Raw genomic sequence first — 69,817 nt, forward strand, 5'->3', positions numbered from 1 at the left:
GACGGCCCCGCGACGGCCCGACGGGGGGCGGCCTCGGGCGCTGAAGGAATGCGGAGGGGGCCGGGCCGGGCGGGCCGCCAGTTTCCATGATGCGGGGGGCGGGCTCGCCGAGGGGCTCGGGCGGGCGTCCAGGCTGCGCGGCGGCCGGGCCCCTCGGGAGAATTTCCGGCCTGGGATTGATTACGCCGCCCCTCCCCCGCCGCGGGACCCCCGGCTCGGGGCGGGGGAGGGGCGGTAATGAGGCCCGGCTGGCGCGGGGCGGAGAGCGAGGAAGCGGGACAGTCCCCGAGCCGCGCAGCCCGGCAACCGAGCTCAGCCCCGGAGAGCCGGCAACCTTGGGAGGGACCCTGGGCGCCCCCGACGGACCGGGAGGAGGCACGGGTGGAGCTTCGAGGAGCTGCCTCCGCCGTGCCTCCCTCCTCCCTCGTTTCCTTCGCTCCTTTCGGGAGCCGGTGCCCACCGACCTCCCCTCAGCCTCCCCGCACCGCACGCAGACTCCAGACTCCGCCGCGTCCCGGAGCAGCGCCTGCTACGGTCCGGGCTCACTGCTGTCTCTGGGGACCAACACTTGGACTGACCTTACTGACTCCACCCTCGGGTGGCTGCTTTTCCCCTTGCTCCTGGGCCCCTCTGGGGCCCCTCACACCTGCTTGCCTTTCCTCCCTCCCTGTCCCCTGTGTCCTCCCTGTGGGTCGGGGCTCTTCCCACCTGGCCCACCTCGCTTTCAACCCCTGGCCACTTCCGCAGGCCTCTTTCACCCCTGACTCCCACCCAGTGAAGAGCCCCGCTGAGTGTCCCAGTGCGCTGCGGTCTCCCTAGGCTCCTTCCTCTTGTCCACTCCATCCAGTCTTCCAGACAAGCACCAAGCATCCTTCTACCCTGAATCTGATCCTGCCGCTCCCTGATTGAGACCCTCAGTGGCTCCCCAGCACTGTCGAATACACTTTAAAATCCCTTCTTGTGTCCACAAACCGGCGTCTGGCCCCCACACTCCACCCTCCTCCTGCCTGGCTGACCTTGTTTCTGTCCTGAAGTCCTTTGTCCTCTGTCCTCTGGGGTTCATCATGTTCCTCCCCCTACCTTCCTATTTTCCTTTCTTTTCTTCCTCTCCTTCCTTCCTTCCTTCCTCTTTTTGATTGAACCCAGAGCCTTCACACTGAGCCAGGTCCCCAACCTTTGAGAAAATGTTACATTTTAAGACGGGGTCTTGCTTAAATGGCCTGGATGTACCTGTACTTGTGATCCTCTTGCCTCAGCCTCCCAGAGTGTTGGGACCGCAGGCATGTTCCACCACATCACCTATTTCCCGGGTCCTCACCTTGCCACCTCCTGCTGCCTCCGTGCTCCAGGCCTTCCCCTAGCCCCCTGGTTAGCTCAGCCACTCTCTTCCTCCTGCACGATAGGCCCTTGTGCCCCTGTGCACAGGCCCCTGGAGTTGCTTGAGAATTGAATCTGTTTCTCGCCCTGGTCTCAGGCCTGAGTTCTGAAGTGCAAGGCTGGGTTTGTCTTGCATATCCTGGAACCTCGCTGTTAGGACTGTGTGCAAGGTCTGTGCCCCCCACTGCCAGACCTCTTTTCTCCACTTTGGATCCCTGGCCCAGCCAGCAGATAGAGAAGACTTAGCCCTCTGAGGAGTCTCAGTTTTCCCATCCATAAAAAGCAGGGGATAATACCTGCTGCCGTCGTTTTGAAGGTTAAGTAGGAGTGCAGGTGTTCAGCGCCTGGCACAAAGCGAGTGCCAGCAAACAGCTTCACCCTGCCCTGACCATGGGGCTTCAATGCAGAGGGCAGTGTGTAGGCCTGCGGAGATCTCCCAAGGTCATTTTGGGTGGTCCCCTTTCCCAGCTGTAATGCTGATGAGTTGTCTGGAGAATTCTAGGGGTCACTGATAGGCCCACTTTGTAGATGCCAAAACTGGCTTGGAGGGTACAGCTCCGCCCCCAGGCCCAGCTAGAGGGATTGAGCCCTCCCCTCTGCAGCGGGCCCTCCCCCTGCCCGTGTGGCTCAGCCCCGCAGAAACCTGTGTGCGGCAGTCTGGGGACACCGGTTGCCCCCAGGAGGCCTGGACCCCCGTCAAATCTGCCGTGGCCTCTGTGTGACCTGTGCTACCTCCCTCCGAGCCACGAGGGGCCTGGGTGAGATGTCCCCTGGGGATTAGGGCGATGCACATTTCTCCCTATTGCCCCTGAGGCTCCATGTCCTCTCCAGAAGCCACTGAGGGTGGGAACAGAGCAAACTGTCACCTTCTTGGGCACGGCCTCAGAATTCCGCATCTCAGAATTTCAGCTTGTGTTCTCTGCTTTAGGAAGAAGGCTGTCCCTGTGGGCTGCTTGGGCTTTCCTGCTCCTGCCCCTGCCCCTGCCCCGCTCCAGCCGCAGTCTCCAGCGGCTTGGGAGAGCACTCGGCGGGCACCGCCTGATGCCAGTGTGTACACGGTGCCCTGCAGCTCCCGCCCAGAGACCTCAACTTCAACCAAGGATCCAGAGCCAGTTCAAGGGCAAAAAGAGCACGGCCGAGGTCCCTCGTCGATCAGGCTGCTCCGCCACAGGGTGACATCGGGTAAATCACAGCAGTCCTTACCGCTCCTGCCTGTCATGTGTCCTCCACAAGCAGGACCTTGTATGACCTCAGGGAGACCTGACTGGCAAGTAGAACCCAGAATCCCAATCCGAGGGCTCCATTCTATCAGGACGGTACCCAGACACGGGCAGTGACTTGCACAGGATGGCAGAGCGGGACTCCCAGCCCCACCGGCACAAGTCCCACCCAGGGCTGAGCCCCTCAGAGAGCAGGTCTGTGGCATAACGAATCCCAGGTCCAGGTCCTGCCAGCCAGGGAAGCCCTGTGCTGGGCAGCTGTGGGTTCCTAAGCGAGGTGTCTGGCCTTAGGCAGAGCGAGCTCCTGTCTCCAGTGTGCTGTGAGGCCCAGAGAGGGGATGGAGCCTGGGCGAAGCTGGGGCGTCCTAGGAAATGTCACCTTCGTGGAGGACAGGGCAAGCTCAGGCTCCAGGGGAGCCCTTGGGCAGAGGATGGGACAGGCATGTCACCATCTCACTGAGCTGCCAGGGCCTTTTATGTGTTCTCAAGTGTGCAAGATGAGTCCAGGAGTGAGGTGCGTGCTCACCTGCATCACAGGTGGGAACCGAGGCTGCGTGAGGTCCAGGCTTGCTGAGGTCAAGGGCAGAGCCCGGGTCAGAACCCTTCCCGCAGCGGCTTGCTCCTCTCCACTGCGGTTTCCTCCTCCACACAGCGGGGCCCCTGGGCCCAGAAAGTGGCAGCCTGGCCATGCTAGGGTTTTTCTGGCCTCCAGATGTTGACTGCGCAGCAGTTTTTCCCTTATAAAATGTTAAATCAAGGCCGGTGATTGCCTCTCTTTAGCTGCCTCCTCTGGGCTATTGGGGACCAGAGAGACACAGCCCCATCCAGATGCTTCAGGAGACCGGAGAAGCAGATGCATCCCCCAGAAGCTGAGCAAGCAGCGGCCGGCTCCTTGGGGGGTCCTGCCCAAGTCACCTCTGAGCAGTGGTCTCACCACCTCTAAGCCTGTTTCCTCACCAGACTGTGTCACTTACTGAGCTCAAAGGGTAACCAAGAGCTCACGGGGCCTTGCTGGGACACCTTAGCTGGTGTTGTTATTTCTACTGCAATTCACGGAGCTCGGAATTCTACCTCTTCTCTGTATCCCTTTGTAAAACTCAGCTGTTGAACATTCCCACTGGATCAGACACTTTTTCCTGGTCCAGTCAACTTCCAAGTAGAGGGAGGAACAGGCTCAGGAACCACTGGAAGTAGGGCTGGAAATACAGGCTCTCGGGAGTCCCTGGGGCTGACAGGTCCCTGCGAGGGGTGCCAGCCTCGGGAGGTGGGGAGGGTGGATCTTGGCACTCGGGTGATCTGCCAACAGCTTGTAGAAAGGCTACTGGCTGGAAGTTTGGCTACAGGGACATCCCCGCCACCCATGGACTGAGCCACAACTTGTGAGTTCCACAAGGAACTGAGGCTGGAGGGGCCCTGAGAAGATGCACCCCTCCCTTCTCCCTCTGTGAGTGCTTGGGAGTACCAGGTCAGTCAGCAGCAAACACAGGGCAGGAAAAACAAACAAAAAACCCCAAGTGTTTCCCCTTCCGCGTAAATTAGCCAGATGGCGCTGCTGTGCAGAGAAGCAGCCCCGGGAGGGGAGCAGGCTGCAGTCAACCCACAGTGAGGTCGTCTATACCAACAGGAAGTCGGGGTTTCCCAGGCATGGTGGCACACACCTGTGACCCCAGCCTCTTAGGATGCCGAAGCCGGCCTGCGCAATTTAGTGAGACTGTCTCCAAATTTCTAAAAGGGGTGAGGAGGTAGCTCAGTGGTAGTGCTCTTGCCCAGCATGCTCAAGGCCCGGGGTTCGATCTCCTGTACTGCCAAGAAAACTTTGCACTTGCTGTGAACCATGTGATTGGAATCATTTGTTACTGCAGCATAAGTCACTGAGAGCTGACTAATACACTGGCAGTTGTAAGTCTTGTAAATAGCAGCTAATCATGGGGCTGTTTTATTTCAGTACAGCACAAGACGCCCGGCTGAGGTTGTCAGAGAAGAATTTATGAACAGTGACGTTCAGAAGCAACATAAAAAGTATTTCTCTGTTCTTTTACAGCTGTATAGGACGCCCCCGCCCCGGGTCTTGTTGCTCTGCATCCTGCAGGTGGGTGGCGCTCCTTTGCCTTTGTGATTAAAGAAGCTGTCTGTCCTCCCCGACCCCCCATCCCCGGGGTTGGGGAACCCGCCTGGTACACATGTCCAGAATGCTCCTTCCCCAAGCCGTGGCCTCACTAGCTCCAAGGATGCTGGGAGACTGCTCCTGGGGGACAACGAGGACCCTGCCACAGCCGGACGTCACAGCTTGTGACATCTCCTTTGGTGACAAGTCGTACTGCTGATGAGACAGTGACCCGTCACTGCGGAGGAAAAGCAGAGGCTCGACCCCTCCCCCCGGATTCCAGGTGAGGATCTCCAGGGTTGGCCCGGTTCTAGGGGGCAGCCCTCTGCAGGGGAAGGAGGGCGGGAGTTGGGGTTGGGACCGGCTGGCCAGGGCCGCGTGGGTGGAGACGCGGGGCGCCCCCTGGCGGCAAAGGTGTGCCCCTGCCCCGCGGGAGGCCATCGCAGCCCTGCGGGCACCGGATCCTGTGCCAATCGCGCTCCCCACCCCCACCCACCCCGGCAATCCTGGTCCCGGGGTCCCGGGGATGAACTTCCTTGCAAACGGCCCGCTGCCAAGGATCCCCTTGGGGAAGATGGAGTGGCGGCGGAGGAGGGCCACACTGAAGGGACCAGCCCGTTAGGAGCGGGGAGCGGGCCCGGCCCAGGTACTCGGCTTAGCCAGATCCCGCGTTACGCTCTCGCGGCCAGTGGGGGCAGCACTCCCTGATCCCCGCCCCGCTGACTGAGGCTCGGGGACACTAAATCACTCAGTAGGTGACAGCGCCAGGTCCAGTTCGGGACTGCGGGAGTCCAGGCCCACATTACGGTGCTGACCACCTTGTTGTCCCCGACACCCCCAGGCTCACCCGGCTTGGGCCCCTGTATTGTGGGGCGTCAGCCCGCCCTCCGTAGGTTTGCTCCCTATCAACAGAACCGGCGCCCTTTGCGGTGTGTGTTTCCCCACAGCGGAGGGACAAGGCCCAGGGAGCGCCCTCCTGCCCCAAGCACCGCGCTGATCCTCATCCAATGCCGCCGCCTGCGGGGGCGCTGGGCCGGGTGCGCTTCAAAGGGACAGAAACGCAGCCCAGGCTGCCCTCATGGGCGCTAAGCTGGCCCTGAAGGGGCCGCAGGTCCTGAGCTCGCGTCTGTTTCCATGGACGGGAGAAGTGACCCCATCAGGCTGTGGGCCAGGGTCTGAGTCCAAAGCCCTCTCCACATGGAGTCGGGAAGCTTCCAGACAAGGAAACAGTAACTCAAAGTTTACATAACTGGGGTGGGGGTGTAGCTCAGCGGCACATCGCCTGCCTGGCAAGCGAAAGGTCGTGAGTTTGATTCCGGTACCGGAAAAAAACAAAAAAAAACAAAGTTTTCATAACTTGGCCAACAAGAAGGTAGAGACCGTCACCCCACTCCTAGAATCTCTCCTGTCCGCATCTGCACAATGCAAACGTGGTCCTCTGGGGAGCCGTGAGAGCCCAGCAGTGGGTAAAACTCCCCGCCACAGCCGCGCTTAGTAGGTGCGCAGGCTGTAGGTCCTTCGATCAGTCTCTTATTGGTACTTTCAGGAAGCGCAAGACCCCCCAAGGAGAAGACCAGCCACGAGGAAGGGAGCGAGTGCGTTCGCAGGGCCGCTGGTCCTTGAAGATTCTCCTCCGAAGGACCCCGCGCCTGCAGACGTGAAGGTACTGACCCGGCCGTGCGCGCCGGGCCCCTGGGACGGACGGTTCTGGTTTGGCGGGGTCGCCAGTGATGATGGCCCTAGAGGCTTTTCCAGCTTCTCGGCTAGTTCCTCTTGCCAAGAGATGCCTGAGAGAAAAGACTTAAGATGAATGAAAGCTCGCTGAAAGAATCTGCAGTCGGCTCGATGGTAACTGAAAGAAGTTTTTGCCCTCGTTGCAGTCGCTGAAGCTCGAGGTCAGGAACGGGGTGGGGAGGCGGCTGCACGTGGACGCTGGGATTTTCCGCTCGCCTCGCCCTGGGCTGGGAAGGCGCCTGTGCCTTGCTGTTAGAAATAATGAAGAGTAAACACCTTTGTACTAGAGCGCTCGTCTCGGACTTGTCACCTCGGGATAAACCTCCAGGAGTGGCGCACTGGCACAGCTTCCGCCAGAGAGCAGTCTGGAGCCGGCACGGGTTTTACTGAAGACGGTAATGCCTCACCGCAGGGCTCTTCTAATTTGCATTTCTTTAGGAATATCCCAGGGTTCAGTAATAGGCTCTCTAAGAAACCACCGGTTGCCTGGGAAGTGTGAATTAAGGAGACATATTTTATCTTAGAGAAGAAAGGAATTTTTTTTGCCTTTTTTGAGACAGTTTCAGTATGCAGTTCAGGCTGGGCTTGAACTCACTTTGTAGCCCAGGCAGGCTTGAAACTCACAGCGAGAAAAGGAATTTTTGAGCCAGGTGTGGTGGCGCATGCCTGTAATCCCAGCACTCAGAAGGCTGAGGCAGGAGGATCCCCAAAAGTTCGAGACCAGCCTGGCTACATAGTGAGGTAAAGGCCAGTCTGAAACTACCTAGCAAGACCCTGTCTCAAAAAACAAACAAAAGAATTCTGATTCTTAATGGGATTAGCTTAAATTTCCACTTGCCTTTTGGAAGGCATTTTTACTATGGATATAACGCATCTCTAGGAAATTGCATAAAACCTGAACGTCCACCTCATTAATCTAGCACAAAGCAAATGCCCAGTATGAGTCCCACCAGGCAATAAACTATATATAGTGCTGGGCCCCAGCTGTCCCTACCTCTCCTCACCTGCATGAGAACGGACACACTATTCTAATACTGTAGTGTAGTTTTTAGAAACAGCTAGTTTAGTTTTGTCTGTTTAAAATTTCCCCAAGCCCGGAGCTGCAGCCTGAGCTCTTTTGTGCTGGCTGCTTCGGGTTTGGGAGCTTCAGCTACCTTCTGATGCCTGAGGCTTGGTCGCCGTACTGTGGCACAGTGCTTGTTACAGAAAACAGCCCGCAGCCCCCCTTCTCCTGCCGGGAAGGCCTTCCATGGCTTCCAGTTGAGGCTGCTGAACAGTACTGCTCTGGGCCTCAGCCCTCTGGCCCTGTCCATGCTGCTGGGGTCCACTGTGGCCCCGGGCTTCTGGTAGGAATGTACCAAGAGGTACAGGCGCCAGGGGGCTTTCCTTGGATTGTCCTTGCATCTTATTTATTTATTTATTTATGGGACAGGGTCTCCCTATGCAGTCCAGTCTGCCCTTGAACTCACTATGTAGCCCAGGGTGGCCTTGAACTCCCAGCCATCCTCCTGTCTCTGCCTCCTGAGTGCTGAGATTACAGGTGTGCACCACTGTGCCTCGCTTGTACTGTGTTTCAGATCTGGGATTTTTGTCTTGTAGGGCTGGTGATTCCAGGGATAGATTTATTTGGATTTTAGCATTAAAAGTGAAACTCTTTGGAAGTAGCTACAGCTTATAAAGACAAGTTGCTCCACAGCTGGCTTCTCTTTGAATCCTCCTCAGGGTGTGACCCCAACTGTTGCAGAGGTGCAGAGGTCTTTTGCCAATTCTGGACAGCCCTTCTCCCAGCCTCCCACTTGGACTATGGGGTCCCCCGTGGGATGGCTGCTAGGGAGAAGCTGTGCCTTCACTCTTTTCCTGAAGCTGCGGGAGCTGGAGCCTCCCTCTTACCAGCCAGTTGATTCTCCTGCCCAAGCCCTAGCCAACTTGCCTGCTTCCTGGCCTTCTTGAATTTCCTTGATCTTGATCTTGTCCCTCCTTCCAAGAAGTTCTCTAGCTTCTACAGAGAGCATAAAGTACTCAGGCCGGGTGTGGCGGTGCACACCTGTAATCCCAGTACTTGGGAGGCTGAGGCAGGAGGATCACCAGGAGTTGGAGGCCAGCCTGGATGGACTACATACTGAATTCTAGGCCAGCCTGAACTACATAGGGAGACCCTGTCTCAAAAAATAAAACCAAAAACAAAAGAAGTGTTCACAGTTGGGTATGGTGACACATGCCCGTAATCTCAGCACTCTGGGAGGCTGAGGCAGAAGGAAGGATCAAAAATTCAAGCTCAGGGGCTGGGGATTTAGCTCAGCGGCAAAAGCGCCTGCCTGGCAAGCGCAAGGTCGTGAGTTCGGTTCCCGGTACCGGAGAAAAACCAAAAAAAAAAAAAAAAAAATTCAAGCTCAGCCTAGGCAATTTAGCAACTAGGTAAGACATTGTCACAAACATTAAGAAAAAAAAGGGCTGGAGGGGGCTGGGGATTTAGCTCAGCGGCACAGCGCCTGCCTGTCAAGAGTGAGGTTGTGAGTTCGACTCTTGGTACTGGGGAAAAAAACAAAAACAAAAAACAAACAAACAAAAAAGGGCTGGAGATGTAGCACAGTAGGAAGGCCCCAAGTTCAATCCCCAGCACAAAGAAGTGCTTGGGGCTAAGGGTGTACTTTAGGGTAGAGCACTAGCCTGGCAGTGTGAGGCCCTGGGTTCTATCCCCAGCACTGCAAAAACAAACAAATAACAACAACAAAAATACCATGAGAGCTACATTCTCTTCTTTTTTTAAATTTTGAAAGAGTCTTGCTAACCTGCCCAGGCTGGCCTCGAACTTGAGTCTTCCTGCCTCAGCTTCCTATGTAGCTGGAATGACAAGAGTGTGCCACCACAGCTGGCTTCCTCCTTCCTTTTTAAAAACCAGCTTCATTCATCAGTATCTGTGCATGCCATTAAAATTTACTCCTGGGGAGGGGTAATTCAAGTAGCCAAGGCTTCTGCTGACTGTAGTAAAATGGGACTGTACACTACTACATGGTGTGGTTGAAAAATATGGTGAGCTGGGCATGGTGACCCACGTCTGTAACCCCAGCACTCGGGAAGCTGAGGCAGGACGATCGTTGTGAGTTCAAGACCAGCTTGGGCTACAAAGTGAGCTCAAGGCCAGCCTGAACTGCGTAGTGAGATCCTGCCTCAAAAAGACGGAAAAAAAAAAAAAAAAGAAAAGAAAAGAAAAGAAAAATATGGTGAATGTTTAAATTTTTAAAAAATTACAGTAAAGACACATTGCTGAATCTCTCTCAAAATACTCTCCTTTGCTTCAAACACACTTATCCCATTGTCCTTGCCACTTTCTGAAGCAGTTCTCAAAGTCCTTTCTTGTATCTCGAGTTGTTGTTATGGCTGCCTCAAATGTCCTGAATCAATTAAAAACGTTTCCCTTTCACGGTCGTTTTGACTTCGGGGAGAGCCAGAAGTCGCATGGTGCGGGATCTGGTGCATCAGCTGGGTAGGGACTCCCTGTAGTGTTTTACAAGCCTGCCTTTTTGTTGGGTGGCACGCAGCAGCGGCGCTCACTGTAGTTTTTGATCACAACTTGTAAAGGCACAAAGGAGGGGTTCTGGGATTGTTTTAGAAAGTGCAAGGTTGGGCATGGTGGTGCAGCCCTGTAATCCTAGCAGTTGGAGGCTGAGGCAGGAGAATCCCCACGGTTGGAGGCCAGCCTGGGCTACATAGTGAGTTCAAGGCCAAGGACACCCTGTCTCAAAACAAACCAGAAAGCGCAAGAATGATGTCTGAAGTGAGGGGGAGTTTCCCGGGGGACTAAAGGCAGTGTGGCTTTTACTGTACTACTTTTAAAAAATGTAAACACACATATATTTTTTGGTCCTCCTCATACATTTTTTCTGTATGTGCCTCATGTTAACTTATCATTCATTCATTCATTCATTCATTTATTTATTTATTTATTTATTTATTTATTTATTTGAGACAGGGTCTCGCTACGCAGTTCAGGCTGGCCTCGAGCTCACTTTGTAGCCCAGGCTGGTCTCGAACTTACAACGATCCTCCTGCCTCAGCCTTCTGAGTGCTGGGATTACAGGCATGCGCCACCACACCCAGAAATTTATCTATTTTAAATAATTTCCCTTCTCTTTCTTTCCTCTGCTTTCATTACCGCCTCTCAGCTGGGGTGAAATGGACTCTTTAGCCCAGGTTTGGCCAACTCGGTAAAGAGCCACTAGCAAATATCTCAGACGTTGAGGGCTCCCCCGTCCCTGTCCCCGTGACGCGGCCTGGCTCGCACAGACAGTTCCTACACAGGAGCAGGGCCGGTGCCCACGGTGCCTACCCACCGGGCTGAAACGCGGTATCACTTTTGCGCATCGTGGAACATTTTCATCTGCAGCCACTGAAAGGTTGGCGGAGCGCGGCGGGCACTGCGGAGGAGGCGCCGCGCGTTTGGCCCCTGGCTCTGGTCGGCCGGCCCCAAATGCGGCACACGGGCCGCGGGGATCCCGAGGGAGGTGACCGGGGGACTGTGAGAGTGGGAGTTGCCTGAAGGGTTTTGGAGACACTGAGGAGACAGGAGACTGACTCCAGCATCTTGAAAAATTAAGACAGAATACATTTGCAGAAAAACTGAGTGAAGAGTGGTGCTCCTGTTTCCCGCTCCTCCCGGGCCCGTTCTCCTGTCACTAGCATCTTGGGTCAGTGCACCGCGTTCTAGTTGAGCTGATAGCTTATTCTTCTTAAAGCGCAGTTAGGCTCGCTCGGTGCGGCTCCCGCCGGCCGGGCTCTGACACGCGGAGAAGGGCGCGGCCCCGTGAGCGCGGCCCATACGCTTCCCCGCCGTGAATCCCCTGGGCTCCACGTGGCCGTCCCGCCCTCTCCCCTGGCCACCCTCCCACTGTCTCCGCAGTCCCGCCTTTTCCGGAACGTCATAGTTAGAATCCTACAGTCTGTACCTTTTCAGACTGGCCTCTTTCACATAGCAAGATGCATTTAAGTTGCCGCCACATCTTTTGTAGCTCAATAGCTCAGCTGTTATGGGTGAATAATATTCCATTTTTACAACTAGGTGTACCAGTTTGGGTGCCCCCACCCTGCATCGCGGGGTGGCCCTCACCTCCCACATGCTAGGCCAGTGCTCACCTCGGCGGCACCCCCGTTTTCATTTCCGGTGTAATCTGGACGGCATCAGATATCGCTCTCACCACAGGGAGCCTTCTGCTTGGCGCTCCACCCTTCGCAGTGCAAGCTCCTGTCGCCCCTGTTTTGCACGTGAGGAGACTGAGGCACAAAGAGGTGTCACCGGTCAAGGCAGAGCAGGAAACGGGGCAGGAAGTGGGGCCAGGTTCCAAACGCTGCCTGGGTTTTCAGCGGGGGAGAGGCAGCCCAGCCTGCACTGGACGGGGATGGGGCTGGAGGCAGTGTCCAGCCGGCCACGTGGGCCAGGTTCTGCAACAGAGTAAGTCCTGGGAAGCAGAGAAGCCACGTGAAGATCCTCAGCAAGGGGGACGGCCGCCCTCCTGAGCCCCTGCCCACCCTCTTCCTCCCAATGTCCCCGCCTTGACGTCCCCATCTGTCCCCCCAGGAGTCCCCAGCAGACACACAGCTGGTGATGCAAAATGTCGGGGGAGGGTAGGCCGTGCTTGGTGCCCGGGAGTGGGCACTGGATGGGACACTGGGAGCTGACTAGTGTCCCGGGACCCTGCCCGTGCCTTCCGTTAGAGCAGCGCACTGTCTAAGCTCTGCAGATCTGTTCCTGTGGAAGTGAGAAGCTGCTCCTTCTCCCCGATCCGAGGTGCGGGGGTGCTGGGGAACTCCTCATGTTAGATAGAAGACCCCTGAGCCAGGCAGAATCTGGAGCTCCCCACCTTGTTCCAGAACCTTGCATGAGGGCTGGGGATTTAGCTCAGCGGCAAAGCGCCTGGCTGGCAAGCGCAAGGTCATGAGTTCGGTTCCCGGTACCGGAGAAAAACCAAAAAAAAAAAAAAAAAAAAAACCAGAACCTTGCATGAGCTGGCTGAGGTAGTGCACGCCTGTGATCCCAGCATGGGGAGGCTGAGGCAGGAAAATCACCACATAGCGAGACCCTGTCCCAGAAAACCAAACCAAATCACGCTCCCCACTCCCCCCACAAAAATCCCTTCCATGAGCCAGGCATGATGGTGCTGCCTGTAATCCTGGCACTCAGGGAGGCTGAAGCAGGATTGTAAATTGGAACTCAACCTGGGGAACTGAGTGATTTAGTGAGACTCTGTCTCAGAATAAAAAAAATAGGGCTGGAGATGTATCTCAGTGGGAAGGCTCTGAATACCGCAAACAAAACAAAAGCAACCTTGCCCGGCTCCCATCTCCCCTGTGCCGTATACAGACCAGCCCCAGGATAGAGAGGTCCTTCCCAGAGGGCGAGCCGGGTGTTCCCGGATTCCTGTTTCTTCTCTGGTCCTCCTCTGCAGGATGAAGAGAACCAGCTCACTCAACACGCTGAGTTGAGGTGGGCTGGGTGCTGCTGGTGCTCAGGTGCGGGCTGCTGAGGGGGCCAGCGGGTGCCGTGCAGCCTGCAGTCCCACCTGTGCTGGGATGAAGCGGGGGTCTCGAGTTTGGGGTCAGCCTGAGGAACTCAGAAGGTATGAGCATAACATACATTGAATACTTCAATTTTTAAAAATTACAGGAAAAGACACATTGCCATTAATTCCCCGAAAGTACTCCCGCCGTCTTCAAATTCTTAACAAGCTGTTCTCGTCACTTTCTGAAGCAGTTCTGGAAGTGTGCTTTCATGAGCGTCTTTATGAAGAGTGACCACAAATACACTGAGTGCCATCCAGCGTTAAGGGCCGGCTAGTAAAACCTCGGTGCCCTCACCTGGTACTGTGCGACTTTTCTGGCTTTTCCAAGTCAGAATGAGCATGAAAACTAGATTGCTGCAGAAAGTGGCAAGAACGGTGTGTTTGAAGTGAGGGAGCTTAGTGTTTCCGTCTTGCCCCGTTTTTGGTTGAGATGGGGTCTTGCTCTGTAGTTCAGGGTGGGCTTGAACTTACTATGTAGCCCAAACTAGCCTCAAATTCATGGTGATCCTTCTGTCCCAACTTCAGGAGTGCTGGAATTACAGGTATGTGCCATCACACCTGCCTGTCAGTAGAATTAATGTCTTTTACTATAGTCAATGAATTTTTTTTCTGTTGTCTAAGAACAGGGTTTCACTATGCAGTTCAGCTGTGTAGCCCAGGGTGGCCTTGAACTCTCAGCGATCTTCCTGCCTCAGCCTCCTCAGTGCTGGGATTTCAGGCGTGCACCTCCACTCCCAGCTCCAGTGGATTTTTTGGTAACTTGTGGTGAGACCCTGGTCTTTTAAAAAAAAAAGGCTGAGGTGGCCCATGTCGGCAAGCCTGGGAGATGGGACGCATAGGGGCTGTCAGGCTGCTATTGGTACCACAGTGTGTATCCCTTTGCCTGCTGAAGGGTATCTCGGTTGTTTCCAAGGCCTGACAACTGTGAAGAGCTGCTCTAAGCATCTGAATGTAGGTTTCTGTGGGGACGTGTTTCCCACTTTCAAGCAGATACCAAGGAGGGACACTGCAGGACGTAAGAACACTGTCAGCTTCGTAAGAAGCTGCTGTCTTCTCAAGTGGCCGCTCCATTTTGCACTCGCATGAATAATGAGCTAAATTCCCTTGCCAGCGTTGGGGTGGAGAGTGTTCTGGATTTTAGTTGAAATCCAAATCCATATGAGCTGGTAACTTTTTAATTTGCTGTAAGTAATAACACACACATACATATATATACAGCTACACATACGTACGTAGGGACCCACTGCATTCATACTCCACCTCTAGTGCCTGGAGCAGCCCTTGCCCTGTGGAAGGCCCTCCAGGGGCTCCGCTGCGGTGCTCGTCTCATCTGCACGTGGGTCTAAAAGTACCGGTCCCAGGATTTTCCTTGGAGAAAAAGATAAAACTACATAGGAGGGTCCCTAATGTTATCTCCGGTTCACTCAGAACTCAGTGGATGACAGTTTGTGTTTTTCTCATGTTGCTGTCTTTGTCCAGGGTCTAATATAAATGGATGTAAAAATCGCTGAAAAAAAAGGCCACCATAGTTCCTTTCTGTGTACAAATGGAATTTCCACATCGTATCATTAAGCTCAAAGAACATGGTGCTAAATTCATTTGGTCAGAATCAATGTACTTACACGCTTGAGAACGTTCCCATGCTCGTAAGTGAAGAGTTGCTATGTTAGAGTGAAACACACATATTTAAAACAATTTTTTTTTTTTTTTTGGCACTAGGGATGAACCCAGGGTCTTGTGCATGCTGAAGACATGCTAAGCTACTCCCCAGTCTGGACTTTTAAATTAATGCAAGAAATGTCCCAATCCTTCCAAGGGACAAAGGGAGTAATGAACTCTCATCACTCTCTGGAGACCAACATGACATCCTTTGAGGTGATGTAAATTTTACTGGATTCTTCACCTTGTCAAGATGTCAAAGAACGGCCCCAGCTAAAACTGTGGACAGCTGTAGGGATACCCATGGCTTTAGTCTGGCTGCCCAGTCTGCTCCTGAAAATGTTCCCAAATGGAACCAACTTACCTCCACCTTCGCCCGTACCCACAGCTGCTTCATCATCTTGGGATCACTGAGCTCCTTTCCTCAGGCCGCCGGCCAAGTCTTGCTGGCTGCTCCTCTTCTGCTGCCTCCTGCCACTGCCTCTGACAGGCCCCATGGCGCCTGGCACTGAATGTCAAGTGTTGGTTTCCTGATCCAGACCCTCACACTGCTGCTGGGTCCAGAACAAAAGTCTGCTCCCTGCTGGGTCATTTTCAGAGTTTCCCAGTGTGTTAGCATGGTTTTTTTTTTTTTTTCCCAGTACTGGGAATCGAACTCACAACCTCATGCTTGCCAGGCAGGCGCTGTGCCACTGAGCTAAATCCCCAACCCAATTATTATTATTTTCTTCTGGTACCAGGAATCGAACTCACAACCTCACGCTTGCCAGTGAGGCACTGTGCCGCTGAGCTCAATCCCCAGCCCCTCCAGTGCGTATGTGACGGAGGCAGAACCCCCTTCCCCACACTGAAGCTGTCTAGGACCCAAGCTGCCTTGCTAATAACCCAGCCCACCTCCCTGGCGCCCATCACCAGGCCCCATGTGCGCAGGTGCACTGCATATGCTCTGCCTGGCTGTGTGGAGATGCTTCTCGCAGCAGAAACAGCTATCCCATACCCACGTCCCAAAGGTGAACTCTGATGCCTCTCTAAACTGAAGGCGCAGAGACTGTATGTGTGAGCAGCCACTCTGCTTTTATACTCCAGAGCACCCTGCAGGTTTGCTCTATACAAGGTGAGAAGACAGCAGTGTGAGAAATGGCTGTGTCCTCCCAAGCTTGCTGCAGACGCACTGAGGGCGCTGCTGCTTCCTCTTGGTTCTGATGGCCCTCAGCAGCGCCAAGGCTGAGACTAGGTTGGAACAACCACTGCCTCAGAAACCTCCTACAGAGCTGGGCCAAACCAGCAGTGTAAGAATCACTGGGAAAAGGTAATCCAAGAAAGTAATTCCTACTTTCCCCTCTGGTTTTTGATCAGTTCAAATCCTAAAGTGATCAGAGGCTCACAGTGGAGAATCATAGCAAGTTCAACAGAAAGCATGGAAGAAATCTGTTCACGAAGACCTCACTGGTGATGCGCCCAATCTCCCAATGACTTCATTTCTCGTCAGCCTGACCACAAGCTTCTTTAAGAGAATTCTAGAATCAGAATCCCAGAACGATAAATCCTGGGGAACATGCCTTTACTCTCCCGGGTGAGAAAGGTCCTTGGGAAGTGCTAGCTTCCTACCACAGGTGATCACAAGGACCGAAACAGCCACGCCAGAGGCGCATCTTATGCTAAGGACAGATCAAGATACATCAGGAAATGCAACTCCGATTCAAGCACCGTGAAATTTTGTCAAGCAAAAATAGTCTTTATTCAAATTTAATGGAAACAGGGGTCACTATACTTTGCAAGACGGGGAAAAATAAAATTAAAAAAAATTCTTTTCTTTTTTTTTTTTTAATATAAAACAATATAATCACAATACCAGAATATGGAACTCTACAGTTTATTTCCTATGGGTTACTGCAGGTATCAATTTTTCTCGACTGTGCTATTCACAACTTTGTTAAGTCCAAAAATATGAAACCAACGTGGTAGGAAACTGAAGACTTAGCACTTTCACTAAATGGCATACATCAAAGGGCATCAATTCAAGGGCAAAAATGGTTGAACTCACCATACCTACCTATGCCATCATTCCAGCCTTAACGCTGTCCAGGTACTGAGCTCCCTGTAGGAAAGGCCAGGCCTGAAAGCCAAGGCGTTTTGGATATTCTACTGTGGGCCGTGAGGAAAGGGAGTTTCAAAGAGAAGATTTTTTTTCAGTCGAGCAGGAAGGCCTGGCGCCAAGAGGCTTTACTGAGAGGAAGCACTTAGATTTAACAATGATAGACACACCATTAGGGGGTTAAAAATGTACAGCAGTGACGGATGTTCTACCTCAATCACTTGTGCTACGGCTACCAAACATGTACAAAAGACTTCCCAGGTAGTTCCAGCCGTGGTCATAGCCAGTTAGGACCTTGAATGGGACCGAGATCGAGACCGGGAGGGTGATCTGGAAGCAGACCTGGATCGAGACTTGGACCGAGATCGGGTTTTTGAAGCTGACTTTGATCTTGAGCGCGATTCTGTCGGAGGGTTTGGTTTCGATTTAGAATTGGATCTTGACCTGGACCGAGCCTCTGGATTGGGGCCGGCGTCCTCGCCCTCCCCGCGGCCTTCCCTCTGGCCGGACTCAGCCTTGGCGTGTTCTCGCTCCTTTGACACTGAGCGGGATGGTGACCTGGACTGGGAACGGTCGGTGTCCTCCTTCTTCTTCTTCTTGCTGCTGCCCACTTTGCTGTCTCGCTTGCCGCTGCGCTTCCTACTCCGCTCGCTCTTGCTGCGGCTCCGGCTGCGACTGCGGCTCTCCTCCCTGCTTCTCTTCCTGCCTTTCCTCTTGTCCTTGCTTTTGCTGCGGCTGCGGCTGCGGCTGCCCGCTTTGCTCCTGCTCCGGCTCCTGCTCTTGAGGAGGCTCTTCTCTTGGCTCTGGCTCTTCTCTTTGCTCCGGCTCCTGCTCACGCTCGCGCGCTTCTCCTCTTCCACTCTCCTCTCCTGGCTCCTGCTCCTACTTTTGCTCTTGCTTTTATGCCGGCTGGGACTCCGACTCTTGGGCTTCCCGGTGCTGTCGTTGTTCTGGATCTTGTCTTCAGCATGGTCTTTACTCTTGCTGCGGCTCTTGTTGGCGCTGCGGCTCCGACTGCGGCTCTTGTCATCCTTGCTGGGGCTCCTGCTTTTCTCCTTCTTGCTGCGGCTGCGACTCTGGCTGCGGCTGCGGCTCTTGCTCCGGGAGTGGGAACCCGACCTAAGGAGACATGGGATGTGGGGTCACACTTCATGCTGACTGGGATGAAAAGACCAGAGTGACGCACGGTTGCACCACCAAGGGCAGCTCTCCAGACCCCCCAATTCTAATGTGGAGCAGGAAAAGCTGGAGTGAAGACGGGTGACAAGTAAAATCGAAGTGAGATACGGTACAGGGCTGCTTCCTGCCTCCCTGCCCGATCCCAAGGCAGACCCACCTAGACCGGGACCGACTGCTTTTGCTGCTGCCACTTCGGCTTCTGCTCTTCCGGGAATGTCTGCTTCGAGAGCGAGACCTGTGGGGAGAAATATTTCACTTGCTGACAAGGGGCTAGCTATAATTAGTCACTCAGGACAGTCTTTCCTTTCCGTTTGTAGTGCAGGAAATTGAACTTAGGGCCTGTGTATGCAAGACGAGTGCTCTACTGCTGACCTACACCGCAGGCCTGAGACAGTCTTTTTCTTTTTCTTTTTCTTTTTTTTTTCCCCAGTACTGGGAATTGAACTCACGGCCTTGCACTTGTCAGGCAGGCACTGTGCCGCTGAGCTAAACCCCCAGCCCCACTGAGACAGTCTTTCAATCAAACATGGGACACATCCAGCCAGGCACAGTAGTGCATGCTGTTAATCCCACCTACTTTGGGGGGGCTAAGGCAGGAAAATCAAGTTCGTGGCCCTTATGATCCACTTATTGAGACCCTGCTTCAAAATGCAATCAGTAAACGTGCTGGAGACATAGCTTAGTATCACAGCACTTGCCCAGCTTGCATGAGGCTCTGGGGTCAATGTCTAGTATTATGCCCCCACCCGCCCCGCGAAAAGGTACTGACCTGGCTATGCCCAGACACAAATTCTTTCCTGTGTCTGGGCTCACAGACCCAGCCTCCTGCAAACATTCTACCTGGACAGCTCACCAGAAGCTCTGACTCCAATCGCAAGCCCCTGCTCTTCTCCCTAGATCTGCCTCTTTTGTTGGGTTATTTCCACTAATGCCACTGTGGCTTACCCAGTTCCTCATCTGAGAAGCGACAGCCACCCCTGATTCCATCCCCTTAGCCATCGATGGTTCTGGCTCTTCATCCCCTGCTGTCTACCTCCTTGGCTGCTGCCTCCCAGGGCCATATCACCCCTCCCTGGCAGCACATCCTGTCCCACTGCAAACATTCTACCCTTTACTTTCTCCTCCCCTCACTGTGACCACACAACTGTCTTAAAAAGACTCCCCAAATTTCAGAAAACCATTAATTATTCCAGACTGTAAACTTTTTCTATACTTCCTCTTAAAGGCAACTGGGGCTCTTGGGCCGAGGACATGCCACTGGGACAAAGAGGGAGATGCTCAGAGCCTCCTAGGCATCATCAATTATAAAGGGCTCTTAACAAAATGTCTAACCTGCATCTCAATCAGACCTCTTCAGAACTCAATTTTCACCTTGTAGGAAGTCCAGGGGATAATGAATCATTCAACAGTTACAGAAGGAAACAGATGAATTCAGAATACTGAATAGTATTTAAAAAGCTAAGAAAAATAAATATGATGGTGTGTATGGGGGGAACTGTTCCAGGTTAACAAGACTTAATAACCTTTTGTAGTGTATGACTAGAATATATCCTGATCGGGGGTAAAAATCCAGCTATAAAGTACCATGGAGCAACTGGGGAAATATAAGTAAGGCCTCAGCACTAGGTGACTGATGAGATTACGTGCCGTTAATGTTCGCAGGGGAGAACCTAACACTGTGTTATAATAATCATTCTCGGAGACACACTGAATTATGAGAGGGAAGTTCCATAAATTCCACAACTCATGCAAAATATATATCGTGTGTACGTATAAATATATATATTTGCATATAGACAGGAGAGGAGAGAAAGAAAAGGCAAAATACCTTTCAAGATGGAAGAAGGGACATACAGGTATTTATGAACTAGTCTTTTATGTTTGAAAATGACTACAATTAAAGGTATGAGGAAACAGTAGAATGCATTTACATAAAAACCAAACACAACTGTAAGAATGAAGGCACAGGAGCCAACGTGAAGGGTGCTCAGCGACCACAGAGCGAACCATCTAAACATTAAAAAATTATGACTTCAGGAGGATGGTTAAGATCAAAATACAGGGCTAGGGATTTAGCTCAGTGGCAAAGCGCCTGCCTGGCAAGCACAAGGTCGTGAGTTTGGTTCCCGGTACCGGAGAAAAACCAAAACCAAAAAAAAAAAAAAAAAAAAAGATCAAAATACAGCTGGGTATAGTGGTACACATCTGTAATCCCAGCACTCGGGAGGCTGAGGCAGGAGGATCGCTGCAAGTTTGCAGGCCAGCCTAGGCTACAAAGTGAGCTTAAGGCCAGCCTGAACTGCATAGTGAGACCCTGTCTCAAGAAGACAAAAAAATAAAATAAAAACAAAGAAACAAAACAAGCATTGAAACAAAAAAAGTAAAACCAGTGGGGAGGGCAGGGCACAAGGGTACTGGGGGTAAAAATGATCAAAATATGCCATGTGCCAAATCTGCCAAAGGGAAACCCAATGATCTGTAGTACCAATATGGATTAATAAAAAAGATGTGACAAACCTAACTATAACAGCTCAAACATCAAGTACATATACATTCAAGAAGTTATTCACAAGGATCCTGAGCAAGAACCCTTCTCATCCTGAAAGGCTGCAAGGGCACACTTAATATTCTGCGAGCTGGTAGTCAGGGTGGTTCAGGCTGACAGCTCTTAGGCACACTTAGCCATCTACCATCATTCAGAGCAGGGCATCTGCAGATTAAATTGTATAAACATGAAGCATGTACAAGGCATTACCATGACATGGTCTTGCTAAAATATGTCTTTTTGGCCAGGTGACCTACTGCATGCCTGTAATCCCAGCACTCCGGAGGCTGAGGCAGGAGGATTGCCATGAGTTCAAGGCCAGCTTGGGCTACATGGTGAGTTCAAGGACAACCTAAACCACATCATGAGACCCTGTCTCAAAATGTCTTTTTTCTGGTGTCTTAAGATCTAAGAGTTCAGAGGAAGTATAGGAGATGGGGTAAAGGAATGAATTAAACTCTACCCTAATGATGGAGTAAGCAAAATCTAAGCTGTGGGAAAATCTTTACAAAGGATGACCTTGCTTCTTCATCATAAATACATGAGAAATACAGAGAGGGTGAAGGAGGACATGCCAGGAGTTAGAAGGAAAACGAAGACACGCACCATCCAACTGCAATGTGATTCCTATGCTGGATCCTAATACAACCAAGCCAACTACAAAAATACCTATTTGAGACAACTGGGAAAATACAAATACAAACTAGATACTAGACAACAGAATTATTAAAACTGGGTGATACGTATAAAGGGATTCAGAGCTCATTAAATGATTTTCTCCGATGCTTTATGTATTTTAAATTTTCATTGAAAAGTTAAAAAACGAAAGCACACAAGTCTCCAGCAAGTTTTCATTCCGCAGACCCAGAGCTTGGTGGGGCTCAGCACGACCCGGCCCCTCTGCCTCATCTCAAGCTCCTCTCCCTCAGTTCAGGCCTGGAACTGCCCTTCCTACTCTGCGCGCCTCTGCTCCCCCCAGGCCTTCAAGGACACCCTTCTACTGCTCTAGAAAAGCGCTGCCCCTCTGCCTTCTGTTGCTCCTTTCCAGGCCAGGCTTCTACGGTGTCATTAGGGAAGCCTTTGCAAACTCTCCAGATTACTTGTGCTATGAGCACTTCCTGCAATGAAGCTGTCACAATGGCAATCATTTGCTTAACGCTTCTCTTCTCCAGTAAGGACAGGGTCACACCTGTCTTGCTTACCAGCACTTTCCTGACATTTAGTGTGTATCCTGTGGGCAGAAGAGCTGCCAAATATGATAAAGTCTCTACTCTTTTTTTTTTTTTTGAGACAGGGCCTCACTATGCAGTGCAGGCTGGCCTTGAGCTTTCTGTGTAGCCCCGGTGGTCTTGAACTCACAGTGATCCTCCTGCCTCAGCCTCCTGAGTGCTAGGATTACAAAGTGTGTGCCACCATGCCCAGCAAAGTCTCCATTACTGAGCAACTGGTATATTTAGGAGTAACCAAGAAACCCGTGCCCATGTGTACCCCCAGAGACTATACAATTAGGGAGTCCCCACAAGTGTGAGAGTTCACTGATATCAGTCTCAGGGAACTTCTATTTATACTCATGACAAAAGAATTCAAGAGTTTTACAAATAAATGTTCAGTTCAAAGTTCCAACTTATTGAACCAGGGGAAAACCAGCCAATTACCTATGTGATCATTAACAAGTTGGTAGCGACTGCCTACACATGAAAGACACCGTCAACGGTACCTTGAATGACTCCGGCTCCTGGAGTAGGACCGGCGCCGTCTAGAACCTGGCTTGTCTTCAACCAATCTGATTTTTCTGCCATTGACTTCAGTTCCATCCAACTTTTCCAAAGCTCTTTTCATATCAGAATAAGATACAAACTCAATCACTCCTTCATTTTTGCGTCCCTTGTGAGCATCTGCATAAGTGACTTCTCCTGCCTGACGCATATAATCCTAAAAAAAAGAAAAAAAAATCCTTGAGTATATAAGGATACGTTTTGCTAAAATACTGTTTTTCCTGTTTTTTTTTTTTTTTTAAACCATGAATCAAACTCATGACCTCAGGTTTGCCAGCCAAGCACTTATGCTGCTGAGCTACATCCCCGGCCCTGCTAAAGTATCTGATGCAATTATTATAGTGAAAGTTTTCCTTTTCATTTAAGAATGTTAGCTTTCCTGAGAACGAAGTTTATGCTTTAATAGTTCCATATACCCCCCAACCATTTACTGAGGTTCTTTAAAGCACTGGCGATGAGTGGTAAAGATAATAATAAACAAAATTAAATTGTTCCTTTAAATAAATTTGTGAATATAAAAATTTTAAATTATCATTTTCTAAATTTTATAGTGGCAAATTATTTATTTATAGCAGGTCATGGTCACGATGATATTAGGTCTTTTGTCTTTTCTTTTTTGCTTTTCTGAGACAAGGTCTTGCTATGTAGTTCAGGGTGGTCCTGAACTTGTGATAACCCTCCTGCCTCAGCCTCCTGAGCGCAGGGATTACAGATGTATGCCACCATGCCTGGCTCTAAATTAGGCCTTTTACATTTCATTATACCCATGTTTGAAAATAAAGAAATTGGCAAAACATGAGCAGATCCATTACTATGATGAAATTAACTATTCATCTCTAGCTTTAAGGTGGCATGACCACCCACATGCCACACCATTACAGCACTTTTCCTTATTTTCATTCAGGTTTCAATATGGTTTAGTGGACCTGGGTGTGGTGGCACACAACTGTAATCCCAGCACTTGGGAGGCTGAGACAGGAGGACTGCCGCAAGTTCAAGATCAGCCTGGACTACATAGTGAGTTCAAGACCAGCCTGAACTTCAGCGAGGTCCTACCTTTAAAAAAAAAAAGTTCAGTGACAGAATACAACGAAGGTACTACAAGCTAAGTCATTTTAAGTGTCTGAAAAGAAAATGTAATTAGAATTTAAAATTTACTGCTTATTATTAATTCCCTGTAAGTGCAGTCATGTACTGCAAATGTGTACTAATAAGAAAAAGTGGCAAGAAGGATGGGATGTGTCTGAAGTGAGGAAGAATATTGGGGGGATTAGTGGTAAAGAGTCTTTAATAAATTCTTTTTTTTTTTTGGTTTTTCTCCGGTACTGGGAACCGAACTCACGACCTTGCGCTTGCCAGGCAGGCGCTTTTGCCGCTGAGCTAAATCCCCAGCCCCCTTAATAAATTCTTTAAAAATTTACTGCTTATTGCCAATTTCCCCACATTTATTTATATATAATAGGTATTTATAGAAAAATATATGAATATTCAATGGAGTTGATGTTTTGTTTTTTTTTTTCTGAAATATTCACCACATACACAAAAAACAAACATATCATTCCTTGTTTTTTGGCAGGGCTGGGGATTATTCCACAACTGTGCTACACAGTCTCAAACAGGCCCCAGGTCCTTAAACACGTAATTTATACCAATTCTTTGCTCACTGCATCATAAATATGTTCACATTTTATCGTATATACAATCTTCACAGTTAGTGTGCCCAATACTTTTTTGAAGCTCTCTCAATTAAGACTTTTAGGTTACATCAGATTACTGCCATTGTTCATAATCAAGTCAAAAACATCTTGGTATAAACACTTCTTCAACTGAACTGTTGCTAGGAGTGGGGATTCTGGGTAAAAGGCAGGGAGCTGTCCAAGGTGGGATACGCTTAACAGTGAATGAGGGTAGTCAGGGCAACACTGGGACTGCCTCGGCCAAATGAAATACAGGATCATTTTGGTGATGCTTGAAAAGTATCACTACTTTTACCTTGTCACATTAGAAATTAGTAATACAATCAGCTAACACACTCAATGTTTATGGTATGATATATTTTAAGTAACTCAGTCCTAGCTATAACCATATATGGTAGATAAAATCATCACCTCTATTTCACAGATGTGGAAAGTGAAATCAGAAATATTAAGCAAACTGCTCAAGGTCATTCAAGTAATAAACCAATGAGAGCTGGGATATGAACATAAGCAGTAATGCTCCTGGAACAATTCTTAACACCACTCTGCAGCAGATAAAACTATCATTCTCATGTGACCAACAGTATACTAGTGTATCATTTTCACCTCAATGGCATCACACTGGGCATTATAAACTTTTTAAACAAATGAGATCTCTTAAATTTATTTTTGCATGTTCTTGAATGACTTTTTTCTTCTAGTCTTTTTCAGACAGGGTTTCACATGCAGTTTAGGCTGGCCTTGAACTCACTATGCAACCAGGCTGGCCAAACTTGCACTGATCCTCCTGCCTCAGCCTCCCAAGTGCTGGAATTATAGATGTGCACCACCATGCCTGGCCTGTAACTAACATTTTTTATGTGCTAGGAACCATTCTAGACTTTTTAATAAAAATGTACTCAATTCTCACACTAATCTTGATTAGAAATGAACATTAACCGAATTTTACAGTTGAGAAATACAGGCACAGAGGTAAAGAACTTGCTACACTCACAAAAACAGTAAGTGGCAGAGCTGTGATTCAGTGCAGGGCCTGCTCTAAGGAAACCTGGATTTATCAGGAAACTGCTATTTTCCTGAGAGCAAAACTGTCCAAAGATATGAAAATATACAGCCAACTAAGGCTGTTAACTAGACTCCATTTTAACCAAAAAACTAAAAACTTTTTTGAGAAATTGGCAGTATATTTAATGACACCACATGAAAGCTTGGGATTTTGTCTTCATGAAGACAGTAACTTTTGTCAGGTGTGGTGGTGTAAGAATGTAATCCCAGTACTCTGGGAGGCTAACGGAGGAGGACTGCAAGTTCCAGCCCAGCCTGGGCAACAGTGAGACCTTGTCTAAAAAAAAGGTCTGGGGACGTAGCTCAGAGTGAAGGCCTCAAGTTCAATTCTCAGTATGAGGGTCGGAGATGGGTGGGGGCTGCTGCACTACTCACAATGTTCAATCCCTATCTCTCAGAATTCTGAAGTCATTCTAGCAAGCACAACTTCACTGGTAGACATTTAGTAAAGTTCTACAATGCCGATAGTCAACATAATGCAGCATAACGTACTAAAAACCCTCCACACTGGGAGTCAAGAGTCCGTTCCCAACTCTTTTGCTAAGATCAACTTATGACTTAAACTTTTCTGGATTTCATCTTTGTTATCTGAAGGTTGTTGGAAGCAAAAGCACATTTTGACAAGAAAAATGTATTGTTTTAAGATGACATGAATGTAAAGGATTCCTAACTTTTTTTTGCTAAACCTGAAAGTATTCACTTATTTTGCTAGGAATGTCTTTATTTATTGGTGGACCCAAAAGAAAAAAAAAAAAAAAAAAAAAAAAAAAACAGGACAGGAAACTGATCATCCAAGTTAGGATACAAGTAATTAAATTTTTCTTCCGTATTGAGATTAAAAACCAGTATCTGGCCAGGGATATAGCTCAGCAGCACAGTGCCTGCCTGCCAAGTGCAAGGTCCTGAGTTCAGTCCCCGGTACCAAAAAACAAAAACAAAAACAAAATATTCTTTTTAAGAAATGGCCTAGGGTACACTGGATGACCAGTGTAGGACTGGAGCTTAATTTTTTCTGAGACAGGGTTTTGCTAGGTAGTTCAGGCTGGCCTTGAACTCACAGCAATCCTCCTGCCTCAGCCTTTCAAGTGCTAGGATTACATGTGTGTGCCACCATGCCTGGCCGTGGACCTTAATTCTTAACACTAAAATTCTTTCAGGACAAATATTTCCTGGAAAACCAACAAATCTTATAAAAGAACATTAGTTAAAAGGTCAATTTCACCTGTAAGGATCCACACTGGAAGCTGACATAAATTTGCACGTTATAGCTAGTGTTTCCAGAAACACTGGTGATTTTGGTCTTTTAGTGGTGAGAAACTACACTGGCATCTTTCACAGCATTGTCTATAGAGGACAATTTCATAAAACCAGTCTGTCCTTAGAGTGACGGCCTCACAACAGGTAGTACAAATGAAATTCTAGTGTTGTTTTGTACTCTCATAGAAATTTCTTAGTTTTATCTTTTGGAACCGAGAATTGAACTCAAGATCTCGTGCTTGGCTGGCAAGCACCATGCTACTGAGCTATATCCCCAGCCTTCTAAAGGCAATTTTAACTGGAGCATTTCCAAATGCTCTGATGAAGCTTTCAGAGATACACCACCATTATATTCTGTGTATGCTCACATAAATGTACCTGTCTGCCAATGTTAACTTCTGCCCAACCTTACCCCAGAAGGATAATGAAGCGCAAACCTTTAGGTCTTGCCAACTGCATCGACTTGACAAATTCTCCACAATAAGTCTGTACTCTGTACGGGTGGGAGGGCCATATTTATCTCGGCCACTTCTTCTATAACCATATCCACCTTTGGAATGTCCAAATACATAAGATTACTTCAGTGGAGGAAAAACAAAAGATTACACAACACATATTCCCCACCCCAAACAACAGCACATATATTTTAACTCTAGTCCCACCCTTAATTTTAAATTCAAATTTTATAAAAAGCTGTGAGTTAAAACATGACAATTTAATTTACAAGGCTGTAAATATATATATTAATATTTATATTTAAAATTAACATGCATTTTTTTTTTTTGTCTTTTTGAGACAGGGTCTCGCTATACACAGTTCAGGCTGGCCTTGAGCTCACTTTGTAGCCCAGGCTGGTCTCGAACTTGGAACAATCCTCCTGCCTCAGCCTCCCGAGTGCTGGGATTACAGGCGTGCACCACCACACCCGGCATCATGCATAAATTTTAAAATACTAAATTTAACAATTCAGAAATAAGTAACTAAATTATTAAATCAGTTCCTATTGTTACTCACAGTGATTAAAGTTTTTGTGAATATTTTATATGAAAAAAAGATGTTCAGGCACCTATTTCAGTTTAATCTCATCTGTGTCTAACCCTCGGGATCCTCACCACCCAGGTCTAATGGGGAAAGGTTGCGGTCGTCACATGGCTTCCTGTTTTTGGTCAGCCAAGGGCCACAAAGGTTCAAAGAGCCACGCATGGAAAGGTAACCCAAGGTCAGCAAATGGAACAGGCAGTCATCTTAGCCTCAAAGGAGTCTTTTAATTAAAACATTGAGGTCTTTGTTAAATCTATGTTAAACAATTGCATTACAGAGAAAAAAAAACAATAACACATCATTAAACATTTATAAAGTATTAAAACAACAAATTTGTCATTAATTAAATTACATTATATCAAAGATGTTTATTTACAATTCTACAATGAAAAACACACAAAATTTATAAAACAGCTTAAATATCAATACATTTAAGTATAATTAATTACTTTTAAAAATTAACATTTAATAACAAGGGCATGTCACTGATTCAAATATGCCCTTTAAATGCTTACTGCGTCCAGAACCGTAACTGCCGTCTCGTCGTGGGCCGCGGGCATGCTCAACAATTACTCGCTCACCACAGAGGTCTTTGCCATTCAGTTCATAAACAGCATCATCTGCATCACGCAGATCATCAAACTCCACAAAACCATACCTAGAAGAAAGCAAACAAAATCCCAGTTGGCATCAATTTGATATCCAGCTTCACTAACATTCAGAGAAAGCAATGAGGGTCATGCTTAGCAAAGGTTAGGTGGGTTTTGCAAACTAAGGGTCAGTTTTCTCTTCTCTTCAGCTGAAACCACTTTGCTTTTTGTGCCACCAGGCAATGCAAGAGGTAGGGCGACTTCTCAAGGTAAACTCCTATCTTTCTAGAGGGGAGCTGCCTAGATATACAGACAACATACAGATATTTCTTTTCCCCAAGTAGATGGAGACAACAGCAAAGACCTCCAAGGGATGCTTGGTTTAAGATATCAGAATATATAACTTCAAAAGTTGAATGTTTGCTCTTAAAACATCAGATGAAACATCTTTTTCAAAAAATTTTGAGTTATCTTAGAGAACAATAAGATCCACGGTCAGGCACTGTTGTATTGTTAAATCATATTTGGAGTAACACAGCAGGTACAAAAATCACAGTATCTTAAACCTCCACTGAAAAAGAAAAAAAAAAAACCTTTATAAAGTTCCTATTTCTCTACCTGAACAAATTAGTCACAAATGAATTAACCGCTCCAGAAATCACTACTGGGAAGAAAAACTGGAGCTCTTTACTTCGCTGTGAAATCCCAAATTCATTTTCATGACATTTTAGATAAGCTGGTATTCTCTATAATCTATATAAAACTGAGCAAACTTCTTTACATCAAATTGCTAGGAATTTCCCAGCAAAGGGATATGGTGGTTTAATACAAAGTGGAAAGAAAATAAACCCCCAAATCCTATTAATGCCCACTGAAGAATAATTTGTGAAGCACAAAATTTGCATGATACTTATAAGCAAGATTAAACAAACACCCCATAAACTATGTTATCAATAAACATTTAGTTTGGTCTAGAACAGCTGTGAAAAGTCTAGCTTTGTGACCTCTGTCAATATTTAAAAACCAAAACTTTGCTGATTCTACTTAATCACAAAGGAAAGTTACAAGGAATTTTTTAGACTCTAACAAAACCGTGTGTGTGGCAAACACTGACTTGTGCTCCTCTACATTTCAACACTGACCCTAGAAACAGGCTGTAAGACTGTCCAGAGGTTCATTCAGCCTGCTACGAACAAGAAACAATTCCAGTTTGTAATTTTTTTCTCCAGTTTGTAACACCTTGAGAGAACCCAGAATTGCTGAATTTCTCTTTTATTAAAAGTTCTTTTCATACAAGAGTCTCTCAGGGTGACAATATACTGTTACAAGGTGTAAGTCAGTTTTGGAGGCATCTTTGTGTTGAAATGTCTTAGTGGGATTATTAGAGTCACTAAATCTCAACTCCATTAAAAGATGAACACACACACCCAGATATCTAATAGGAAGTGTTTTGCAGAAACACAATTCAGAAGCCACTAGGTCTAATTTATGGGGGGTGAAGACTTTAAAATGTGGTTCATGCTTGCATAGGCTAGAATTGCTGAGCAGCTTAATAAGAATGACTTTTAACATGCTGTTATACTTGACAAGGCAAGTAAAGCCTCTCCAAATCACTGACTTACTATGTTCAAAAGTGCTTTGTAGTCACTAAAAATTTATCATAGGTAATATACTGTAGCTGCTTCTTTCTTTCCTATGCAGAACAGGTGATCAGGAAAACTGTACTATTACTTTCATGGATGAAAGTTCTAATGAAGCAAATAAAAAACCAAATCTACCTTACTTTGGTTTCTCTAAAGATATTTTATCATCTAATGGATCTAAGCAGATCATTTTTAAAAAAGCCCTCCTTAATGTAGCTGTCTAGATCAGTCTTGGGTCTGCCTCGCCCACAGGGTCACTGCTGTTGGTACCATGTTACAGCCTGGCAGCAAGTAGGGAGGGATGAGTGAGAACACAGGACACGGGCAAGGTGAGATGCTCTTCCCTCCCCTAGGAGGTAGCCACTAGCTTGGTACCACTCAGAGACCAGATTTCATCTAGTGTGAAGTCAGAACCGCACTGACTCCTGAGGATTAAACAAAAGCATCACAGGAAAATCCACACTGTTTTCTTCCCAAATTGTTAAGGTTTTAGCCTCCCACGGGCTAGGAAATTCAAGACCCAAAGCTCTGTAGGGTAAATCAGGTGAAACGTCAGCTGTTTCAGATACCAAATGATGCTTCTGTCAGATCCATGTGGGAATGTGTTCTTCTAGATTCAGAAACCATGGCACCTCAAGGGTCACATGCAGAACTCACTCTGACCTTTCAGGACAAGCAAGCACAATCTGTCCAGTGGAGGCAATTATTTAAAAATAAAAATTAATTGACCCATCTCTCTACAAGCTGAGGGAGAAGTTATACTTTGCCAATAAAACTCTTCTATGAGTTGTAGGGAGTTTATAATGTTATAGGAAAAATGACCCTTACAGTCCTTCCCCAATATATGTATCTTAAAGATTCCAAAAAGTCGATCACTTAGTAACCATACTGCAGTGGTGGCAAGAGAGCCAAGACACTTATTAAAATAGGTGACCTAAGATCCAGTTTATGTCACAAAAAGAATTTTTTGGCTCTTTTATGAAAAGCCACAAAATCTATTTGGAGCATTTTAATGTCAAAGTCCAGTCTAAGGATCAAATGAGGCATCTGTCACTTTTCTCTGCCACTGGCATTCTGGATGGGTCTGAAGATTAAAACAAAAATGTTCCCATTCAGCAAATCATATCTGATAGGAACTCCTTTTCTGAGAGTAAAATACTGCGTGGTGTGTGGCTGCTTTTATCAAACTGCTGTTTATTTAGAACTGCTTTCCTTGAATACGTACAGTGAATGGGTCCCCCAAGTAAGGCAGGAGACTTATAGAAAATAACAACGAAATGTTATCTTCAGCTGGGCATGGTGGCAAACACCTGTATTTCAAGAACTCTGGAGTGTGAGGGAGGAGGATTGCCATGAGTTCAAGGCCACCCTGGACTACAGAGAGAGACAGTCTCCCCTGCACCCCCCCAAAAATCTGGTTTTATTAAGTAATCTCTTATACTAGACAGTTACTTTATTTAATATTCATGGCACTCAAGAGCCAGGTACAATTATTCCTATTTCACAGATAAAGAAACTAAGGCACAAAATAACTTCACTTAAAAAACTAGTAGAGTTGGCACTGAAAGCCTGTGGTCTGACACCATAGCCCAAACCCATAACCATTAAGATTGAGGCAGCAAGCGCTGGCCTGGGCTTTAGTTCTGGTTCTGTTAGAAGCTGACACTGAACAGCATACTTAAAACATGAAGTGAAGTGAGAGAACTATACTACCTATCTCTAAAGTTTGTCCAAACACCACAAGTATGAGAGAGAAATGTTAAATTTTTACTTCTTTGACTTAAGGAAGGATAATTTAAACTCTACAATTTGTCAGGTTAGTAGACAGTAGCTCCAGAGCTTCACAAAAGCAACAGATGGACAGGGGTCACTTCAATTTTTATTACCTAAAATATTTTTCAAACTCTGGGTTTGTTAGCTTTATTTAAATACTTTATTTAACTTTCCTTGAGTTCAATTTTATTGTCTTTAAAAGGTAAAACTCTTTCTCATAACTAATACCAGGGAGTCTCAAATTAGTCTAAATATATTCTTGTTGTACTTTGCAGCAAATAATATGAAATTAACCCTTTCTCTCAGAAAGTACTCTTTTTATGAATCTTTTGCCAAAGCAGGGAGGTGTGGATGCATACAACCTATTATACGAATGCGCGTGTATCTATATTACACATTGAACACCTCTTTGGTGAGACCTGTGAATAAACCTCACAAAACAGCGCAACAGATAACTGTCTCTAATGCTCACAGCAGACACACTTCCTCTTCTGCTCTATTAAGAACAAAGAATTTCTTTCAATTATTCTAGTGTGACCATGAAGAGGATCCAAGATCAAGGAGAATGAATCTAAACACAATTTGAGTCTTTATACAGCAGAGACCAATAAAGACACAAATGGCCCTCCAACACACTTTAACTTAGAATGCTATGCCTTTTAATCTTCCTCCCCATACTACATGAAACAATAAAAAAATGAGGCCCTATTATTAAGTGCACAAAATTTTTCAATTAAAAAATTCAAGTTGGATGTATGGCTCATGCCTGTAATCCCAGCACTCGGGAGGCTGAAGGAGGAGGATCGCAATGAGTGCAGGGCCAGCCTGGGTTACACAGTTCAAGCTCAGCCCCTGGCATCCTGTCTCAAAATCAAACAAACAAAAACAAACTCAAAAAACAAAAAAATAATTCTTCTACATTTTTCTGCTAGTGCCTCTCACAAACTTTTCCTTTGGTCATGTTCTATTCTGACAAACTGAGTCAAAAGAATGAGGAGCAGGAAGAGGCATTTGCTGTCACTTTTCACCTAAAGCGAACACCACCACTCTCACCAAAAAAAACCCCACTACCCCACAAAGCAAGCTGCATTGAGTACATGGGCCTGTTCTAAACTTTTGTCCATTCTTATCTCTGTGTAATGCTATAGTCTTCATGCTAGTTAATATACTGCTCAAGCACCAGTCAGAACTCTGCAAAGGTCCAACTAAAATGACAGGTATCCAAACTAAGATACTCCCAAGCTTCAATTTTAGAAATGTTACCAGACTCCTTTACCCAAGAATCATTACCCAAGCTTGTGTTGTTGCACAACAGGCTTTCCCTGATCCTAATACCTGATACTAATGGTACCAAACACTGCTAGGCCTGCCCTTTTCTCTGTGTTCTACTGAAGAGCATACAGTTTATCACACCCTCAGGGCATCTCTGTCTTCCAACTATCTTCAATGAACAAACAAAGTAGAGAATATGTCCACCTGAGATATGACGACCAGGGCTTGCTCAGAAGATGGGCCAACCAATGACTTGCCTGAGCAGGGTGTCACTAAGGGGGTGCTAGATACGGGAACCTGCTGGGGAGTGGAGATGAGGAGCAGGGAAAGCAAGCCTCCATGCGTGTGACCATGGTCACCCACCAACACTGCTTACCGAGGGGCATGCCTTGGATGTTCTCTCTATAAGAAAAATGTGCCCCTTTCCATGGTGGATCTCCGCTCACCTTTGTCCTAAAACTGTGCCACATGCTTTTCTTTGTATGTGGACATGACAGTCCTCAGCCAACCATCAGCAGGATGTGAGTTTTGTTTTCCCAATGTGGTGAGCCATTCCCACATTCACTCATTTTCCTGGTAAGAACCGAACCTCTCCATGGCTGGTCAGGATTAGGGATGTTGCTGTAGCCAAGGAAAAATTTTCATCTGTTGAAGTTAACCCACCGGGTGGCTTGAACCCTCAATCTAGAGCCAGTAGCACTGTATTTTGAGGGCAAAGCCCTTAAGTCTACCCTGAAAGAAATGGCATTCAGTAAACAGGAATCAAATAGCTTTCTCTGAAAGCATTCAATGATGATCCTATGCTTCAGCCAACTTGGTCTGAGGTGAAAAAGTTAGGACACACTGACAGGACAGTAATAAAAACAGTAATTGTTGCTGTCTGCATAAAGTGCTTGGAAACCTGCAGAATAAAAATAGTTCTGCAACCAACGCTAGAGCTCAGGAGAGGCTAACTCAAAAGAAAAGCTTGTGTATGAGATAGTGTAACTGCCCAGGTTACAAAGGTCTGCAACATTCCAGAGAACCAGCAGTTCACAGAATTAACTAGTGCCACATTTACATCTCAGGATCAATTACGGTTGCAATGGGACTTGCCTGGTAATAGAGGGTGTTTATAAACCACAACTGGAAGCTGCTACCATATACGTAGTTTCCTGAGATCCTTTGCTATCCTGAGACAGGAAAGAGGCTGCTCTGGGTTTTCTGGCCTCCCTTTCTTTAATCTCAGGAGAGGGAGTGCCTTCCAGGCCACCCGGACAAGGTGGATGACTTACCCGTGCTCACTGAGTGGCAGAGCTGGGGTGCGACTTCAAGGCTCACCATTACCCAGTCTGGGGCTCTTTTCACGTCGGCAAACTGGCAGTTCCTGCACACCAAGAGCTCTCTGATTAGAGCTGGTGTGGATTCCTGGTCTGCAAACGGTTGGCCACAGCTCAGTCTGCACTTGATCTTTCCCCACCTTCAAAGAAGAAAACCTACCTCATGATTTCTCTCTTCCAGATCCCCTGATATCTAATTCATCCCCAACAACCTTGTAGTCACTTGACTGCTCTTCTGGTTACCCATTGGGCTTACTGCCAGGTTCTGTATTTTCTCATTTTGCTGGGCCTTCAGGATTGTCTCTACCTGTTCCATCAATTTATATATTTTATGCAATGGTCATTTTTACTTAGTCAATCTGTCTCTTTACACTGTAGCAGGGAGAGCCAGCTCCAAAAGCTTTCTTCTGTATAAAGTCTTCAATGATGACTAAATACCTGCATTCTCTGAACTGAACAACCTGACTTCACAAGTTGAATCATTTCAATATTCTTCCTTAAGCTTGAGAATTCTCTCTTTTATGAAGCCTTAGAAACTTGTCTTAGCACTTTCTTTAGTATTTTTATTCAATTTTAATATATACGGCAATGTGTTTACGGTTTTTCAAAACTTGTTCTTTTTCTCTTTGTGCTTATCTTCTCATCTGATCATGAGCTCTTTAATAATTATGAAGGCCAGTAACTGTTGAGAATGTAACACAGTGCCTGGCACATAGTAAGTCAACCATATTTTATTTATTCCTTATTACAAACTTGAAGAATGTACTATTATTCCCATGTTATAACAAGAAAACTGAGGCTTGGAGAAGTTAAGAAACTTGCTCACTGCCAAGGAGCTTAGCAGTGTAGAGCTGCATTTTAACTCAGGTCTCTACGATTCTAATATCCCAAGTCTAAACCACAAAATCCCAATACCTTTTAAAAGCCAAAGGCTTCTCCTTTCTTATACTTTTGAGTATAACCTTTTTCATTTGACAAATGCTGCTGTCTGAATGATAATCTAACCTCAGATAGGTCAGGTGGTAGTATAGTTTTTAAATTTTGTTTTGAGACAGGGTCTCACTATGTTGTCTAGGTTGGTCTCAAATTCATGAGCTCAAGTGATCCTCCCTCTTTCACCTCCCAAGTAGCTGGCCCACGCCCAACTCTCTGTAGTTAAGTTTTTTTTAGACAGCAGGGTGAAGTCTCCAGAGAAAAAAGAAACTGATCTTGGGGCAGGGTGAAGCACCTCTAAGCTGGGGGTATGTGACAACCAGGTTACTTTCACTCGTCTTTTGGTTCCCATTAGCCAGTGTCAGCCATCTGGTCCTTCCGAAAACATGTGTGGGTTCAGAACATAACAGACTAGAAGAATAGAGGAAAAATAAGATTATTCTGTGCAATCCCCATTCTGGAGGCCCCACATCAACCCCTGGAGTCTGTCTTTGGTTCTAAGGCTTGGCAAAAATTAGACCAGCACAGATAAGATAGAGTTATACCTAGCTGTGGTAGATGTGAATAGACATTGACAATATGAAGTAATCAAAGATGCATTTAATTAGTTTTAAAGGAATGGTGACCAGGATCAAAATGTTTGTAAGCATGTATTATGGGAGAAAATCCAGCCAGAAATTGAAGAACACTGCAAGGCTTACGGGCCTCCAACTATGAGGGTTGAAACAGCAGCCAAGTGATTTTTAAAAGTGATTCCAAACTACTATTAACACAGTCACACTCTAGCCCAGTAGAACTCTTTTTCTTCAAATTTCTTTATACTAACTATTCTTTTTTTTATTCTTTCTTTTCTTTTCTTTTAGTCTTTTTGAGACAGGGTTTCATTATACAATTCCGGCTGCCTTTGAACTCACCATGTAGTCCAAACTGGCCTCGAACTCACAGTGATCCTCCTGCCTCAGCCTCCCGAGTCCTGGAATTACAGGCGTGCACCACCATGCCTGGCACTATTCTTATTTTTAAATGCATTTCTGTATCATGTTATGCTATGTGCTTTACATACACTATACCATTTAATTTTCACAACTCAGGTTTACTGTTTTCTTATAGATGAAGAAACTAAGGCTTAAAGCAGTTCAGTAACTTGCCAAGGTTACTCAAACATCTGGGGTTCTTTACACCCAGATCCTAACCTAAAACCTACACTTTGCTGCCCCATACATCAACAGAAAAAAGGGGTCTATAAGACCAATTTGAGAGGGTTTGGGCCTAGGTCACGTCAATATGGCCAAACGCACCAAGAAGGTCGGCATCGTCGGTAAATACGGGACCCGCTATGGTGCCTCACTCCGGAAAATGGTGAAGAAAATTGAAATCAGCCAGCACACCAAGTACACCTGCTCCTTCTGTGGCAAGACCAAGATGAAGAGACGGGCGGTAGGAATCTGGCACTGCGGTTCCTGCATGAAAACAGTGGCTGGTGGTGCCTGGACCTACAATACCACTTCTGCAGTCACAGTGAAGTCAGCCATCAGAAGACTGAAGGAATTGGAAGACCAGTAGAAGCGCTAGTGTTGGAGACATCCCTAGCCTATAATAAATAGGTTAATTTGTGTAAAAAAAAAAAGACCAATTTGAGAAAACTAAGCTCTGGGAAGACAAAAAAAAATCAGTTTCATCAAGTTAAGCATGGGGGTGTGGAAGACAAATTCCCACATGCCTAAGTGCAACTTACAAGAAATTTTAGTAGCAAATAAATGTCATTTCTGTACCTGAGGTATGCAAATACTAGTAAGTTGTATACATTCATTCTCTAGTAAACTATCAATGGAATCAAACTTATAAATTAACTATCCCAGGGGCCTGGGATGTAGCTTAGTGGCATAGTGCCTTCCTGGCAAGTGTGAGGCCCTGGGTTCAATTCCCAGTACCAAAAAAAAAAAAAAAAAAAAAGTGAAAGAATAAATTAACTACCCCTGGGTGTAGTGGCACACCCTGTAATCTCAGCATCTGGGAGGCTGAGGCAGGAGGATCATTGGGGTTGGAGGCCAGATTGGGCTACATACTGAGTTCAAGGCTAGCCTAAATTACACAGTGGAGACCCTGTCTCAAAAAGAAAAAAAAAGCCGGGCATGGTGGCACACACTTGTAATCCCAGCACTCAAGAGGCTGGGGCAGGAGGGTAGTTCTAAGTTTGAGAACAGCCTGGGCTACAAAGTGAATTCAAGGCCAGCCTGAACTGCACAGCGAGACCCTGTGCAGACCAAAAAAAGAAAAAAAAAAAAAAAAAAGGAAAAAAATTTTTTTGGGGGGGATCTTTTTTGAGGCAAGGTCTTGCTATGCAGATCAGGTTGACCTTAAACTCTCGAGGATCCTCCTGCCTCAACCTCCTGAGTGCTGATTACAGGCATGCACCACCACATGGAGCGCCCCCCAAAAGGAAAAAATTCTTTTATTTTGAGGGGTGGTCTTTTTAAGACAAGGTCTCATTATGCAATTCAGGCTGGCCTTGAGCTCCCTTTGTATCCCAGGCTGGCCTCAAACTTGCAACAACCTTCCTGCCTCAGCCTCCTGAGTGCTGGGATTACAGGCGTGCACCACCATACTTGGCTACAAAAATTCTTAACAGGGGCCTGGGGATTTAGCTCAGCGGCAAAGCGCCTGCCTGGCAAGTGCAAGGTCGTGAGTTCGGTTCCCGGTACCGGAGAAAAAACCAAAAACCAAAAAAAAAAAAAAAAAAAAATTCTTAACAATAAAGTAACTATCAAAATTTTAATACCTTTATAAGGAAATAGAGAAAATTATCATTAAGAACCTGTATCCCAATTACATAGAAAATTATTATTATTATTACTATTTTTTGTTTTTTTCCAGTATCGGGAATTGAGCTCATGACCTTACGCTTGCCAGGCAGGCGCTGTGCTGCTGAGCTAAATTCCCAGGCCTACACAGAAAATTAAACTCATGACCCTACGTTCTCATAAAGCAAGCAAACTATTTGTTGAAAAAACTCCTAGTGATAAACAAATAACAAAACTCCAACCTATGTTATTAAGCCCACATTGAAGATCTCAGTTAATCTCTAACACAGAATATTCACATAGTGGGGTGAGAAAAATACTATTATCCTAAAAATCCAGACCTTAATCATTCCTTCAGAATAGGAGGTAGAGTCTATGGCCACACGACCTTGAACATTCCCATCCTCGTCAGAATAGGAGGTAGAGGGAAGTCTACATCAAATTTGAATTTAGTGTTACTCTGTAACAGTTCTAAGGGTCTATGTGCTTTATCCAAATCCATTTCAGAAATAAACTAAGTGGTCACAAGTGATAAAGCACCTGCCTGGTATGTGTGATGCTATGGTTCAAGTCCCCAACACTACAAGAAAGAAAAAATCAAAAAGAGATTAAGTTTGCCAAGCTACTTCATTTTTACTAGGTTGTCACCGTATTTTGGTCCTATGAAATGGAACCAGTGCTGGAGAATACGGCTTGGTGAGAAAGTGCTTGTCTAGCATGTGCAAAAGCCTTGGGTTCAATCCCCAGCACTGCAAAAAAGGACCTACCAAGAAAGCAACATGCTTGCAAATAGTTTGTGGACCAAACTATTATGACCATAACCCACTTGTCTTAAATAAATTTATTACTTTTGATATTTTAAAGTCAACATGGATGCTTCCCTTAAAAGGGGGCAAACACACTCACATCTATCTGCTTCAACATTCTGACATTTATCAACATATGCAGGGTAAATGAAATTAAACAGTCTCACAAAAAGGGGATCAAATATTCCCTGACACTATGCTAAAGTTCATGAAGACTTACAAATTTAAAACAAGATTAAAGTACTCAAGAAATAGTCACGTACTGTACAGGTATGGTGGCGCACACCTGTAATCCCAGCACTCAGGAGACTGAGGCAAGAGGATCACAAGTTCAAGATAGTTCACGGCCAGCCTGAACTACACAGTGAGATTCTGTCTCAAAAAAAAAAAAAAGAGAGAAGAAAGTAAGTTAGAACATCTACTTAGCATACAAGTTTTGGAATATAAAATAGAATTATTCTTTCTTTTATTCCTACTTATCATAATAAAGGTTTATACTCAACAGACAGCACTACCCAATTGCACACCAAAGCCACAAAGCCAGTTCACACCTCTTAAGACAACACTAGGAGTAGGTTACCAGGTGTTGAAGCCTCATAAAGGTTATGCCTCAGGGACCATCCCAGCTGTTCAAGATTCAAGATTCCTTTTAACTGACTCTGAGCTATAGTCTGTTTCTTCTTTTTCTATTTAGTATTGGTTTATGCTACACATTCCCATGGTATTTTTTAGGGAAACCCTTCCCCTGAAACTGGCCATTTTACTGTTTCAGTAAATTTTTGAAATTCTTTTAACATTAATGGATAAACAAATTTATTTCACCTGCAGAACATCTTAAGTCCTGACCTCTGGCTAGGGCCTCCTGCTTGCCCCTTTCAATCCTGAAGGCTGATTTCAAAGCTCCCTCCTTCATCTGCCCCCTCTCCAGGTCTTGGAGAGCTCTGTTCCTGAAAGCCCCCCTTCCAGGGATACAGGCCTAAAGACATGGCTGGGGTGTGAGGGAGGGATAAAAACAAAGATAGAATGCCACTTAATGCAGGGTCAATTTCTCATTATTTAAGAAAAAGTTCCTGATTAAAACACAAAACCACTTTCACCCCTTTAAGTAGCAAAGTTTCTTTCTTATTTCTTGAGACAGGGTCTTACTACCTCACCATGTTGCTCACACTGGCCTCCAAACCTAGGGCTCAAGTCATCCTCCTGAGTAGTCAGGACTACAAGAGTGTACCAATCTCAGCTCAGAGCAGCAAAGATGTGAAACAAAACAACTGAGGCTCAAAGCCTGTGAGGCTATCATGTGTACATGCTTAGATGCTGCCGGCACAAACACAACTCATGCAGCTTTGCTGGAAGGTTATCTGATTATACATACAGGCAGCATCGAGTATGTTCACTTCTGCTGTGACCCATGAATGTATCTTAAGGTATAATAAAAATGCAACCCATGATTCATACACACGATACCCATTATAGAAGTATTTACAACAGAAGAAAAAGCACCTCAGGAGAAACGATTAAATAAATGATGTTAGCCAACAGGAAGATTTTAATGTAATAGAAAAATTACATGATAAGCTAGAAAAAAATGGGATAAAAATTTACACATAAGGCCTCACTTATGTTGGCAGAATTCTTTATGCGTTTTACATTGTCTAAATCATCTACAATGTACTTACATTTTTCTCTAATCAAAAAGTTAAAAAAAAAGTTCCTCAGGCGAGCGTGGTGGTGTACACCTGTAATGTCAGGCTATACAGTGAGTTCTTTTTTTTTTTTTTTTTTTTTTTTTTTTTTTTGGTTTTTCTCCGGTACCGGGAACCGAACTCACGACCTTGCGCTTGCCAGGCAGGCGCTTTTGCCGCTGAGCTAAATCCCCAGCCCATATACAGTGAGTTCAAGGCTAGCCAGAACTACACTGCAAGACCCTGTCTCAAAAAAACAAAACAAAAAACCCAAAACACAAACAAACAAACAAACAAACAAAAACACCCCCCCCCCCGCTATGTAGTCTCAAAGGCTGCTGAGATGACTTCCTCACAATTGTAATTGAAAAAAACACATTAGGGGCTGGGGATTTGGCTCAGCGGCAAAAGCGCCTGCCTGGCAAGAACAAGGTCGTGAGTTCAGTTCCTGGTACAGGAGAAAAACCAAAAAAAAAAAAAAAGAAAAAACACATTATTTAAAAAACTGTAACAGTAGTTGACAATTCAGAAAAACAGAGTTCTTAAACGTGGCAGGTAAAAATATAAATAAATACTATATGTCTAAAGGGTAACAGAAACCAGAAGCTAGCAAAAGACATATTGCAAAAGTCCACATCTATGCTGGGCACGGTGGTGCATGCCTGAAATCCCAGATACTCAGGAGGCTAAGGCAAGTTAGAGGCCAGCCTGGGTAATTTAGTGAGACCTTATCTCACTAAACTATTTTACCCAGACCTTATCTCATTAAACTAATAAAAAGGTGTATGTATGCGTGTCTTAGTCTTAGAAGGCTTGCCTAACATCCACACAGCCTGGGTTTGATGACTCCCTCATTGTAAACAAACAAATAAACAAACAGAACAACCCAGTATGGTGGCAGATTCCTACAATCCCAGTACTCTAGAGGTTGAAGGAGAACCACAAGTTGGAGGCCACCTCGGTCTACATAGTGAGACCCTGTCTCAAAGTAGCAAAAACATATCGCATGATTCATGCTATGTTCGTTTCTTTTTTTTTTTCCTCTTTTTTTTAATGTTCGTTTCTTTTAAAATGTAAAGAGGAATAAGAAAGGTGTGTATGCATGATGTATATATGAAAAAAAGGTAAAATTATGTATACAAAATGTAGAGTAATTTTGAATGACTTTTTGCCCTTCTTTTATTAAAAAAAGTTATGCTGCTAAGATTATAGGTGTTAATCACTGTGCTCAGTGTAAATATGAAAAATTTTTATGAGAAATGTGTGCTATTTTGAAATGTTAAAATATAAATTAAGAATGAGTTCTTAATTTTTACCTATGTTAAAAGTTTTTCGAACATGCTTTTAAACAGAATGTTTTAATCTCTTCCTAGATAATCATAAAATATATAACCAAATGCTTTATTTTTAACATAGACTCAAATACTTGGTATGTGTAGGCTCAAATGGGACAGTATTTGGGGGCAGTAAAATGGCCTATGAACAAAAAGGTGATAGGTCTCCAAAGAGAAAGTGTTTTCTTTGTAGTATTATCATAAAACTGATAAAACATTTATCTGCCGCTTGGTGGCTTAACAAAAAACCCAGGCCCTTACAACTAAACTACATTCTCAGTCCTTTTTATTATGAGACAAACTCTTGCATTAAATTGTTAAGCTGATGAGGCTAAGCTTGAACTTCTGATTCTCTTGCCTCAGACTTTCAGGATGCTGGGATTATAAGTATGCACCACCATACCCTGCTTTCCCAGTCCCCTTTTAAAGGAGATGATGAAGAAGAAAAGAAGAAACTTGGAGCAAGGACTAAAAAGAGCAAATCCTTGTGTAGGTTCTGGGGCTGGCTAAGATTCCTCTCAGCATTTAAGGCCCAAGAATGCCTGAATACTAATAGGACAAACAAAACAATCACTTGACTCACTGAAAAAGCCTTAAACCACATATTAAAAAAAAAGTAGTCAAGGTGGATTCTATTCAAAGAAATTTTAAACAAAGATGAAAACAAATATATTCTGGCAATACTCAGACATCAAAAAACTCAAACACACCAGGCATGGTGGCACACGTCTGTAATCCCAGCACTCAGGAGCCTGAGGCAGGAGGATTGCTGGGAGTTAAGAGGCCAGCCTAGGTTACACAGTCAGTTTCTGGGCAGCCTGAACTACAGAGCAAGACCCTTGTCTCCAAAAACAAACAAACACACACCATTAAGCAGATCAGAACATCAACTGAAAACTCTGGCTACCCAGATTTCCTTGTAATGTGAAACACAGGTTCTAAAATTTATAACCAAGTTTCCTTTGAGTTTTAATTCACGACTTTAATCAACTAAAAAAACAAAAACTTCCTTGGGCATGGTGGCATACATATGCAATCCCAGCACTTGGGAGTAGAGGCAGGAAGATCACCACAGGTCTGAGGTCAGTCTGGGCTGCATAGTGAACTCAAGGCCTGCTCAACCTACATAGCGTGACCCTGCCTCAAAAACAAAACAAAAGAAACCAAAACAACAAATCCCCCCTATATGTCAACAATCTGGGGGTTTATTCATCCTAATTACTGGATAGGTAGAGTAAAGTCAGGATATGTTTTATTTATTAACCAAAATAAGGAAAATTAAGATATACAGAGCTATGACTGAAACCACAAGATATGTGGCAAGACTAAGTAAAAAGTCCACATTTTACAAGAAGTGATTAATAAAAAAGAAAATCCACATGTACTCAAAGACAGCAAGGCTACATTAAGAGCGACACACTCCTAGGATCCCTGCTGGCCCTTGCTTCCCCATCCTTCTCCACTGCATTTCTTGCTGAAGTGTTGCAGGTGGAGCAGGGCATACGCCTGTAATCCTAGCACTCAGGAGGCTGCGGGGGAGGACTGCCAGTAAATTAGGCCAGCTTCGGCTACACAGTGAGTTCAAGGCCATATCTACAGCCTGAACTACATAGTGAGACCCTGTCTTAAAAAACCAAAAGTACAGCAGTGGGAATGCAGAAGCTCTAGTGAGATCCAGAACGGTTTATATGGTCCTGGGGGATCTACACCGCTTTTGTGATCCCCAAATGAACCATTTGTATGGAAGTTCTCTAAAACAGAGCCAGGCTAAGCTAGGCATGGTGGCATAATCCTGTAATCCAGCACTCAGAAGTTGAGGGAGGAGGACTGCTGTAAGTTTATGGTCAGCCTGGGCTATATACATAGTGAGTTCAGGACTAGCCTGAACTACAAAGCAAGACTCTGTCTCAAAAAACAAAACAAAAATAAAAAAAAGAAGGAGGCAGGTTAGATTAAGGTTGCCTAGTACAATGAAATGTTGAACAAGGAATGACTGCTTGGATGCCTCTTTTTCAAACCCCACAGAATCTTTTCCTGCACACTAAATCTCCTTTCCTTTAGAGACAGTATCTACATTCTAACCGGTCAACTTTCTATTACACAAGTATTTTACATCTTCATTAATTCTAAAGTTTACCCATAATCTTTCAAATAAACACCTACTTATACATCTCACATTTACAATTTTGAGCTCTTTAGCAGTTTTCTTTTCTTTCTTGCTTTTTTTTTTTTTTTTTTTTTTTTTTTGATACAGGGTCTCGCTATGCAGTTCAGGCTGGCCTTAAACTCACTTTGTAGCCCAGGATGCTCTAGAACTTGCAGTGATCCATCCTCCTGCCTCAGCCTCCGGAGTGCTGGGATTACAGGTGTTCGCCATCACACCTGGCTATTCAGCAATTTTCAAAGTCCTACCCAAACACAATCTGCTTTTACATTTCAATTGCTAATATTTACAATCCAGATATGGTCAAAGACGTTTCTCTGTAGAGAGATCCACTACCCTTCGTAGGTCTGCGACTGTAAACTTACCCATCTATCTAAACTGTGCCATCTTTTCCTTTAGTATCTATTTTTTTCTTTTAGATGCTCCTGCATTTTTGGCCATCTAGTTCAGACAATTCTTGCTTGAGAGAGAGATCTCTTTACCACTGGTCCTCTTTCCAGAAGTCACTTTCTCCTGCAGTGACTCCTAAATAATGCTAGGAGGTCATATTGTGCACTCCTGGTGTCTACAACACCTGTCTCTGAACTCCTGAAATGAATTCCCATTCCTCGTTTCAGCCCTGACGTACAGTGACGAATTTTATGCATGTCACGGCTTAGCAGTGTTAACTTTAAGAATGAAGAGTTCCTTTAAAAACCTCAGGTAGGGGCTGGGGATTTAGCTCAGCCGCACAGCGCCTGCCTGGCAAGTGCAAGGTTGTGAGTTCGATTCCAGATACTGGAAAAAAACCAAAACCAAAACCAAAACCAAAAAAAAAAAAAAAAAAAAAGCCTCAGGTACTCAGGGTCCTGAAAGCATTTCTCCCTCTCTGTCTTCCATTTTCTGGACTGCTCAATCTTTACCTCTACAGCCTTTGAATTCCTATCCTGATTTTGATTTTTTTTCAGTGTAAAATCTTAATAACTGTTTGTTATTGTTAAATTTCTTTCTTTCCGTTTTGTACACTAAGGATTGAACACAGAGCCTTTTCTCTGAGCTATACAATCCTTTTTAATTGTTTTCAGACAGGTTCTCCTACGTTGCTCAGGCTGGGCTTGAACTCTCACTTTCCTACCTCAGTCTCCCAGAGTGCTGGACTACAGGTGTGCACCACCACAACTCCCTGCTTAATGTTAAATTTCTATGTCCTCCGGAAGCTCAATCCAAGCCAGACTATTCTTTCTCGTAATTGCTCCTTAATGGATCATCTCTTCATTTCTAATTATATTATACTTTATTTCCCTTGTCTTTCATTTTAAGTCCTAGTCAACCCATTTTTCAAAGCCCAAACAAATCGTTTCAAGCAAGCCATTCCAAGTTTTACTTGTTTTGAATTCAAAGTGAAAGCAAGAATTCTTTAAATAAAAATGGACATGGAAAACTTCAGGAGCAGACTGCTCTTCTGCCCTCTCACTCAAATCATTCAACGCACTATGGGGCATCCTGTTGGGTTATCAATACATTTGGTTGATTAACCAGTTTCCCCATCAGCATTTTTAGCTATCACCTTAGTCTTCAGCATATGGACCTCATCAAACATATTTTGTTATCAAACATTAACAAGCTGTCTCCTAATGATTATGATCAAGTACTTTTCATTATAGCGACCATTTACTGTTACAAGTCAAACACTTTACATTTATTACATCTGATCTTCCTTTTCTATGTGAATGACTAAGTTCAGAGAAATTAAGTAACTTGTCCACAGGTACTTAAGTGCTGGAGCCAAGATCTGACTCAGGTTGATCCAGCTTCAAAGTCTATGTTGGTGTTTTCTTACAAAAATTACCATGAACACTTAACTGGTCTCTGGAAAAAAACTAAGAATTTTAACTCAAATATCTGACATCTCCCCTTTATATTTCTTAAAAACTGGAGGTTCTAGTGTAAAAACGAGTAATTTTCTAAGCCTCTTACGTAAAATCAGCATTCATAACACTTTACTGAAGTCACTGTCCTCAGCAAGGTAATTCCTGCCAACAATGAAATGTTAGCTATCAGTTTTCTTGTATGTGCAACTTAAATGCTTAGGTACCTTCTTTTAACTTCTCAAGAATCAGTTACCACTGGGGAGAAAACTATAGTACTATCAGACTTGTATTTTTTTTTAAAGTCAAAGATTCCAAGCTGGGCGTGGTGGTGCATGTCTATAATTCCAACATTGGGGAGGCTGAGACAGGAGGATCGCTATGATTTTCAGGCCAGCATGCACTACATATAGAGACTCTGTCTCAAAAAACAAAAAAAGAGGGCCGGGGATATAGCTCAGGGGCGAAGCACCTGCCTGGCAATGAGGTCCGGAGATCAATTCCCGGTACCAAAAAAAAAAAAAAAAAGCAGAGAAAAGAAAAAATAAAGTCAAAGGTTCCTCTAAATACCCAAAGTTTGGTGCTCCAAAATGTTTCCCTCAGTTGTTCGAATTTTTTATATCTATGCTAAGTCCTAACTAGTTTCCGGTTTTCCCTGCTGAGTATCTTTTCCAGGCTTGACTACTCATTTGTCTTCCTTGAAATCTGTAGCCCCTGCTTGCCCTGTTTTGCCAAAAGCAGATTAGGAATACAGATACAGACCATACTGGGGAGGCAGAATGTCGGTAATTTCGAGGCCGGTGTCTCCACCGGCATCAACTCGTTGACGCAGGCACTAGCCGGGTGGTCACTGTTTTCTAACCAATTCCTCAACAGGACAGCAATTTTTTGGCAAGTTGGAGAACGGAAACCACAGCATGGAAACTCTGCACGGAATCTTCACGATAACGAGTAAAGACTTAACCCTCGCCGAGAGAACGGTGAGGGCTTTCAGCGTGGCAAGACGATACTTTCGAAACTGTCACTAGACTACTCAAAGTGGAGTCTCCCGCCCAAATAAGTTTGGCACATGGCAAATCTAAAGCAGGCCTCCCTCCAGAGCTCCTGTCCCCGGGAAACACGCGCTGGGACCGTCCGATCCTTTAGTCTAGGGAAGAGGTGAAGAGGGCAGAAATCCTGCTTGTTTATTTCCAACAGTCCTCGGAGCGGGAAAGGTCCCTTCCCAAAGCCTGGAAGGGAAAACCCAGGCCTCTCGGGCGCCCGCAGCCCAGCCCCAACCGGGCTTCCTTCTTCGGGTCCCACTCCGGTCCTCGCCACCGCTCCCATTATCCCGCTCCCACCCCCGCCCGCGCAGGCGCAGTGGGAGCCGGGCCTATCCGCGCCCCCGAGCGCCGCGACCATGGCGGAGCCCGAGAAGGCCGGCGACGGCTCCGCGCAGGGCAGGCGTTCCGCTCCCGTTCCCGCGGCCTCCCCGCCACCGCCAGCGCCCTGTACTCCCTCCCTATGGCCGGCCCCACTTCCGCCCTTCTCACCCGTTCTTCAGATCCACCTCCAAGATCTTCCCGTAGCCCTTAAAGAAGCGCTCCACGTCGCGCTCCCGGGCCTGGTAGCTCAGGCGACCGATGTACACGCGCGGCATCCCGGCAACGGCGGCGGCGGCTAGCCCCGGCCCGGGCCCCCCTTAGGCGGCGGCCGGCGAAGCGAGAACACGGCGGCAGCGACGGCAACGGGCGGGCGGGCGGCCGGACGCAGCCGAACCCCGGCGACGTACGCGAGCACGTAGCTCGCGAGCGCGCGCCTCCGCTTCCCCCGCCCTCCCCCCCAGGCGGAGGGTAACGGGAGAGAGCGCGCGTTCGCTTCCCGCCTGGCCAGGGCTGGGGGCGGGGCCTACCCGGGGCGCGTCGGGGCGGGGCGGGGCCTGGTGATCGACAGGCGGCGCTGACCGCCTGGTTCCCCGCACGTCCTCTCGCGAGTTCGCAGAGGCGCCTGCGCGACTTTCCACCACCCGCCAACTGCGCCCGCCCTCCCGGAAGTGTCTGTGTTTGTGTGCTCAGAGCTTGAGTTCCTGCTTTTGTCCTTTGAACCGGGAGTGGTTTCAACTTCAGAGCAGGCTATTGGAATTAACCCCGACTTGCAAGCGGTTGTGGATCTGTGACCTTGGGTTTCTAACGCTTGATGTCTCTGAGTTCCTTTAGTTTTCTCTGTCGAAGAGTGCTCGTACTTCCTGCTTTACATAGTTGTCTTGAGAATTATATGAGAAGAGGTCCGTAAAACACTTTAGTACTGTTCCTGCACATTCTAAGTGCTCAAGAAAATGATACCTTATTATTACTACCTTTTTTTTTTAACCGTTTCTGAACACTGGGCATGCTAGACAAGTGCACCATTGAACTACACTTGCAGCTCGCTATTTTATTATTACTATTTTTTGTCTATTTTTTGAGACAGGCACTTGCTATGCAGCTCAGGGTGGCCTTGAACTCACTTTGTAGTCCAGGCTGGCCTCGAACTCGCAGCGTTCCTCCTGCCTCAGCCTCCAGAGTGCTGGGATTACAGGCGTGCACTACCATGCCTGGCTGCTTCTTCTTATTTGCGGTACTGGAGATTGAACCCCGAGCCTTCACACTTAGCTACATCCCCAGCGCCTTTCTGATTTTTTTTTTTTTTTTATTTTAAGACAACGTATCACTAAGTTGTCCACCAACAGTATTTTAAAACCAGGACACTTTGCTTAAATAGAAGCAGTGTGAAAAATGACGAACTTTCAGTTAGTCTAGGTGTGACACTGAATTAATTGCTTGACCAACCTAACCTATTTTCTAACTTGTAAAATTAGGATTTATACACATCTCAGTGAACTACCAGGGTGACCACCGGGCAGTGTGTGTGGAAGTGTCACTGGCAAGCGTGGATCCTTGCTTTAATGATAATAGAAATTAAAATGAAAGCGACAGTACTGAGTTTACCGGCAAAATACTTGAAAGTTAAAGAAAGAACTTTGGCTTGAGTAGTAGCCGGAAGGGGCACACTCTGATGAACAGCATCCGACCTGCCAGTTCACAAAGGAGACCAGTTTGGTAGGTCATTGTCTCAGTCCTGGTTTCTTTGCTTCAGAGGGACCCTCGTGACTTGAGGGGCAGTTTGGTTCCCATAAGATGCACCGTCCTGACTTGGGAGTAATTTCAGTCATGTGAGGCTGTGATGGAATCCAAGGTGACTACAGTTTTAAGACAATATTCTGGGCATCACTGAATGTACTGTAAATCTCTCACCCTGACGTCTTTAGTCTTGAAGGGCAATGAGATCGGCTAGGTAAATTTATGGCTAATAAACCTTGTCTTTTTAGACCGACATTCCCTAACATGCCTATATGCAGAGCTGAGAAGGCTATGACCTAGAGCTTTACAAAGTGAAGGTTAGGTTTTGTTCTACTTTTAGTTATTTGTAAGTTAGCTGCGGGTCTAAGTGAAGGGTTATATTTTTTTTTTTTTTTTAGCAACAACTGCTTTTAAGTCCCTGACTCATCGTTCTTTTCATGAGTAATAGGTTAAGGACCCAGAAGTCTGTTCGTCTTCTGACCCTATGGTGGCCTCTGACGCTGTATGACTATGTCAGAAGGGCTTGTTCTAGACTGTGGCATTTCAATAAGTTTTGGTTCCCATCATCCTTAATTTGCCACCAAGAGGTTTTGTTTATGTATTTTTATTTTTTTTGTCTTCTTTTTTTGGAGACAGGGTCTCGCTATGCAGTTCAGGCTGACCTTGAGGTCACTTTGTAGCCTAGGCGGGTCTTGAACTCACAACAATCCTCCTACCTCAGCCTCCTAAGTGCTGGGATTACAGGTGTGCACCACCATACTCGGCAATTTTTTTTTTTTCAAACTATTTTGAAAGGATAATTGAAAATTAAGGGCTGGGGATTTAGCTCAGCGGCACAGCGCCTGTCTGGCAAGCACAAGGTCGTGAGTTCTATACCCCGTACTGGAAAAAAAACCAAAAAGAAAATTAAAATAATACAGAGTGAAAAGTTTTCCCTTTTCTGTCCCTCCACCAGTTTCCTTACTCAGAAGCAGCTTTTTAAATGCCCTTCAGAGGTTGCATATACAGCAAATAGAAGAGAACCACACCTACATTTTTTTTTGATCTTTAATCACACAGAGCAGCAGTCCCCTTTTACATCACTGACCAACTATGCCAGAGATAAAGGATTTCTAGTACAATGTGGTCATGAGAAGATAGTTTCTGGAGTAAGCAAGTGACATTTTGTAGGGAAAAATGTGGACACAGGCAATCATACATGATTCAAATGCAATTCAGTTTATATAGGATTCAGGATTCATGGTAATACAAGATTTATTAGTCCTAAATTTACCTAAGTTATCTCATCTGCCTTCTAGCTAAGGGCACCAAAATAAGAAAAAATAAGGTTTTTTCAAGATTTTCAGGGACAGGACTGGAGATATAGGTCAGTGGCACAGTGCCTGCCTGGGAAGTGCAAGGTCGTGAGTTTGATTCCTGATACCAGAAAAACAAAAACCAAACGAACAAAAAAATATTTTCAGAGACATTTATTGCTATCTTTTACAGTGCTCTGTTCCAGACCCCTAGGATCAGTGCCTAGAAGTCTCGAGTCATTATCCTAACACTGTAGTTACTTTGAATTCCAGGAGAAGCAGAGCCTCACAGATCACCTCAAGATGAATTGCGGCTGCCCCACCAAAAAAAGCAAGAGCAATCATTTCGTGGAAATCAGACTGGTTCCTTAAGCCGTAAGGACTTCTCGGGAGCACATCTTGCAGAACTAGTCCTGAGATAGATCAGCCAAGCTGTCACCAATCAGTTGAGATTTCTTTTATTCAGACAGAAATCATGAATCAGCAGTGGATGCTTCTGCTAGTGTTTCTGGTGCCACCAGAGGACACCAGTTAATGCCAGTGTTGGGGATCAATACTGCTGGCCAGTGATCTCTGCTGCTTGTGGCCACTGTCAGTTGACCCTGGCTTGTGCCAAACACCATGGGTCAACTCTGTCAGTTGCTGGTCAGCTGCTGGTTGCTAGTCTGTCTGCTGGTCTTTGTTGGTTCCTGGTCTTTGGAGCTCTTCCTGGCTAACAGCCCCCAGTGTTGATGGCTCACTCTTTTAATGCAACTTCACTGTCCGCACTACTCTGAGAATTTCCAGGACCTTACAATAACCTTGCTGGGGCCTCCAAATGAGATAGGGGAAATAAATGTAACTCCTAACCTGGTAGATGTCAGGTATGCTGAGTTTGTGTCCCCCAAAATCAAAGAATGAATTCTACAGAGCAACCAAAGTTAAGAGTAAGAAAACTTTATTGAGAGAGATAGCTCCTTAGAGACAGGAGGGGACCCGGAAGTGGGTTGCCCCACCTACAGTTCTTGACTTAATATATTTTGGAAATTATTCCATAAGAATACAAAAGGAGCTCCCCATAGGACTGTATTTATGGTTCTTAATATACCATTTTATATTCAGTAATTTATTTAATCAGTGCTTTAGTGAAAGACAGTGAGATAGGTTCCAACGTTTTGGTGTTAGAATTGCTGCACTGAGTAACCTTGACTACTCATATGTGGATCTATTCCTGGAAGCAGGCCGATGGGAGTCAAAGGGCCTGGGCACGTGTGATCTTGATAGGCGCTGCTCAATACTGTACCCTGCAAGCACCTGTTTCCTCGTATAGTCAGCATTGCTATCAAATGTTTGACCTTTGTCAACCTGATAGGTAAAACACCACGGTATGTCCTGGTGGTTTAATTTGCAATTTATCTTGTGTGGAGTGACCTTCTTTTCATATTTAAGATAGTTATATTTTCCTTTGTTTATAACTTGCCTATTTTATCATTATTATTATTATTGGTTTATGAGAATTCACTATACAATGGAAAAATCAGCTCTGTCAAATGAATTGTAATTTTTTCCTGATTTGGTGTTAAACTTTTGACTTTGCCTAGAGTGTTTTTTTCCCCCCCTTTGGTATGGGGAATCAAACTCACAACCTCACACTTGCCAGGCATGTGCTGTGCAGCTCAGCTATATCCCGGGGGCCCTGTCTAGAGTGTTTTTTGACAGGCAAAATGTTAGGTATTTATGGGATTGAATTTATCCACCTTTCATTGTTCTTTGCTTCTCGAGCTTGTGTTATAGTCATAAGCTCTTATCATTCTAAAGTTAGAAAGAAACTCCCTTGGTTTATGCTCTTACTTTTTTTTTTTCTTTTTGAGATAGGATCTCCATATGTAGTTCAGACTGCCCTTGAACTATGTAGCCCAGGCTGGCCTCAAACTCATGGTGATCCTTCTGCCTCCGCCTCCCAAGTGCTGGGATTGCAGGTGTGTGCCAACACGCCCCCCAGTTTTATCTTGCAATTTTTTTTTTTGTCTTTTTGAGACAGGGTCTCGCTATACAATTCAGGCTGAACTGGAGCTCACTTTGTAGCCCAGGCTGGCCTCAAACTCGCAACTATGCTCCTGCCTCAGCCTCTCAAAGTGCTCGGATTACAGGCATGTGCCACCACACCCGGCTTATTTTGCAATTTTTAAACAATTTGGAATTTAGGAAGGCATGAGGATAATAACTAACTTCCTTCCTCTGTTTTCTTTCATTTCATTTATTTATTTATTTTTATTTTAAAGAGAAAGAACAGTAAAAATGATACAGAATTTCAAAACAAAATGATAGGAAATTAACAATGGTTATTATACTGCATATTGTTATCTTCAAAGTGGTTGCTCAGATTACAAGGGATACACATGCAATTTATTTCTTAGCCTCTTGTTTAGCGTCTTGTTTTTTAGTCTCTTTTTTCTTTTTTTTTTGTATGTAGAGAAGGCACATCTGGCTTCTTTCTTTTCTTCTTTTTTCTTTCTACTTTTATCAGTACATGTTTGCAGTACCTAATGATTACATTCACTGTAGGGAGTTGGTACATGTGTACAACACACTCCAATTTCTTTATTTCCCCCTCTCCCTCCACTCCTTTTATTTTTCCAGCATCAGTTTCACTTATTTACCTTATAAGACCTTATAAAGTTAATTGTCATATACAGATTGAAAAGCAGACTAATAGGGCAAACCACACATAAAACATGTAAGACATTTATCCTAAGTCACGGTACACTTTTAGATACACGCTGGCTCACAATACTTTTTTTTCTATTATTCTTTCTTTCACATGTTCTTTTCTTTCTTCTCCTCCTTTCTTGAGGATTGAACCTGGGCCCTTGCATTGAGCTACCTCCCCAGTCCTTTTTCTAAAATTTTTCATTTTGAGGCAAGGTCTTGTTAAAAACTGCTAAGTTGCCCAGGCTGGGCTCAAATTTGCCATCCTGCCTCAACCTCCCAGAATGCTAGGATTATAGGCATGTGCTACCATGCCTGGCTAGGGTCATAAATTTTTTAAGGACTAGGGCTAACCTAGGCAGTGTTCTTTTTTTGGAACCGGAAATTGAACTCAGGACCTGGCACTTGCTAGATAGGCACCCTACCACTGAGCTATATCCCTAGGCCTGCTTTTTTGTTGTTTGTTGAGACAGGGTCTCACTACGTAGTTCAGGCTGGCCTTGAGCTCACTAAACTCACTATGTAGCACTCGCTGTGGAGCTGGGTTTGGGCTTGTGGTGATCTTCCTGCCTTGGGCTCCTGAGTGCTGCATTACAGAGCATGTGCCACCACGTTGGGATGGTCACATACTCTCGGTCAACTTACTATAGAGCTCAGAACAAGAGTCCCACAGAGAGCAATGCCCGCCTCCACAACCTGCTTTCTCCAGAGTGTCCTAACTCCAGAAGCCGCATCTCTCTCCAGAGAGGTGCCAAAGTTCACCTGACACAACTAGTGTGTCCTTTCGGTCCTTCCTTCTAAACACTCGTGCGTCCATCCCCTTCTTTTTATTCCCACTTCCTGACCTACTTCAGGCCTCGTCGTACTGTTCGCACATCCGGGCTTCTTTTGGTTTTATTTCGTTGGTCCTGGAGATTGAATGCAGAACCTTTGCCCTAAACTACATCCCCAGACCTTTCTTTATCTTTTGTTTTGAGACAGGGTTCTGCTCAGTCACTAAGTTGCCCAGGCTGGGCTCAGACTTCTGTTCTGCCTCATCTTCACCAGAGTGCTGGGATTACCAGTGTCTACAGTACCACACCCCCAGCTACATCAGGGCTTCTCTGTCTGCTGTTACCTCTGCCTGGAATATGATCAGTTCTTTTTTCAGGCCTCAGTCCTTTCTCACCTGTCTTCTCTCCAGTTCCCTCTGTATTATGGTATTTCTGGTTTTTCATTCTTTTAGACAGGGCCTTGCTATGTAATTCAGGTGGCATCGAACTTGTGGTAATCCTCCTGTCTCAGCCTCCCGAGTGCTGGGATTATAGGCCTGTGTTACCATGCTCAGCTCAAAATAGTTATGGAATGAATAAATGATATTTCACCTCAGCTACTTCAATGGCCTCCTCTTCACTTTTCATGCTGCCCTGTGAGACACAGAGTTAGGGAAATTTGAACTCTCTTCTTGTTGTCGGGTCAATAATAGGTGAGATGAAAAGAGCAAAAGCAAAAGCTGGGTATAGTGGCACACAACCTTAATCTCAGCTGCTTGGGAGGCTGAGACAGGAGGATCACACGCGGGAGGCCAGCCTGGGCAATTTAGCAAGATTCCATATCAAAAGAAAATAATAGATCATTAACTACATAAATAAGGACTGGGAATGTACCTCAGTGGTAAAGTCCATGCCTAGCATGTGTGATGACCTGGGTTTGATCTTCACTACCAGAGGTGGGAAAATGAAGAACAAAACCAAGAAGTCCTGGGAAGAGAGGGAGCTCCAAGCCCAGCTCTGAGGTTAAAAGAATTCTGCCCATCTGGTGTGGGGACCAGATAGGGTGGAGGGGACTTGCTTGGCTTCTGGCGCCAGCTCTGCTGCCTGCTGTGTGACCTAGAGCAGCTCATCTCACCTCTCTCTGGGGCTTCCTTCTCTGTAATGCGATGAGCTTAAAACCTCAATGAAATGGTGAAGTTGTAAAAATCAAAGAAAGATGTGTGTGGAAGTGTAGTGGGCTATGGGTATAAGAGAGGCTTCCCTCTTCCCTCTCAGCGGGCGCCAGTGTCTCCTTTCCGCCTACCCGCAGGCCAGCCCCGCTGTCTCCCCCAGATTTTCCTGTCTGCAGATGCAGGGAGATGCTGTGCCTACCTCCTGCAACACTGGCAGCCACTCTGGCCAGGCCCAGAGCCTTGACCAGGGCAAAGAGCCTGCCAATAGCCCACGGGTGCCGCCGACTGCTTCTGGGCACTGGGACAGCTCTGCCTGCAACACACAGGCTCCTGCAAGACCGTTCTTCTGGGCTTCAGTGTTCCCCTGAGCAAAGCAGGCTTCATCACCTCATCTCCCAAGACGCAGTCACTCATCCGCACTGTGGCCGTTGCCCCGGTGGCTGCAGGGTGGATGCTCCCAGGAGAGGCCTGGGAGACGGCATCAGGCAGCCTCAGAGCTCCAGCGGGGCTCAGGCTCTGCCTAGGAGGGAGCGCGTGTTTGTCTTCCAGCTCTGGCGTCAAGGATTCTCTTCTTTAGCCATTTACCGAAGAGGTTTTTACTCAGTGGGGCCAGAAGAGCTGCTCTAACTCCACAGAGACGATTTGGTCTGGAAATGGGAAATAACCTACAGCACTTGTAGTGGAAGAAATGATCCGTTTTTAGTCAGGTTCCCTTCTGACAGTGTTCTGTTTCCTTCCCCCTGTGAGCCTCTTAAACATTGGCAACCATTGGTCGGTCTTCAAAACTTGGCTGCCGAGCTGTGGGAGTGAGGCAGGTTTACTTATCTGAAATTAAGAGGCCTGCAAGTTGATAACTGTATCTTTCCCTAGGGCCTCCCTCTTCCAAATTGCGCCCCAACCTACTACTAGACAGATTTTCCCAAAGTGCAGTTCTAGCTCGGAACTCTTTTGTCCCTTCCTGTGTTTAGGACAAGGTCTAAATTCCTCAGCCAGGAATCACAGCCTGCCACAATCCCGTTTCAGCTTCACATTGCTTGGCTTGATTTCAGTGTAAGTTAAGTCACTGAATGCTACCACTTAGGAGCAGGCTCGGCTGAACGCCCAACAGAGGCTGAAGCAGACACGGTTGCTGACACGTCCCCAGGCGCCTTTGACCTTATGGCTGACCCATTCTGAACTTGGTCAAAGGTGACCACACACATTCTAGGAATCACATGTGTCTTCCAGCTAGGAAGGTGAGAGGGGTCAGAAAAAGGTCCAAGACACCCGGCAGCTCCATTTTAAAGGTTCCTAGGAAACTCTCAGCTGACACTTCTGCTTACATCGCATAGTGTAGGCCTTGCTAACCCCGAAGGAGGAGGGGAGGTTCACTCTCCCCTACCATCAAAGGGGTACATTTAAATTCTAATGAAGAAAATGGGTATTTGGGGAAAACTAGTGGGTTCTGACATAAATTCCCTGCTTGTGTAACTTGCTTTTCCCGGTCTCTGAACCTGTAACGTTTGTCTCATAAGGGGTAAACCATACTCGGCCTTTGGGCCCAGCCCAAATGTCACACCTGCGGACCCCTAAAGGTACAACGCATAATCCCCGTCACCGTTCTCATGCCGCAAGTTCCTCCACGTCTCCAGACAGGTGCTATGAACTTTCCCCGCCCGTGCTTCCTCCTCCAGTTGTTCCCAGGGGTCTCCCTCACCCTGGCCACGGCCCTCGTGCTCCCTAAGCCCCGCACTTGTGGACTTCCCCCTGAAGGACTTCAGCTTTCACTCTTATGGCCTCTGGGCAGCCTCCCCACCCTCTGAGGCTTTTTCTCTTGCCTGCGCGGAGCCTCTGTAGGGATCACCTATCTCAGGAACCTAAAGGATTACCTGGAGGACAACAAGGAGTCAGGGCTGATCTCCAGCCTGGGCGTATGAGGTGGTAGGTTTCTGTTGCACCTGCAGAACTCTCGCAGCCCCAGGCTGGAGTCCTCTCTCCAGAGGACACACAGGTGACCCCAAAGGCAAGAGGGAGTCTGCCTGCACATTTGTAGAAAATTAAACCCTCCCAGCTAGCCTTTCCATTGTCGCTGCTGCTTAAAGTCCCCCTGTGCTCTCCCCACCCCAGCCCGCTCCAGGCTTCAGGGTAAGTCCCGACTTTAAGGCTCTTCTGGATCGGATCCTTTCCCACTGTTAATACCTTAGTTCTCCTTCCCCTTCGGCAGTAGCTATACCTGACTGTTTGCAATTCCCCAAGTGCCAGGATGTCTCAGGTTGCCTGTAATCCCAGCACTCAGGAGGCTGAGGCAGGAGGAAGTTTTTAAGTCTGAGGCCAGCCTGGACTAAACAGTGAGACCATATCTCAAACACACACACACACACCCAACCGATTTAGATGGATATGTCCTTCAGGTTTCTCCCTGAGAAACGCTGTGTGTGCCACCGCTAGGACAGCTCCATGTCATTTGTCCTTCTCAGGCATCCTTCCTTGACACCCTTAGGCAGAACTGGTCCTCCTGGCCCCGACCCCAACCAGGAGCCTTGTCCTTATACTGTAACAGTCTGTCTTGTGGGTTAGGGCTAAGCAACCTGAGGGCAGCACTGCATCTTTCCCTGGCAGCCCTGTGGTAGCTTTGGGCACACAACAGGTATCCAGTGAACGCGCCCTGAACAAAGCTTCTAAGTTCAGGGAACAGAGGGCCAGGTGGCAAGGCAGCTATTCCAAAATCTGTGCTTTGCTTTGGGCTTTTTTTTTTCCCCCCTGGTACTGGGAATCGAACTCACAACCTCACGCTTGCCAGGCAGGTGCTGTGCCACTGAGCTAAATCCCCAGCCCTTTGTGCTTTGCTTTGGGCCAGTGAAGCATGAGGCAAAAGTCACATGGAGTCTTATCTTGCTCCCTGCCTGAATGAAACCTACTCATTTTTCAGTCCACTTGGTGCTACCGTCTCCTGCAGGAAGTCTCCTGACCCTATGCCTTAGGTGTGCTCTCACAGCCTCCCCCTTTTCCCCTTTTTTTTCTCTTTTCTTTCTTTTTTTCTTTTTTTTCTCTCTTCCTTCCTTACTTCCTTCCTATCCTCTCTCTCTCTCTCTCTCTCTTTTCTGAGACAGGGTTTCATGATGCAGTTTTGACCTTGAACTCACTTTGTAGCCCAGGCTGGCCTCAGACTATAGGTGATCCTCCTGCCTCAGCCTTCCGAGTGCTGGGATTATAGGTGTGCGCCACCATGCCTGGCCGAGCCTTTCTTCCTACAAGTTTCTCCTCTGCAGGTGTGAGTTCCTTGAGGGCAGAGATGCTAACTGGTTTTGCACCTGCCAGTGCCCAACCTCGCTTTGCTTTCTTTTTTTTTTTGGTCTTTTTGAGACAGAGTCTCGCTGTGCAGTTCAGGCTGGCCTTGAGCTCACTTTGTAACCCAGGCTGGTCTCAAACTCACAACGATCCTCCTGCCTCAGCCTCCCGAGTGCTGGGATTACGGGCATGCGCCACCACCCCTGACCTCGCTCTGCTTTCAGGGTGACCAGGAAATGATCCTAGGGTCGAGGCGAAGGGGAAGCAGGGAGCTTCTTAGTGCTTCAAGATGGCAGGCGCACAGAGGCCCCTTCTCCTCAGGGGTGGCTTAAGTACTTTTTCGGGAAGTTCAGACTTTATTTACAGGGCCGGCCTTGCACCCTGCTGGTGGGTGAGCAGTGAACAGAGAGCAGTCTGGGGAGGGCTGGCCCTGGTGGTCCACGTCTCCTCCTGCTTTGCTCTGGCTCTCTGGGATGGTCACATGGTGAGAATCTGCTTTGAAGACGCGAAGGGCTCCATGGAGGCGCCCAAGGCCCGCTGGTAGTCCTGCAGGGGGACCTCAGTGCAGGCGGGGGCCGTGAGCTGGCCTTGGCGGATGAGGGCGCACAGAGTGAGGATCAGACTCTTGAACTCACCTGTGGGAAGTGGGAGGAAGTCAGACAGGAGGCAACAGCTAGGGCTTGGTGAGACGGCACATGGGTTGCCCTGTGGGCAGGAGCAGGCACTGAACTCTAGTAGAGTCTCCAGAGCCCTCGCTTTGCCAAGGAGGGGTGGCGGTGGTGGCAGCCTGGTCTCCACCTGGGTCCGGGATGGCGGGAGCCAGGTGGGGCCGGAAGAGCATGGGAAGTGGCCTGAGCAGCTGCTGGACACGCAGGGACCACCCGTCCGCACTGGCAGCTGGGACGGCTCAGACCACAGAACGTAGCCTGGCAGTTCGTGGCAGGAGGGGAAGGATTACCCTGTTCGAGGCAGGAAGCCACAGGAGACCCAGGCATGAGGGGCCTGGCATGCCAGGGGATGTAGGACAGGGGAGCTTCACTGGGAGACAGGAGCTCTCCCAGAGAGCCCAGGATCCTCAGAAGGCTGGACCCAAGGCTGCCGTCATCCTCCCCGGGCCAGCCTCTCGCTGACAGCCCAACGTGGAAGAGAAGATGCGAAGCGAGGGCTCTGGCTGGAAGCGTGTTTTCACAGACATAAATTCACTCTACTTTCAAATCTAATCCCCCCGCAGCTTGAAAACGCTGTGGCTCCCTGGCTGGCTTCAGGACAGTCTGAACACCACAGGGTCATCTACAAGGCCTCCTCCAACATGCCAGAGCTCAGCTGTCCAGCTTCCCAGCCCCAGCTCAGATGTACCACTCCCGGGGCTGGAACCACACTCACGCCCTGTGTTGGGGTTTTCTGCATGTGCCGCTTTTCTCCCTGAGAAACCCTGTGCGTGCCACCGCTAGGACACGCTAGCTCCATGTCATGTGTCCTTCTCAGCTTGGGCACACGCTCTGGGAAGCCAGACCTCCAGGAGGAGCAACTGTGCACTGGCTCAGGTTCTGCAGACAGAGAGGCCATCTGCTCACATGCCGCCTGCACCACCCCCTAGGAGGTGGGGTGACTTTGGGCAAGCTACCTGATCACTCTGAACACAAGTTCACTCTCTGTTTGAACAGGGCGCGCAAGTGCTTACCTATTGGAATGCTTACACGGAGGTAGGGGTTGGGTAACTTGCCCCAGGTCTCACAGCGAGCCCAGGCAGAGCCTAGATCTGACGGTGGTAGGAGCAGGCTTGGCCAGAGTGCTCTCTTCCCTGGGCAGTCTGCCCTTGGCTGAGGGCTGTGTCTGCCGTATTTGATACTCTGCCCTAAGGACTAGCCAAGTTCAGTCCAATGATGATTTGTTGACTGCAGCTGTGACTAGAAGCTATTTTCCTTTATCCTGTCGCAAGGTTAGGGGCCCAAGTGCCTCTGCAGGGTTCTGGCAGCTGGACGCTTCTGCAGCCAAGCTGGGCACTGCCCTCTTCTGTGACCCCTGGCATTGGGGCCGTCATCCGCTCACCTGGACCGTGTTTCTTCTTCCACTGGGACAACCAAAAGCCCCGAAGTCTGAGGTCCTTAAAAATGAGCAGGCTCTGTGGACACAGGAGGGACACACTGGGGTCCTGAGGGAAAGAGCTGCAGGTACCACTTCAGGGTGGATTCCTCCCAGGGACAGGGCTGAGTCTACACAACAGTGCTGCCAGGGGAGGAGCAGCTGGCCCTGGTCTGCAGGGCTCTCCAATGCTCCAGCTTACCACAGAGGCTGTGACAGGCTGCTTGGCCATCCCGCCATAGGTCACCATGGTCCCTCCAGGCCTAAAGGATCAAGAGAAAAAAAGAGTGGGGGCAGGCAGTGATGGGGCCCTACTTGGAGCTCACCATGGCATTTCTATTTTGACTGTGACCTCTTAAACACTGCTCTGAGACTCCCTGGAAAGCGCTCAGATACACAGATTCTTTGGCCGGACCCCTGACTTGAGGAATCATGAAGCAGCTGGGTGTGGTGGCGCATGCTTATAATCCCAGCACTTGGGAGGCTGAGGCAGGAGGATCATCGCAAGTTTGAGATCAATCTGGGCTACAAAGTGAGTTCAAGTTCAGCCTAAAACATACTGTGTGACCCTGCCTCAAAAAAAAAAAAAGTTAAGAATTTATAATAGCCAGGCATGCAGCTCGGCAGTGCAGCACCCGTTTGGCAAGCACCGGGGTCTGAGTTCAATTCCTAGTGCCAAAAAAAAAAAAAAATGTTTACACTAAAAACAACATGTGCGGCTTGCAGTGGTGTATGTCTGCAATCCCAGGGACTTGGGAGGCTGAGGGAGGACTACAAAATCAAGGTCAGCTAGGAGACTTAGTGAGTTCCTGTCTCAAAACAAAAAATAAGGGCTGGGGCTCTGGTTTCATTTTTTTTTTTTTTGGGTACTAGGAATCAAACTCAGGACCTTGCGCTTGCCAGGCGGGGGCTTGTGCCACTGAGCTATATCCCCGGCCCTGGAGCTCTGGTTTCAACCCCCAGTACCACACACAAAACAAAAAATGAATACACACACACACACACACACACACACACACACACACACACACACACAACCTGGATGACCAGGACGCTTAGCCAGGGCTGGGAATCCACTAGTCCAGCCCTCTCGGTCAGGTTTTGGCTGAGTGCTAAATATCAGCAAACTCCTTAGAAAAGAGCTCAAAGCTGGAGTCCAACCCTGCTCCACTCTTGTTAAAGGAGTGCGACCTTGGGCAATGCAATAAAAGTCGTCCTGACCTTGTCCCTTCATCTGTAAATACTCACACTAGAGATCAGTGAGATGAAATAACCGTACAGATAAGAAGCACTGCGCACCGCGTTGTGGTCAGTGACAAGAGCCCTCTCCTGGCAGGAGGTAGGACTGTGTGGTTAGTGGCGGTGGTCTGATGCCTGCACACCCCCTTGGCAAACAGAAGCAAGGCTAATGTGGTTTTTTTTTTTTTTTTTTTTTTTTTTGGTTTTTCTCCGGTACCGGGAACCGAACTCACGACCTTGCGCTTGCCAGGCAGGCGCTTTTGCCGCTGAGCTAAATCCCCAGCCCCTGCTAATGTGGTTTTTAAAGGAGATGCTGCAGTGGGAGGCAGGTAACTCTGGCCCTGAGGCTGCTGGGTTGTTTGGTGTGTGTGTGTGTGTGGCATGTGCTCTATCACTGTTTGGTGTGTGTGTGTGATGTGCTCTATCACTGTTTGGTGTGTGTGTGTGTGTGTGATGTGCTCTACACTGTTTGGTGGGGGGCAGGCATGTGCTCTACCACTGAGCTACATCCCCAGCTCCTAATTTGGTCTTAAATTCCCCTCTGCTGGTGCTTGCTGGAAAGCAGTCTGTAGGGGAATACCCCCCGCCACTCTCCCTCTCCCCACTGCGCTGGTTCTAGTCACAACAGCTGACATTTAGTGGGTATCTGCTATGCAGCAGGCAGGGCTCTAAGCGTGTTACTTTTTCAGTGAATCCGCAGTCTCCAGGGGAGCACTTGGATACCTAGTTTTGCAGATAAGAAAGCTAAGGTCCCTCTCCCATGTGTCCCTCAGACTAACCTTTGGAGCAAGAAAGGGTTTCTATGCCGGGGGTGGGGTAGGGTGGGGTGGGTGGGGCACGCCTGTAATCCCAGCACTCGGGAGGCTGAGGCTGGAGGTCGAGATCAGCCTGGGCAGCAAAGTGAGCTCAAGGCCAGCCTGAACTGCATAGTGAGACCCTGTCTCAAAAAAAAGAAAAAAAAAGAAAGGGTTTCTGTCATTCCCATTTTATAGATAAAGAGACGGAGGGCTGGCTTGCTCTTCCACAGACTGCCTAACTTTTCACAGGTCCACAGCTAGCAGCGGCAGGGTAGAGGCGTGAACCCAGCCAGCCTGAACCCAAGGCCTACGCTGTGACTACTGCACGAGATGAGCGACACGGGCTTGGTCCCCCGCAGAGGCTGCTGGGTGTAGGGTGGAGGCGATGTGCTCTGGAGTCAGGCAAAGCTGGGTTCAAAGTGGGCTCTCCTAGTGAGGACGCCTTGGGCACCAAGGGGCGTGTTTTCTTTAAGTATAAAGTGGAGACTGGCGGCCTGGCGGGTGTGGCTCAGAGGTAAATCAAGTGCTCAGCATGCACAAGGCCTTGGGTTTGGTCCCGAGCTTCAAAAGGCAAACAACACAACAAAAAAGGAAACTGCAACACTAGCCCTCACCTAGGGGCCACGGGAGGAGGAGGTCCAGCTCTGAAGTGCCCTGCGTGTGGTGAGCAGTCAGTGATTCTCCTCCCAGCTGTGTCATAACGTCTTACCTGGATCACTGTGGCGGGGCCTTGTGCTTGAAAGAACACAACACTTCTCCCCTTTGGGTCGGGGGGGAGACCAGGGACTTCTGTGTTTCCTTTTTCTTTGCATTTTTACATGCTTTCAAAACTTTGTGCAATAGGTGTAATGTCACTTCTAAATTAGAACGCAGGGGTTTTTTTTTTGGTACTGGGAATCAAACTCATGACCTCACGCTTGCCAGGCAAGCGCTTATGCCGCTGAGCTATATGCCTGGCCCTAGAATGCAGTTTTGTAACGTCTCTTTCTATTGCTGTTGTGGTACTGGGGATTGCACTCAGGGCCCTGTACGTGCTAGACAAGCACTCCACCGAGCCTCATCCCCCGCAGAGTGAACACTGGACCCTCCCGCTCTAGCATGCAGTTTTCAAAGCCAAGGAAGCATTTAAAAGCCAGTAAGTGTGGACTAAGTGACTTATTGAGGCTCCCTGTTAGGGGACCTTGACCAATCCCCTGTGCAGGGCTCAGCTGTCCCCGGGGAGGAATGAAGCGGGTTGTCAAGAGGAAGAGGCTGAAAGAAGCAGTACGGAGCGGGAGGACTCGCGCCTTGTTTCCTACTCCTGTCCTGCTAACTGGGCCTCGGCTCACACTGGCCTTGAGGACTTGCCTGCCAGACAGTCCTCCCAGCTGGAGGCCCGGAGAGCTCCCGCGCCTGCCCCGCAGGGCCCAGGGACTCACGCTAAGTGCCGAAGCAGCTCTGTGGAGCTTTTCCCACCGACACAGTTGAGCGCAAGCCGTGGCTGGGGCATGTCCTGGAAAAGAAGGAACTGCAATGAAGAGGCAACCGGAGCACACGAGGCTTGACGCTCGCTACCTACGGCCCTTCCCTGCCCGAGTGCTGCGTCACAAGGGGGGAGTGAAGAGGAGGGGGTGTTTTAGGCCTCTAGACCTGCTTTTCGCTCTCTCTCTTTTTTGGTCTTTTTGAGACAGGATCTTGATATGCAGTTCAGGCTGGCCTTGAGCTTACTTTGTAGCCCAGGCTGGTCTTAAACTCACAACGATCCTCCTGCCTCAGCCTCCTGAGTGCTGTGATTACAGGTGTGTGCCACCACGCCCAGCTTTGCTTTTCTCTCTGCCTAGGAAAGGACTTTAGCAACTTCATCCTGTGGTCCACTTTAGAACTTGGTCCAAAGTTCTCCTCCTCCAGGGAAGAACAGCCAAGGACCGTGTGTGAGCCGGTTTGAGGGATGTCAGAAGCTAAGACTCAGGTTACACGCAATGTGCCGATCTACTGCTTCAGAAATGCTCTGTGGAGGGGAACGTTTCTGAGTGAGTGTGTGGGTTTGCTCTTTGCTGATGGTTCAGCGACAAGGCTCGGGCCAGGCTCTCCTTTCTTACAGGCTGTGCTGAGGGCAGATGTTCTGGCAGGGCCGGGGCTTTGAGTTCAGAGAAACCCAGGGCCGGCCCTGACTACACCACTCAGCACTATGTGGTCCTGGCCAAGTCCTTTACCTTTTCTGAGTCTGTGTTTCCTTGTCTATGGAACTGGTACCAACTGCTTTGCAGGGCTTTCCTGGGGATTATCAGGGAAGATGTGAGAGGCTTGAGATGTTGCCTCTTTCCTTTCTGAGCCTCCGTGTCCTCAGAGTCCCTTCCAGCTCTAAATCTGACACGCACTGTGTGTGCTGGTGGCCTGCCGCAGGTGTTTCAAACTGCGCATCACACGGGGTTTGCTGAACTTTGTTTCTCCTACCTCTCTCACGGCAATGGAATATTTAATGCGGTCTGTGCCCTGGTGGAGGGGAATGGGTTTTAGCCATCCTTCCAAGAAGATGTGAAGGACACGGGCATGGTGGTGCAGGCCTGTAATCCCAGCACTTCGGAAGCTGAGGAAGGAGATCACCATGAGTTCCAGGCCAGTCCGGGCTACACAGCAAGACCCTGTCTCAAAAAGCAAAGCAAAGCAAAGCAAAGCAAAGCAAAGCAAAGCAAAGCAAAGCAAAGCAAAGCAAAGCAAAGCAAAGCAAAGCAGACCACACCAAAAGAGGTGATGGGAGGCTTGCAGAGAGGAGAAATGGGGCCTGTCCCTGGCTCTTCTAATTCAAGTCAGCTTTCTTGGGGGAGATGAGCATGGCGTGGAGGGCAGTGCCCTCTTCCTGGGTACCTTGAAGAGGTTTTTCGTTTCAGGCTTTCTCAGTTCCTCCTCCGTGATGACATGCTTGGCGCCCAGATCCTTCAGTCTGTTCGCCAGCTTCTGGATGTCAGGTCTGGAAACCAAACGTAATCCAAGGTCCCGGGTCACACCTGCTGGCTCTCTCTCCCCACAGCTCCCAGGACCCATCCGCCGCAGCTGTGAGAACCCACGTTTCACTTTTAGGAGGCTGGACCAGGTCTGTGTAGGAGCCAGTCACATAATTGAACCCTGCTCCAGTAGTTCCTGCCCTCATCCCGTGGGCCTCATCCTCACTGGGCTGAGCCAGGCTGGGAGCTTTCTCTGCCCACAGAGAAGCCATTTTACTTCCTGATTTCTTTTACTGAGAAATGACAAAAGCCAGGTGTGGTGACGCACGCCTGTAATCCCAGCACTCGGGAGGCTGAGGCAGGAGGATCGTTGCAAGTTCGAGGCCAGCCTGGGCTACAAAGTGAGCTCAAGGCCAGCCTGAACTGCATAGCGAGACCCTATCTCAAAAAGACAAAAAAAAAAAAAAGGCAAAGAACACTTCCTTCCCCACCTCTTTTCAGGGTTTCCCAGGGTGTTAGGTGAACGCACTCTACCCCAGGAATGGTCTGGGCCGCTTTGGCCAAGGCAAACAGAATCATTTTCTGTTAGCACAACTGAGCGGGCAGGGAAGTGAAGTGAGAGTCAATTCTCCTAAGATGGACCCTCATGACAGACACGGCCACACTCTTGGGCAGAAAGGCTTAATGGAGCTGGACAATTCGGTGGAAAGAGAAGTAGTCTTGTTGCTGACTTGCTGGGGCTCCCGGGCAAGCCGCTTCCCATCTCTGAAACTTCAGTTTCAATGATAAAGGAGACAGCTGGGGGCATAGCTCTGTGGCACGAGCGCCTGCTTGGCAAGCGCAAGGTCGTGAGCTCGATTCCTGGTGCCAAAGGTAAAGGAGCCAGACCCCCATCTCCTTCTCGTCTATATTTAACACACAAACACCAGGGCACAGGGGTCTTGGGCTAGACAGTTCTCAGAAAAAAAGAGTACAGCTCACATCGTGGTTTTGAAAACATGGGGTTATCACAAGTTGGGGCGTTCAGCAAGGGCAGCCTCCATCCCCTTCCTGCCAGCTCCTCATTTCAGAAATCCACTCATCCTACAGCTTAAAGCCCCTTGGACTTCACTTCTCCAGGCTAACTCATCCGCTTCAGCCGCCCACTGCTAGCGAGCCATAAAGAGGGACCTGTGCTTATGCAAGGGCGCCCTCTGGTGGACATAGAGCCATCCGCAGGATGCGAGGCGGAAAGGCTCCGGTCGGCGTCTGGGATCAAGCCTCCCCCTCCCCACGCACCTGTCTCGGACCACATTGATGGTCCTCAGGCCCAGCGCTGCGGCGATCTGGATGACTGCTTGCCCTACTCCACTGTTGGATGCGTTCTGGATGACAGAATCCCCTGTGGAGCCAGGAAGAAACCCGAGTCAAGTCCCGCAGACCTGTAATAGGGGAAGGGCTCCCTGCCTGGGATCCTAGGATAGGGTAAGAGCTGGAGGCCTGAGGCTCAAAAGGGACCCAAGACCTGGTGGCAGAGCCTTCTCAGACCTTGGACTATCACTCACGGTCCCTCTAACACCTCCCAAACTTCCACGAGACCCACAGTGCCTCCTGGCTGGGCCGCTCTGTCCACAGAGGACAAAATGTAGACCCTGCCGTGTAATTGATTTTACATCCTCCCAGTTCTCATGTCCTCCAGCTTCTGCTGAGGTAATCCCCTTGGTCTGCACGCTGTCTCCCTTCTCTCCTCTCTTTTTGACGTCCTGCATGCCCTTGGAAGTATAGCTCAAGAGTGGCTTCCGGCACGCAGCCCTCCTGGGTTCTGCCCTCTGCACACTCCCAGGGCCCCGTGGGCATCTGTGTCAAAGCACACGCCATGACTTGTCCTATACTGTTCTATATAGTCCACATCTACCAATCACGTGCAGCTTTTTGGGGAGAAGGAGAGGGCCATGCCTTATTCCTTTCTGTAGTGTTTAATAAAGGTGCACTGCCCCCAGGTGGGGTCGGAGCCATACGGGAGACACCGGCAGCCTCCGAAACAGGCTTGCAGATGGTTTGGGGAAGTCCAGGCTTAGCTCTGGGACTGGCCAGTGGGGCAGGCAGTGGGCTCTGGAACAAGCTGGATCCGGGTGAAAGTAGCAGCTTTACCAATGATCGTAACTAACTGAGACGGAGCAAGTTGTGTCCTCTAAACTTTAGTTTCCTCCCCAGAAAACAGGAGTCATAGGAGCGCCTGTCAGCATACCACGTGGAGTCAAACGCGCTGTGTCCGAGGAGGTGCTTTGTTAACTCTGAAGTGCTGTGTGGTGGGCGAGAGGAAGCGGGCTCTGTGCACATGGGGTGGGAGAAGGGGCCCGGGAGAAGGACGCCGTTCTCCTCAGCCGGGGCAGCATGTGGATTGTCACTACCCACCGGTGCATTACCGATCCAGCCAGTGGGTTCCCAGGAGCATTGCTTTGTTTTAGTTAGAAATGAGGCAAATAAGCCAAGTATGGTGGCACAAGCCTGTAACCCCAGCACTTGGGAAACTAAGGCAAGGACTTCACGCGGGCAAGTTCAGCCTGCGCTACACAGCAAGTTGGAAGCCTGCCTGTACTACACAGTGAGACCCTCTCTCAAGAAACAAAAACAAGCCAACCAAAAAACCAACCCCAAACAAAGAACTGAGGAGAATTTTAAAAAATCAGAGTGTATCCACATAGTGAGGATAAACACTGTGCCACAAAATTTCAGATATATGCTAATACCTGTGAATGTACTGGGTAACAGTGTGGAAATGTAATTCTTACTATGGGTCAGGATCATGTTGGTGTGCCGGGGATAGAGCTCAGCGGCACAGCGCCCGCCCGGCAAGAGTGAAGTCATGAGCTCGATTCCCGGTACCAAAAAACAAAACAAGATCGTGTTGCTTCAACACTGATCCAGCTTGGGCCACATACATCTTGAAGCAGAACGTGGGGAGGTACACGGTGGACACTTAAAGTGGGTGTCTGCCGTACTGGGAGTCCAGCAGAGGTTCCTGATCATACCTGCTTACTTTCTCCCTGAAGGGTTCCCAGACGCCTTTGCCAGAGCCGTAAGAACCCACACTTTCTTTGTGGGAAGCTGACACTAGATTTCAGTTAGGCTTTGGGCAGCGGCTGGCCGCCTAATTTTATCATATTCCAACGGCTATTGGCTGCCTTTTCGTCTCTGGGATGAGAGAAGTAGCTTAGGCAATTTCTCTAACCCCTTCCAGGCTGTGGATATGTACAGGGCGCGGGGGTGACAGGCGATGGAGGACGCGGGGGCTGGCATGTAGCTCAGCAGTGCAGTGCTTGCCTGGAATGCAGGAAGTCCTGGAATCGCTCGTCGGCATTCCAGAAAAGCCCCAACAAAAAAAGCCAACGGGGAGTGGGAGTCCGAGGAAGGCTAGCCCAGGCTCCTGTCCTTAGAGGATCCCCAGCAGGACCAAGCAAGCCCAGGTGGCCCAGGGCAGTAACGGGGCTTCCTGGGCTTTGCCTCTGTCCTGATCTTGGTCTCTTCACTCCCGACTCCTGCTTCCTGGGACCTCAGCCCAAACGACTCATCGGCCCCCACTTCTGGTCTCAGGCTCTGCTTTCAGGAGAATCCTAAGAAAACACCTTGCTTTGTCATGTACTTGCTAAGTGACTTCGTGAGATAGCTCCCCTCTGCGGACCTCTGCTCCTTGAATGATAGAAGGAAACTAACGACAGCAGCTGACGGTCACAGCGCTGCAGTCTGGGCACTGCGCAAAGGGTCACGCTGCAGCGTTCCGGCAGCTCTCCCCTTTGCTCCATCTAACTGATGAAAACGTGGGATGCGGTAGGTGAAGTCACACAGTTAGTGCAAAGTGAACTCAGGTTCAGACCAAGGATTTCTGCATTGGGCTTGAGCTCTTAACCCATGACACTAAGCTCGCTGTACTGCTTTGTTGAAGGCGTGGTGCACTCTGCAGGGATAAGCCTGCAGAGGCACTTGTATGAGCAGAAAGTGCAATATAAATGCTGAGTAGAATTATTAACACTAAGTTCAGCACTTTGCTGGAAACAGAGGGACTGTGTCTGTCTTGTCCGGCTTTGTATCCCCGGAGCTTAGCACAGCTCAACATATTTTTTGCTGAGTGACAGCATTCCGTCCCCGGCTCCCGGGAATGTGATCTTTTAGCAGTTTCTAAGAGTGTGGTCCTCGTGTTTTGTAGGTGCACAGCTCACGCTGTTCTAAGTGAAAGCAAAACCACACTCATCCGGGCCAGGGGCTCTCATCCTCCCAGACCCCTCGGTGGCAAGGTCCCCAGGCCTCAGGCTCAGGATTGGGGTCCCAGCCCAGTGGGGAGCCCTGGCCTGCTCCCCTAGCTGCGGGTTCCCACCTGGCTGCAGCTGCTCGAAGTCCACCAACATCCTGTAGGCTGTGCAGGGGTTGACACCCAGGGTGGCAGCACTCTGAAGGGGGATGTCACTGGGGATTTCAATCAGGGCTTCCTCGCTGAACACAGCCTCGGTCCGCCAGGTTCCTGAGTCAGGAGATGAGAGTAGTGAGGATGGGCTTCTCTGTACCCTGACCCCAGGCCCCCTCCTGGGTACATGGGCACTAGGACAACAGACTTCACTTAATACTTAAGAGGAAAATGGGAAAAATTTTTTTTTGTTTTTTGAGACAGGGTCTTGCTATATAGTCAAAGCTGGCCTTTAACTTACTATGTAGCACAGGTTGGCCTTGAACTCATGGCGATCCTCCTGCCTCAGCCTCCCGAGTGCTGGGATTACAGGTGTGTGCCACCATACCTGGCTTACTTTATTTTATTTTATTTTATTTTTTTGTCTTTTGAAACAGGGTCTCACTATGCAGTTCAGGCTGGCCTTGAGCTCACTTTGTATCCTAGGCTGGTCTCAAACTCACAACAATCCTCTTGCCTCAGCCTCCCAAGTGTTCGGATTACAGGTGTGTGCCACCATGCCCGGTTATTTATTTTTATTTTATTTTATTTTTTAATTTTATTTCATTTTTGTCTTTTTTGAGACAGGGTTTCACTATGCAGTTCAGGCTGGCCTTGAAACT

At 47.5% G+C, this 69,817-nt stretch overlaps 4 protein-coding genes across 10 annotated transcripts in view; 2 read left to right on the plus strand and 2 right to left on the minus strand.

Annotated features, from left to right (window-relative positions):
- Window positions 1-6,723, plus strand: part of LOC106149697 (serine/arginine repetitive matrix protein 1-like) — a gene marked incomplete in the record, with an annotated part of 8,339 nt that extends 1,616 nt beyond the window's left edge. The window contains 3 exon segments of the mRNA XM_013519460.1: window positions 1-598; window positions 2,306-2,559; window positions 4,639-6,723. The exon segment at window positions 1-598 is cut by the window's left edge and continues 285 nt beyond it.
- A 9,639-nt stretch (window positions 6,724-16,362) lies between these two features.
- On the minus strand, window positions 16,363-47,343 carry Srsf4 (serine/arginine-rich splicing factor 4). Of its 3 annotated transcripts, XM_013519479.1 has the most exons (10): window positions 46,999-47,087; window positions 35,128-35,243; window positions 33,855-34,039; window positions 33,027-33,201; window positions 27,818-27,960; window positions 27,374-27,522; window positions 26,699-26,811; window positions 22,185-22,399; window positions 18,080-18,157; window positions 16,363-17,862 (listed from the first exon to the last, which is right to left on the minus strand). In XM_013519479.1, exons 6-10 carry the CDS (start codon window positions 27,462-27,464, stop codon window positions 17,031-17,033), a joined length of 1,329 nt encoding a protein of 442 aa, XP_013374933.1. In that variant the 5' UTR covers window positions 27,465-27,522; window positions 27,818-27,960; window positions 33,027-33,201; window positions 33,855-34,039; window positions 35,128-35,243; window positions 46,999-47,087; the 3' UTR covers window positions 16,363-17,030. The 3 variants fall into 3 exon arrangements, with proteins under 3 accessions (XP_013374933.1, XP_013374934.1, XP_005395034.1); XM_013519480.1 differs by lacking the exon at window positions 35,128-35,243 and having other exon boundaries at window positions 46,999-47,071; XM_005394977.2 differs by lacking the exons at window positions 27,374-27,522; window positions 33,027-33,201; window positions 33,855-34,039; window positions 35,128-35,243 and having other exon boundaries at window positions 46,999-47,343.
- LOC102022876 (putative 60S ribosomal protein L37a) lies at window positions 36,080-36,459 on the plus strand. The gene has a single exon (XM_005394976.2). The coding sequence runs from the start codon at window positions 36,117-36,119 to the stop codon at window positions 36,393-36,395; it is 279 nt and encodes a 92-aa protein (XP_005395033.1). The 5' UTR covers window positions 36,080-36,116; the 3' UTR covers window positions 36,396-36,459.
- Window positions 47,344-58,062: 10,719 nt separating the features above from the next.
- Window positions 58,063-69,817, minus strand: part of Mecr (mitochondrial trans-2-enoyl-CoA reductase) — a 33,162-nt gene continuing 21,407 nt past the window's right edge. For all 5 annotated transcript variants that reach the window (XM_005394982.2, XM_005394987.2, XM_005394986.2 and 2 more), the window contains 7 exons: window positions 69,129-69,272; window positions 66,056-66,158; window positions 64,701-64,803; window positions 63,275-63,348; window positions 60,023-60,083; window positions 59,788-59,860; window positions 58,063-58,373 (listed from right to left, as the gene is read on the minus strand). In XM_005394982.2, coding sequence (XP_005395039.1) covers window positions 58,216-58,373; window positions 59,788-59,860; window positions 60,023-60,083; window positions 63,275-63,348; window positions 64,701-64,803; window positions 66,056-66,158; window positions 69,129-69,272 — 716 coding nt within the window. In that variant the 3' untranslated portion in view covers window positions 58,063-58,215. The remainder of the gene's footprint in view (window positions 58,374-59,787; window positions 59,861-60,022; window positions 60,084-63,274; window positions 63,349-64,700; window positions 64,804-66,055; window positions 66,159-69,128; window positions 69,273-69,817) is intronic.

This window comes from Chinchilla lanigera, unplaced genomic scaffold (genome assembly GCF_000276665.1).
Source record: "Chinchilla lanigera isolate Chin_1 unplaced genomic scaffold, ChiLan1.0 scaffold00051, whole genome shotgun sequence".
Classification (NCBI taxonomy): domain Eukaryota; kingdom Metazoa; phylum Chordata; class Mammalia; order Rodentia; family Chinchillidae; genus Chinchilla; species Chinchilla lanigera.

Excerpts from the sequence above, each read along its gene's own strand:
- LOC102022876 (XM_005394976.2), top strand. The coding sequence starts at position 36,117 with ATGGCCAAACGCACCAAGAAGGTCGGCATCGTCGGTAAATACGGGACC.
- Srsf4 (XM_005394977.2), bottom strand. The coding sequence starts at position 47,105 with ATGCCGCGCGTGTACATCGGTCGCCTGAGCTACCAGGCCCGGGAGCGC. Across the intron at positions 18,158-22,184 it reads AGGAGCCGGAGTCATTCAAG|GTCTCGCTCTCGAAGCAGAC; the intron begins GTACCGTTGACG and ends TTCTCCCCACAG. Across the intron at positions 17,863-18,079 it reads AGCAGTCGGTCCCGGTCTAG|GTCGGGTTCCCACTCCCGGA; the intron begins GTGGGTCTGCCT and ends ATGTCTCCTTAG.